The sequence below is a fragment of the Nicotiana attenuata genome, unplaced genomic scaffold (assembly GCF_001879085.1).
Source record: "Nicotiana attenuata strain UT unplaced genomic scaffold, NIATTr2, whole genome shotgun sequence".
NCBI classification, from domain to species: Eukaryota; Viridiplantae; Streptophyta; class Magnoliopsida; order Solanales; family Solanaceae; genus Nicotiana; species Nicotiana attenuata.
In genome coordinates, this window is record NW_017673123.1 from 79,409 (window position 1) to 150,136 (window position 70,728).

Below are 70,728 nucleotides of genomic sequence, written 5' to 3' on the forward strand. Positions count from 1 at the left end.
CCTCGAAGTCTCTGAAGAATTGCCTCGCCTCAAAGATAGTACGGCTGAGTTGAAGAACCTGGATCTGCACACGAAAAACATGTGCAGGAAAGGGAATGAGTACACCACGGCGGTACCCAGTGAGTGCCAAGCCTAACCTCGGTTGAGTAGTGACGAGGAAGGTCAGGGACCTACCGGTCATATGCATATACATAAGGAAAACGAAACAGTATGAAGTAACACAGTAAATAATAAGAATAACAACAATTACGAAAGAGAGAGAGAGCATCACAGAAAGAATACAACTCAATACAGAGATAGCAACCCGGGATCTACCAGGATACCGTCCTGTAGTCCCCAAATTTAAATATCCAGTGGATCTCCCGGGTGTCGTCCTGTAGTCCAACTTATAGTGCACGGAGATCTACCGGAATCCCGATCCGTAGTCCTAAATATAAATACCCAGCACTGGGGGGAATGTACCAGGTGCAGTCCCGTAGCTCCATATAACTGTGCAGGGGATCTACCGGAATATCAATCCGTAGTCCCAAATAAGCAGGCAAGGGGGATCTACCGGGAAATCGCCTGTAGTCCCAAAGTAAACACACAGCAACGACACGAAGAATATTCAATCCAATCAAATTTCATACTAAGGTAAATAGGTATTTCTAACCTAGCATGTTGCACAGAATTCAGATAAAGCAGTTTGAGCAAGTAAAACAATTGAATCATTTAGACATGCTTTCCTAAGGTAACAGTAGGCTTAAATTTCAAGTAGTGTAAACAAGGAAGAAATACACATTTATATTTACTTAATGAAAACTGAATTTTCAATAATTAGCACATGTACGCACTCGACACCTCAAGTACAAGGCATTTCATATATCAACAATACCAAATCCTAAGGAGAGTTCCCCCACACAGGGTTAGGAAAGCCACTTACCTCGAACCAGCTCAATCAACTCGATACCACGTTCTTGCCATGAGTACCTGACTCCAAATGACCCAAATCTATTCAAAGTAATTGCATAATGTAAATAAAACTTCAAATAACTAATTCAACTAATTAATTCGAAGCTAATACGCGAATTTAGGAAAATCGCCCAAAATATCCCCTGGGCCCACGTCTTGGAATCGCATAAAATATACAAATTCAGAATCCTCACGCTCTCACGAGTTCATACATACCAAAAACACGAGAATCGGACCACAAACAACCCCTCAAATCCCCAATTCCAAGTATCCAATTTCAAACCCTAAACCCTTAAATTTAACCCTTATTTCCCCTATATTCCTTTCCCAAATCAGTAGAAAATACAATAATAACGAGTTTGGGTTCCAAAAATCTTACCTCCTCGAAGCTCTCTTAAATCCTCTCTCAGAAACCTCCCAAAAAGCTCAAAAATACGGATGAAAATGGTGAAGAAATGGGCAAAATTGCGGCTGAACCTTTATATAGGTTCTGGCCCAGGGTTTCCGCACCTGGGGCCATTTCCTCGCACCTGCGGACTCGCACCTGCGGTCCCAGGTGCGCATCTGCGATATTTCATTAATTGCATTAGGCCACACCTACGCTTCTTCTACCGCACCCGCGGTCTCGCAGGTGCGCTCAAACTATCGCACCTGCAGAATCTAGCTTCCAAGAGCACATCCGCATCTGCGGCTCCTCAATCACTTCTGCGATCACGCACCTGCGGTCCGCTAACTGTAGGTGCGGTTATGACAGAACTTCAGCAACCTTCAGATTTCTCCTAAGTCTAATTCAGCTTCCGTTAAGCACCCGAAACTCACCCTAGGCCCCCGGGACCTCATCCAAACATGCCAACCATTCCTAAAACATCATACGAACTTATTCCAACCCTCGAATCACATCAAACAATGCTAAATCCACAAATCACTCTCCAATCCAAGCCTAAGGATTTCCAAAACTTCAAATTTGTGTTTTCGATCAAAAAGCCTATCAAACCTCGTCCGAATCACTTGAAATTTTGCACACACGTCCCAAATGACACAACGGACCTACTCAGCCTTCCGGAATTCCATTCCGACCTTGATATCAAAATCTCACTATCAAACCGGAAACTTCAAAAAATTGACTTTTGGCATTTCAAGCCTAATTAAGCTAAAGACCTCCAAAACACAATCCGAACACGCCCCTAAGCCCGAAATCACCCAACGGAGCTAACGGAACCAACAGAATTCCATTCCAAGACCGTCTTCACACTGCTCCAACTACGGTCCAAATTCTAAAGCTTAAACTCTCATTTAGGGACTAAGTGTCCCAAAACACTCCGAAACTCCAAACGGATCCTCCCGACAACTCACAATAGTAGAAATAAGCACGGGGAAAGCAGCTAATAAGGGATCAGGGCGTTAATTTGTAAAACGACCAGCCGGGTCGTTACATCCTGCCCATCTTAAAACATTCGTTCGTCCTCGAATGAGCATAGAGGCATACCTGAAGTAGTGAAAAGATGAGGGTAACGGCCGCACATATCCTGCTCGGTCTCCCAAGTCGCCTCATTGACCGGCTGACCCCGCCACTGAACCTTCACTAATCCAATGTTCTTTGACCTCAACTTCCGAACCTGCATGTCCAATATCGCCACTGGCTCCTCAATGTAAGAATGATCCTTGTCCAACTGGTTGAACTGAAATCCAACACGTGCGACGGATCACCGTGATACCTCCGAAGCATCGAAACATGAAATACCGGATGAACCCTGCCAAGCTGGGAGGTAAGGCAAGCTCATAAGCAACATCCCCAACACGCCGCAATATCTCAAAAGGACCAATAAACCTCGGACTCAATTTCCCCTTCTTCCCAAATCTCATAACTCCCTTCATAGGCGAAACCCGAAGCAAGACCCGCTCTCCAACCATGTAGGAAACATCACGAACCTTCCGGTCGGCATAACTCTTCTGCCTGGACTGGGCTGTACGGAGTCTATCTGAATCACCTTAACCTTCTCCAAAGCATCCTGAACCAAGTTTGTGCCCAATAATCTAGCCTTGCACGGCTCGAACCAACCCACCGGGGATCTACACTGCCTACCATACAAGGACTCATACGGTGCCATCTGAATGCTGGACTGATTGCTATTTTTGTAAGCAAACTCAGCCAGTGGCAAGAACTGATCCCAAGAACCTCCAACTCCATCACACACGCTTGGAGCATATCCTCAAGAATCTGAATAGTGCGCTCGGACTGTCCGTCCGTCTGGGGGTGAAATGTCGTGCTCAACTCTACCCAAGTGCCCAACTCATGCTGTACGACCCTCCAGAACCGTGATGTGAACTGAGTACCTCTATCTGAAATAATGGAAACTGGAATACCATGTAGACGGACAATCTCTCAGATATAAATCTCCGTCAACCGCTCTGAAGAATAGATAGTACACATAGGAATGAAGTGCACAGACTTGGCCAGCCGATCCACAATCACCCAAATGGCATCGAACTTCCTCAAAGTCCGTGGTATCCCAACTACGAAGTACATGGTGATCCGCTCCCACTTCCACTCTGGAATCTCCATTTGCTGAAGCAACCCACCCGGCATTTGGTGCTCATACTTTACCTGCTACAATTGAGGCACCGAGCTACAAACCCAACTATATCTTCTTCATCTGCCTCCACCAATAGTGCTGTCTCAAATCCTGGTACATCTTCGCGGCACCCGGATGGATGGAATACCGCGAACTATGGGCCTTTTCTAGAATCAACTCCCAAAGCCCATCAACATTGGGTACACAAATCCGACCCTGCATCCTCAATACCCCGTCATCACCAATGGTAACATCTCTGGCATCACCTCGCAGAAACTTGTCCTTGAGGAAAAGCAAATGAGGGTCATCAAACTGAGACTCCCGGATACTATTAAACAAGGAAGACCGAGAAACCACACAAGCAAGGACCCGACTGGGCTCCGAAAGATCCAATCTCACAAGCTGGCTGGCTAGGACCTGAACATCCATCGCCATAGGCCTCTCTGTTGCTGGTAGATAAGCCAAATTCCCCAAAGTCTCCGCCCGACGACTCAAAGCATCAGCCACCACATTGGCCTTGCTCGGGTGATAAAAGATAGTGATGTCATAGTCCTTCAGCAGCTCTAACCACCTTCTCTGGCTCCTTCTGCTTGAACAAATGCTGCAAGCTCCAGTGGTCAGTATAAATCTCACAAGGCACACCGTACAAATAATGACGCCAGATCTTCAAGGCGTGAACAATAACAGCTAACTCAAGATCATGGACAGGATAACTCTTCTCATGCACTTTCAACTGTCTGGATGCGTAGGAAATCACCTACCATCCTGCATCGATACAACTGAGGTGGTCATGGGTCGAATAAAAAGCAGTCAAAGAGCAAGCATTGGCAGACCATCTTGCTGAAAATCCTATGGGAGGAGAATACGAACCCTTGAACACGTATTTCCCTGATGAAGAAGTATCCTTCGTAGGGGAGGACATTGATGGAGCTTACGATGGTTGGAGAATGTTCTTCGATGGATCTGCAAACTTCAAATGAGTGGGCACTGGAGCAGTGTTGGTATTAGAAACAGGTCAACATTACCTTGTATCTGCGAAGCTTAGGTTTCCATGCACCAACAACATGCCATACCTGAAGTACTTTTCCTGTCCACTAAGAAACCTGCATAATCAGCATCAGCATATCCTACCAGATCAAAATTACTACCTTTGGGATACCAAAGACACAAATCTATAGTGCCTTTCAGATATCTCAGTATCCTCTTGACAGCAGTCAAATGTGACTCCTTTGGATTTGCCTGGAAACGAGCACAAAGTCCTACACTGAAAACAATGTCAGGTCTGCTAGCAGTAAGATACAAAAGTGAACCAATCATACCCCTATACAACTTTTGATCAACTGATGAACCAGGTTCATCAACATCTAATTTAGTGGCAGTTGCAATAGGTGTATCTATTTCTTTGGAGCCTTCCATTTTAAACTTTTTGATTAGTTCTTTTGTATACTTCTGCTGATGGATCATGGTCCCATTTGGACTTTGTTTGATTTGAAAGCCTAGGAAGAAATTTAGTTCACCCATCATACTCATTTCAAACTCACTTCCCATTAATTTTGCGAAGTCCTTACTCAACCTATCAGTAGTGGCCCCAAATATTATGTCATCAACATATATTTGTACAACAAGGAGGTCTTTACCTTTTTCCCTTAGGAACAAAGTGCTGTCAATTTTACCTCTTTTGTACCCATGCTCCAGTAGGAATTTTGATAGTCGTTCATACCAAGCTCTTGGGGCCTGTTTGAGCCCATATAGAGCTTTGTCCAGCTTGTACACATGCTCAGGACATTCCTTGCTTTCAAATCCTGGAGGTTGTTTCACAAGCACTTCCTCCTTGAGATAGCCATTTGACATCCATCTGATGGAGGGTGAATTCCATATGTGCTGCAAAGGCAATGAGGAGTCTGATTGCCTCTAGTCTTGCAACTGGAGCAAAGGTCTCATCATAGTCAATGCCTTCCTCTTGGCTGTAGCCCTGAACTACCAGCCTTGCCTTGTTTCTTGTAACAGTTCCATCTTCATCAAGTTTGTTCCTGAAGACCCACTTGGTGCCAATGATTGACCTGTCCTTGGGTCTAGGAACTAGATGCCAGACTTGACTTCTTTCAAATTGATTGAGTTCCTCCTGCATAGCATTGACCCAGTCTGCATCCTGCAAAGCCTCAACAACATTTTTAGGTTCAATAAGAGATAGAAAAGCATCAAATGCACACAAATTCTTTAATTGTGATCTAGTTTTGACTCCAGATGTTGGATCATTAATGATGTTCTCAATGGGATGAGAACTTTGATACTTGTGAGATTTCACCAACAACTGGTTTCTACTAGATGATTCTCCTGTGTTCTGTTGATGAGGAACATGTTCATGAACAGGTTCTTGTAAAGAGTTTGTTTCATTTTCTCCCTGATTAGTTCCCCCTGTCAGGTTGCCCAGACTGGAAGAACCTGTTCCATCACCTGTTCCTTCTTTTGATGCTGCTTCAGTCAATTCTCTTACCAAGCCAATGGCTTCATCTTCATGTTCCTGTCTCTCAGAAAGAATGTTAGTTTCATCAAATACAACATGCACACTTTCTTCTACACACAGAGTTCTTTTATTAAATACTTTATATGCTTTGCTATGTGAAGAATATCCCAAGAATACTCCCTCATCACTTCTGGGATCAAATTTACCTAGGGAGTCTTTTCCATTATTGTGCACATAGCACTTGCAACCAAATGCCCTAAGGTGGGATATATTTGGTTTTCTCCCTTTAAGTAATTCATAGGGAGTTTTCTCAACAAGAGGTCTAGTCATGCATCTATTGATTATGTAACATGCAGTGTTTACAGCCTCTGCCCAAAAGCTGTGGGGTAATTTGCTAGAGAGAAGCATGGTCCTTGCCATATCCTCAAGGGTCCTGTTCTTTCTTTCAACTACACCATTTTGCTGAGGAGTTCTAGGGGCAGAGAAGTTGTGATCTATACCATTTTTATCACAATATTTAGCAAATTTTACATTTTCAAATTCAGTTCCATGATCAGACCTAATGGATGCAAGTTGATTTCCTAATTGTTTCTGAGTTTTTCTAACAAAGGTAGTAAACATTTCAAATGTCTCATCTTTGGATGTTAGAAATACTAGCCAGGTAAATCTAGAATAATCATCAACAAGCACCATCACATATTTCTTTCCACCTCTGCTCAAGGTTCTCATTGGACCACAAAGATCCATATGATCCAGTTCCAACGTCTTGGACGTACTTACCATTTTCTTGGATTTGAAGGATGACCTTACCTTCATCCCCCTTGCACATGCCTCACAAACTTTGTCTTCCTTGAACCTGATATTAGGTAACCCTATCACCAAGTCCTTGGAGACTAATTTGTTTAGCTGATTTAGACTGGCATGGCCAAGTCTTTTGTGCCACAGGAGGGGATCATTAACTAGCATACTTAGACAAGTGAGTTCATTTTCTGAAAGAGTTGACAAATCTACAATGTAAATATTGTTAACTCTTCTTCCCTGCAAAACAATCTTGTCAGTGGTAAGGTTAATCACAAAACATTTGGTAGAGGTGAAGGCTACAAGATTACCTCTGTCACACAGGTGTGACACACTGATTAGGCTATATTTCAAGCCATCTATCAAGTAGAAATTCTCAATGGAATGAGAGTCTGTCTTACCTACCTTTCCAACCCCAATGATTTCACCTTTCTTTCCATTTTCAAAGGAGACATTACCTCCTTTCAGATTCTCAAGTGAAAGGAACTGGTCCTTGTTCCCAGTCATGTGTTTTGAGCAGCCACTATCCATGTACCATATTTGGCTACTCTCTTTCACTTGAGCCTGCAAAAAGAAATCAGAGGTTAGTCTTAGGAACCCAAACTAGTTTGGGTCCCTTTCTTTGGGCAAAAGGATGAATCAGATTCTTTCTTGCCCAGCTAGGAAGTTTGTGTTTTTCTTGAACAAAAGCTTTGTTCCTTTGACTGGCCTTTTCCTTTGCATTACATTCATTTTTATAATGGCCAGTCTTACCACAGTGTGTGCAGATCTTATTTTCAGGAAGAGTGAGGTACTTGTTTTTGGGGTCCCATTTTGGAGCTTGAGTCCCATAGCCAAGTCCTCTTTTATTGCTACTGTGATGCTCTTGCAACCATGAGAGAGCATCAGAAGCTTTGTTCCATTTGCAAGTTCTGTCTAGTTCATGTTTTACCTTTCCTAGATCTTCTTTTAGAACCTTAATCAATTCATCTTTCTTATACAGTTCATCTTTCATTTTTCCTAGATTTTCTTCTAGAGTGAGAAATGAGTGATCAGCTTTCTTCTTTCCTGTTCCTAGTTTCAGTTTTAGATTTTCTGACCTAAGTTCTAGAATACTATTGTCAAGTTCAAGAACCTGGTTCTTCAACTCAGCATTTTTGTTATCACTCTCATCAGCCCTAGATTCTAGACTTTTGCATTTTGCTTTTAGGATAACACATTCCCTAGACAGAACTTCCTTTTCATTGTTAACTATTTCAGACTCATCAATGAAGTCTAATAATAGCTCAGCCAACCTTTCTTTAGACAGAAATTTAATTTTATCCTTGAGATGCAGAATACTTACCTCCTGCTCATCATCTGATTCTCCAATGGCCATAAGAGCTTGCTCTTCTTCAGCTTCATCTTCTGAGTCTTCATCAGAGGTTTCACCCCAAGCAGCAACCATAGCCTTGGTTGAACCTTTGTTTCTCTTGGGTTGAACCTGTTCCTTCTTCCTGTTTCTTCGTTCAGCCCTTGCTTTCTTCCACTCAATCTCCCATTGAGGGCAATTCTTGATCATATGGTCAGTCTTACCACACTTATAGCAGCCATCATTTGTCTGTATCTCAGGAGCTCTTGTCTTGTTGAAGTTTGTACCTCTTGATGAACTCTTTCCTCTCATTAGGTACTTTTTGAAATCTTTAGTGATCATAGCCATCTCATCATCTTCTAGGTCTGAACCTTCTGTAATTTTGAGAGCCAAACTTCTCTCCTTCTTGGGTGTATCCATCTTCCTGGTTTGCCTTCTCAGTTCATAAGCAGTAAGATTCCCAATCAGTTCATCCAGCCTGAGAGTGGCCATATTCTTGGACTCCTGAATGGCAGTGATTTTGCTTTCCCAAGCAACTGGAAGAACTCTTGTCAAGATCTTCTCAACCTTGTCTTCTTCAAGAATAACTCTTCCAAGAGACTTAAGTTCATTTGTCAGTGTAGTGAACCTTGTGTACATCTCTTGAATGGTTTCTCCATCTTTCATAGTGAAATTATCATATTGAGAATATAGCAATGTTCCTCTGGATCTCTTCACTTGAGGTGTTCCTTCATGAGCCACTTGCAAAGTGTCCCATATCTCTTTTGCAGTAGTACAGCTTTGGATCCTGCTGTATTCATCTGGACCCAGTCCACACACAAGCCATTTCTTGGCCTTAGCATTTTTCTCCCATTTTTTCAAATCTTCAGCAGTACAATGAGCCCTTGTCTTTGGCACTTCCACTCCTTCCTCATTTTTCATTGTAGTTGCCAAAGGACCATCGGTGACTATGTCCCAGAGTTCGTAATCTTCTCCTATGATGTGATCCTTCATCCTATTCTTCCACCATGAGTAATACTGTCCATTGAATAGTGGAGGCCTGGCAGTGGATTGCCCTTCCCAGTTCCCAGGTGGTGCACTCATGTTGATTTTTTCCAAATGTGTTAGCCTCTTCAAGGATAACCCGCTCTGATACTAATTGATGTTCCAAACGTCAATACCACATAAGAGAGGGGGGTGATTTGTGTGGTACCCAATTTTTGATCTAGAAGAACCTGGTTCTTCTAGGTGTTCTAACTACTACTATTTGCGGAATTAAAATACAGAAAATAAAAGAACACAAGAATTTTTAAGTGGAAAACACCTGGCTCTAAAGGTGAAAAAATCACGACCTACTACTCAGTAGGATTTTCCCAAACATCCACTAAACTCAATGAGCCAAAAACAGCATTTACAAAACTCTTGTAAACCTAAGGATTAACTCTAATCCCTGTGTGGCACACAGCCTCAACTGTTGCAACACTTTCAAGTTAACTCTAACTTGAATACTCAAAGTACCTAATACAATTGCTTCTATGAAAGCTGAAAAGGTACAAGTTTTAAATCACCTACTACAATTGAACTAGAATAAGAATAAACACAATGGAACTGGTTCTTCTATCTTGTTCAAGTAGTTGCAGGCGTGCACACTCAATCTCACATAAATTGCTTGCAAAATAGCCTTGCTCTTTTGCTCTCAATTTTGCTTAACTTCAGCGTATGTGCATACCTGTAAAAGAGAACAACTCAGTTATTTATTAGATTAGTAATTAGAGTTGGATTGTAACTCAATTTCTGATCCTCCATTGAGTTTGAGTCCTAGACCAATCCAAACTCCAACCCTTATCCGGATGTGTTCTCTTCTTATAAAGAGACATCTTCTCCTTATCTCATATGCAATCTTTTCGATAAGGTCAGAAGATATTCAGAAGATATTGTTGCTTGATCCCCAAGGACTTATCTTCTTCACGTGCATCTCATGTGCATGGGCCATAACAACTGTGTCTCCTAAGATGGACCTGGTCCTTCACTGAGTTCATTTGTCATTCTTCAAAACTTCAACTGATCTTGGGCCAACACAAATCAAGATTCAATGAGTACGAGTTCAAATCAACGTCTGTGCTAGTTGAATTCAAGATCATCGTTCGTGGCAACAAATATAGATTCAAGATCAAGCTCAAAGACCCTTGAATTTATTTACTATTGGAAAGAAAAATCAGAGAATTCATAGAGATTGGACTCTCATATTATTTGAAATCAAATACTACGATTGTTGCAATATTTTCGATCTCGATTATTTTCTTGACGCCAATTTAATGTCAACAGCTATTAAAATTAAAAAGTTTGACTTTCACTATCCGAAATGCATCAAACAAATTTGGACAGAGAAAATATTAATTAGTATAGTATAACCGTTTTTAGCAAGCCACTTTTCTTCTTCAGTATGTCTTAGGCGTCGATGATATATTTCCAGAAAATGTGACTTCCACGAACAATGTGGGGATTTGGTGAATGCTATCACAAGACTAGGTCTTGAATTCAGTATCAACCTTAGCCGCAGTGCCTGTTAAGCATGAAAATAACAGAAGTGAGTAACTCTATTCAGTGAGAGTGTAGACCGTAGTTACGATATAAGTTACAACACATGGTTGCCATTGACAATACCTATAGTTGAGTTTTAAATTGGTGTCATAGTGTACAAATGTTTACATTATCAAAGCATAAAATTAAAATATTGGTTTTAGGCAATGTTGTGAACAGTCTTCGAGAGAGAAAAAGAAAATAAAGGATGGAGAAATGGAAGACAATATATTGAGGGTAATTCCCTTTTAAAGAAAAGATTTGATAATATGCATAAGGGTACTTCAATAAAATGTTAGGAAACAAACATGCCCAATTAATATGACTCATCAAATTAGATGGGTTGTTGGAAAAGCAGCATATTATAGTTTGTTGATGAGAGATCAACTCAATGGTATATAAACCTTTTATTAGCTTTTTAGGTGTGAAAAATAGGAAGGACCACCTAATGGGCTAATGGCTGATAATGCCCATATCTTGTTGGAACCTATTAGCTCGATCGTCATGACAGTTTTTTCAACCATTTTGGCATCATAGCATTAGTTGTGTCAACATTGATGAAGTTGCGTGTTTCGAAGTCTTCCTATTAGGCTACTACTTATACAGGCCCATGTCATCAATATCATCTTTGTTTCTTCTTTTAGGTTGTCGCATGGAAGCAGGATTTTCATTAAGGGATTTATCATTTATTATATATATAGTGTTACTTTAACAACGAAGGGTGATTAGATTCGATTTCTACAAAAATTAAATTTTGATTTAACTTATATATATAAACGGTATAAGTAACTTTTACATTATCAACATAATTTAATCTATCATAAGAGATCGCTATCTCTTTACTTATTTTACAGGCAACTAGTTTCATTTATTATGAGTAGACACTGATTGTTATTTTTTACATGACACCTGATAGTATACAGTATTAGTGTATATATAGAAGCTAATTTATTTAAATTATATAAGCTCACAATATAAACTTTTTTATATTCTTAGTGTAGTTAACTAAGTTCTAACCCAAGAAAATGCAGATAAGCGTTTAAATACTTATGTATTTCGAGTACATCTTTAAAAACCATTTTAAGTTTTACAAAGCCAACAGCAGTTTCCTTGACGTTCTGTTATCCACTGAAAGATTTTATACTAGTTTTCACTAAGGACAAAAGTACAACTTTTTTCTGATTTTATGGTGTCCTAACGCCACACCGTTGTAATTAGATGTTTACTTTATGGTGGAATAAGATATTTTAAAAAGAACCCCGTCATCCTCCAATTACATGACTGAGTTTATTGAAGATAACATTGGCGACTTTAAGATATAAATTTAATGAATTTTAATTTTTAAATTTTTTATTATAAAACTATTGCAATTTAACTTTGTGTTTTTCTTCGTATACACTGAGATTGAAAATATTAAATTCAGTTGAACTCATCCAATACAAGTCCATAACTAGCACGCATATAGAGGTCATGACTCATGACATCGATCCACAGGTTCAAACATTGTTTGGCGTTCTTATCCAATATATGTACATACTTTCAACTGTTCTCATATAAAATATCAGAAAGCTTCACTTTTCCACAGACCGCACATGTTTTTGCACTATCAAAGGTTTCTGTTCAATTCAACAACTAAATCCTACAAGTTGCACTATATATCCGGCACTAAAACACAACTCATGATTATTCTTGGACCTTTGGTGTATATGGATTTAGATTACTAATAGCTAGTTCTTTTTGTATTGGTTCAAATCGATTATATTACCTTCGCTCTTTGTCTTTGGACGATATAATAAGATGTTAAATTATTTCATTCATGTTGATGGATCAATTCAAAGTTTGAACTGTGTAACTGTCTTATTTAAAATTCAAAAGTTGTAATCTCAATAAAGCATGTTCCCAAAGATGATTTTTCGCTACCGTACATTGATTTGCTTATGGACAAGATTATTGTGAAAGTATGCCTACTACTCTTTTCTGACGATTCGAAATTTCACGCCCGCACATGTGGCTGAATATATAAGAAAGTTCACACACCCTGAAAAAATCCATCATTTATCCCTGACTTGCCAGCTTGATCGCTTGTTTTATTTACCGTTTTCTTAGCGGGTGGTTTATGTCTGGTCCTTTCGGGTCGCCTGACCTGGGCTGATGGAAAACTTTAGTTATTATTTTTGGTTTGTAAAAAGAAGAATAACGTCTATACCTTTTTTCCTTTTTAGGTTCAATGATTGTATTTAATAATGAAAATTACAGATATCTAATACTCCCTCTTTTCTAGTTTATGTGAACTATTTCTTTTTGGTCCGTCCAAAAAAGAATGACTCATTTCTAAATTTGGTAACAATTTAGTTTTAACTTACAATTCTACCCTTAATAAGAAGCTTTTATAACTATACAAATATGCTGGGGCCCTTTTTGACTTGTTTAAGATTGCAAGTTCCAAAAGTCTTCATTTTTTTTAAAATTTCGTGTCCAATCAAACAGGTTTACATAAATTGGAACGGATAAAATACTAAGATGATCAGTGGTCATGTAAAAACGCAATAGGATGTGGGATAGGTGTGGAAGAGCAAATGGACCTTAATGCTTCTTAAACAAAGAGACAAAGCAAACTACAAAACTCAATACTACTGGATACTAAAGTGGGGTGCATTCCCATATATTTCAAAATGCCACTACAGTAGGCATAGAGGCCAACTCAGCCTAAGAGCTGAATCCTATGTATTTATTAAACTTAGGGGGATCCAATTAAAGGTTGTACATTGTCCGATTCATATTGATGTGTTTGTCCCATTTAGGTACACTAGTTTACAAGCTGTGATTTAAACTGCTCACTGACTCCTTTGTACAGCGTGTATGAAAGAAATTTTTTTCACTGTCAAATCATTTAAATAGAAAATTCATTACCGTTATTGTTAGTTCTTGACAAAATTAAATCTTGACTAGACAATTGCATGGTCACTCATTCAAGCAGAGGCGGATGCAATGTGAGAGTTACGTGTTCAATTGAACCCATAACTTTCGATACGGAGTAAAAATTTATTAAAATTGCGAAATTAATAGATTTGAACCTATAACTTTAAATATATAATTGGTTCAATGTTAAAAATCTTAAAAATTGAACCCATAAAATTTCCTGGATCCGCCTATGCATTCGAGGCCATTTTACTCGAAATATGTGAAGGCTTTGGATTCTCGATCTAAGCTGCAGGCTTACCCTTTCTATCATGATTTAGGGTGGGGTGATCGATCATAAGAGAATTGAGGAAAATAAAACAAAAAAATGGGTAAGGCCCCCACCATTGCTAAATACGTAACTATATTAATGAGTTTTCCTACCAATTTGCAGCTTGCTTTACTAATTATGGAAAAGATCTCGATCTAGCTCTTTTCTTGCTGATCTTGCATAATTTCCTTCATCGATCATCACTTATAGAGTTATAGTCATTGCACTTGCACTTATGGTTCAACCAATTAAAAAGAAGCAATAAATTTTTTATCCCCGGAGTGATTATCCATTTTCAACATAACATATAACTTTTTTTTGCGTTGTTCTAATATGCTTGTTCCGTTTTTCTTTTTAATCCTGACAAGTCTTTGTAAAATAAGGGATCATTTTAGAAAGATTTTTGCAACCAATCTCCATAAAGGATCTCGCTTAATTAATCATAATAGACGAAATGTTGCCGATATTTCGCAATACACTCATTTTTTTAGCTGTAATTTTTGTCAATCTTCTTTAAGTTAGTAGAGGAATCAAATACGTCGGTCTTTTTCTTTTTTTCTTTTTTTTTCTTTTCTCTTTTTCAGAAAGGGAAGTCCCAGGTCTTTGTCCCCCACTACTTCTCCACTTCCACTTCTCGTTGAATGGGACATACACATAGCAAGCAAGTTAACCTAATTAGATAATTAGATTGGTTAATTTACTGTGTAATTACAACACAATTTTCTTTCTCCCGCCTGCATGTTGCATGCTAGTGGCCGTTCATACTTCTTTTACATGGCCCCATATAACTATTTAATCGTACTGTTGATTAGAATAACTTGATCTTCTTTTTAATTCCAAAACATTACATTGTTAGCTCATGAGTAGAGTTACTATAGTTTATATCTCAATATCATGTTCTGTTATACTCTTCCTCTATTTTAATGGTCAGAATGTTGTTATCCATCGCCTTATTATCACTTACAGCTTAAAGATTTTCATAATTTTACGCTATTATAGGCTTATAGCATGTCTCGACAATAATACATATTCCATTACAGGTTTTGTAATTGATAGTAAATCAAGCAGAGCAATTATACTATATATGATCGTAATTAGAAGCAATTGGTCCAATTGAACCAATAACTTTCGCTTATACTCTATATTTTTGCCAAAAATTTCATTAAATATGTACAAATAATATTTTTTAAAATAATTAAATTAGATGAGATGTGATTGAATTACGAATCTGAACCAATAAAGTTTAAATCTTGAATCCGCCTATGTCTTCACTCAATAATGAAAACCTCTGAGGGGTAAAATTGCGATACAACCCCTCTATTGGCTGACAGTGCATAAAAACCAAAAACAAGCAAACGCCGAATTTTGAACAAGTAGCATCTAACTAGACGAATAGTAATCTCAAGATCTTTTACAAAACCTACTATTTACATCTCATGCAAAATGAACAGTTAGCTTCTTCAGATAGTACCCTTAATAAAGTGAGTAAAAACTATCAAAGATCAGATCTCAAATCTCACTAGTGATAAAAAAAAATTACTCCAATTGATTTCTTTGTCTATATAAATAATCTTCATGGTCAAAATTATCCGTACGCACAAACTGACCTATCACCACCACATTTTTTTTTACCCCTACTCATTTATTGCACTCAACTTCGCCGTGAACTTCTTTCTCCTGGCGCTGCCACCCCGATTGTTTCTCCCTCTAGAACCACTGTCATCCACCACTTTCTTGGAAATTTTTCCACCACCTTTTTCAAATAGAATTAAACATTTCTCACCGTCACCACTATTATTTAACGCAGAACTAGCCTTCACAGCTAATGCAGCCATTTCCTCAGCCTGAAGCCTACATTTCAGTTGGCTCAAAGGCAGAGCAAAATATAGTTGACCTAGTTGAAGCTCCTCCTCGTCACTTATGGCAGAAACTACGTCTCCGAAATCCATTTCGTCGGAGTTACAAATAAAGATTGTAGGGTCATTTTGTAACAAGTATGAAGCCTTCACTGGATAAGAGAACTCTTGTAACCTTCCGTCATGTAGTATTAATTTGACAGTAGCAACTGATGTCGATTCGTATGAACTGCATATGCCCATTATTCTGGTTATATATACGCTCCACCACACTTTCAGTAAAATAAATTAAAGCATATGAATGGATGAAGGAAAGAGTTAATTATGCTTATTTGAAAAGACTGAACGGAGAGAGAAGTAAGGGTGAGAGGTATATATAGGAGGGGAGAAAGTATTGAGTTGTGGACCAGAGAGCCACCTCAATTTTATCATGTGGCATAGGAACTATTTAAGAATTAATACTAAACCGTAAATGGAAGTGCTTTACTTTTTATATACTGATAAATTATTTAAAGTAAACTCCATAATTCTCTATTGTTAAAGTAATTTATCTTGTCAGCGTGTATAACTTAGGAAAGAAGTTCAAATGTATTCATCTATAGTACGATATAAGCATCTCAAGTTTATTTTGTATTATACTTCAGGGTCATTCATATCTTTGTCATTAATTAATTGTCTCGTATTTGCCTATGTTTTTATCTTTATATTTTAGACTATGTTTTTAAACTACCATCCCATTATATTTCATGTTAGAGCTATGTTGTGATCAATGACAAATATGAGAAATGACAAGAGTATGCATAGGTTTAGAGTACAACCAATGATAAAATTAAAATATTTTGCATTATACAAGAATATTTGTACCCTTTTTTTATCTTTGACGTAAATACATGTTGTTATCGTGTCAATATTAATCCAGTATGCCATCAGTGAGCACTGCATTGCCAACTTGTAAAATGGTGGTGACAGGTTGTATGAGGAGAATACTGCTACCTTTCACTCTGCCCCACGTTTCACCAAAGTACAAAATCCTGGATTCAGACTACCACGAACGATATTAAGGCTTTGTTGTTGTTATACTCCAAAGTCCAAACTTTAAAAGGCTAAATTAGATGATTAAGTCGAGATTTGAGACGCATTTATTATGTTCATGATATTGTACTAAATTATAAAGACTAGCTAATATAAGAAAGTGTATTGTGAACCGTCAAAGGAAACGGTATGGTTAATACATTTAGAGGATTCACGAGAATAAAAGTTGATGGTAGCGGCTTTTAGAAGAATAAGACCGCTCAAGGGGTGGGTGAGAGGTTGTTAGCTAGAAATAACTAAGTATCTCAATTTAGTAACTTTATGGAGTACATCAATTAAATTATTTAATTTCAAGAAATACATGTTAATCATACTAGTAATATTTGATTAAGTAATAAAAAACTTCTAAGATATGTATACTATAAAAGGTATTTATTACTCCCTCCGGCCAAGTTTACTTGTCTACTATACTCTTGATAAATGTCCATTTTTACTTATTCAGTTTAAAAAATCAATGGATAATTTATCATTTTATACCTATTTAGCCTTATCATTTCCCAACATTATGGATTTGTAAAAGTCAAAGTTATTTTTTCAATAATAATAATTAGGAGTGATATAGAAAAATTATCGTGTTATTATTGTTTCTTAAGGTGTGTGTCAAATCAATTATGGACAAGTAAACTTAAATGGAGGGATTATTTAATAGTATGAATACTTTACAGGATAAATTACTAAATCCTAATTGGTTGTGGGACTTCAACACCTAACCGCCACCAAATCTTGACTAAACGCGTATCATAGCATTAATTAAATTTGAAAAGGCAAATGTTATGTAGAGAGAGGAAGGAAAGAAGAAGGTCCACTGGCTGACCACAAACAAACAAGGAACCTGTGCCTCTGATATTGATATCTGCACCACTTGATTCCAAACCTTGATCATAGTCTTTCAGTTTTCTTCTTTTTCTAGATGACACTATGTATGGCTGCAATAATTCTCTGCTTGAAATTGGGAGGAAAATAGAAAGATCGTCGAGCTTTTTTATTTGCTTAGGAAAAAGGAATGGAAGAGATTTGGTGGATAAAATAGATCCAACATAAGTTCACTATTAACATAAATTTCAATCTAGCTTTTAAAATAAAATTAAGGTAATTAACTAAGCCCGCTTCTTATTTTCTCAGGAAAAACCTTCTCTGTCTAGGTATAAGACTTGCGTAAATACTATCTTTCCTAGATTCTACTTATAAAAAATCGCTGAATTTATTTTTGTTGTAATTAACTAAGCCATTAATAGGGTGATATTACTTGCAAAAATACAAGACCGAAAGTTAAGCATTAAAACCACCATATGGGCCTAGATGCAAACCCGCTCAAAATGAAAAACAATATATATTTCTATTATATAGAAAAGGAAAGATGGTCAACCAAGGGCATATATATCATTTCGAAAAAAATTATTGTATTGTTTGTATTTCTTAAATGCAAAGTGTGTCCTCCTTGATATAGGTGGACCCCACATTCCCTTGACCACAACACTCCTTTAAAAGTTTAAATGTACTGTTGATTAGACTACTATTGCATAGAGTTACTCCATGCAAATACTCATTTTGAATAATTTTTTCTCATTTGATAAAATTATTAATTTTTGTTTTAGTCAATTAAAAGTTTTCTCAGAAAAAGTAAATTTAATTTTTAAATAGTAAAGCAACAAAAAGAAATATAGATAAATATTTACAAGATTTTCATATTTACCCATACTATTTTAACACAATTTAAAAAATAAAATTGAAGGTTTTCATGTATTCACACTATTTGAAGGCGATTTCAAACCTAAAAGTTTTATATTCAAAAGCAACTTTAAAAGCTATAGTTTGTTAAACCTTAAAAGTTAATTTAAGTGATGATATTTGTTCATCTGTTCTAGGAGGTTATTTCTTATGTACTTAATTGATGTGAAAATTTGATTTATATGGTTTGAACCCCATTCTTCCATGATAAGTTTTCAACAATCTATAAATTGTCTTAAAATATTTTATATTACTTCATTATAAAAATTAACATACGATAAATCTATAGAAAAAATAAAAACATTTCTCTTGTATCCTTAATTAAGAAAAAATTAGAACCTTATAATTTATATAGACTTCTATCAGATATTTATTATCTTATCACCAGTAACATCATTTTAAACAAGTTATAATAAAATATAATTTAAACTACTATATTGAATTACTACAATTTATATTATGTTAATATTTGTTTAGTGCAGTTGGTTCTCTTTGTTTAAAGTAGTAAATTGCCTCTTTAGGGATGCCAGTCCCCTTTGGAAAGTTCTCTTTGTTGACTGTACTAAAAATTTCTCTTGATTTTATTTTATACAAGACATAAAGTAAAATCATAAGTTTTTTTTTTCAAACTTTTCTCGTATTGTAAAGAATGATGTTGTTCGTTTTAACTTTCATCAGGTAGCTAATTGTTTTCACTATTGAAACACTTGCAAGATCAAATTGGATGTATTCAAAATTAGTTTACAAATAGATCGGTAAGTTTTTTATTGTAGAAAAATTATTAACATAAATTACACTTGTACCTTTAATGTATTATCTTGTTAAAAATTCAAATATAGTAGGAAAATAACACCATTCAATTAATTTTACAATTTGATATTTATATTTGACATTGATGTTAAATATAGTAGGAAAATAATACCATTCAATTAATTTTACAATTCGGTCAGTGGCGGAGGCAGGATCTCCACGAAGGGGGTTCAAAATTTTTTTCTTGTAGCTAGTGGGAATTGAACCTATGACCTTATGAAGGTTTTGAACCCCCTTGACCACTAAACTACACTTTTGGATGTGTTAAGTGTGTTCAAAGCTTAATATATAGAGATAAAAAATAAATTTTGCCTTATATATACAGTGTAATTTTTCGGCGAAGGGGGTTCGGGTGAACCCCTTCCGCCCCCCTAAATCCGCCCTTGCCTTCGGTATCGTGATGGCGCCTAACATTTCACTTTCTAAGCAAGCAAACGTTAGATATAGTTTTTAGTCATTTCTAACAATTTAAAATCAACTGAAACCAATAAGCTGAATAAGCTGAAAAGAGTAAATAAATTAAAATAACAGTGATATTTAGATACAATCTCAAAACTAGTGTCATTAGTGCACGAGCAATCTACTGACTGCCGCTAGGACCGACTCCAAAATCTGCACAAGAAGTGTAGAGTGTAGTATGAGTATAACCGACCCCATGTACTTTGTAAGTGTCGAGCCTAACCTCGACGAAGTAGTGACGAGGCTAAGGCGGGTCACTTACAATAATAATAATAATAATAATAATAATAATAATAATAATAATAATAATAATAATAATAATAATAATAATAATAATAATAATAATAATAATAATAATAATAATAATAATAATAATAATAATAAAGGAAAACAGGAAACGACAGCAAAGCAGTAAACTAATGAAAGCAACTCATTCCTCAAAATCAGTAAATCCAGAAATATCAGTCCTCAGAATCTCGTATGAAAATACTGAAAGCTATCACAATACAACAATGAGTGCAACACACATACACAATACGAGCAGTGCGCAACCCGATCGCACCGTATAAACAAATCCTCCTTTATTTCACCATATCAATATCAGAAATAACATATAAAATTCGTTGCGGCGTGCAACCCGATCCCACCGTATCAATATCAAATCCTTCCTTATTCCACCATATCAATATCATAATCATATATAAAATTCATTGCGACGTGCAACCCGATTCTACCATACCAATATCAAATCCTCCTTTATTCTACCATATCACAACCATTGAGGCGTGCAACCCGATCCACAAGCAAATTCAATAAATGTGATCAATCCAACAACTCAATTCACAACAATCTCTACGATTAAAGAATATGAAAGCAAAGCAATAAAAGAACCCCGTACCGAATCAAGGAATGTTACAAGTATACAAGCAACAAGACAACTCGAATATATGGCAGTTAAAGTGTACAAGTAAGACAACTAAGGCAAGTAGCAACTAATCATAGAATCATGAAAGAGACTAATATTTCAATGCCAAATTAAATAAATGACAAGTAACGAGTTATGACATAGAGAGAAATTAAAGCATGTAACAATTAACAACATGGGATAATATAATTGATGAAATACGGGAAAGCATGGAGAATATTATTTTGACGGCGTATATACACTCATCACCTCGCATATATGACATACACAATTAATTCACATAACATATAGTTCAAGGGTACCTAATTCCCTCAAGTCAAGGTTAGACCCAACACTTACCTCGCTCCGCAAGCAAATCAAAACTCAACCGGGGCCTTTCCTCTAAAATCCGCCTCCAAACCAATCGAATCTAACCAAAATTGGCTTAATATCAACAAACAATGCTAGGAAAATCTATTACAATACATAAAGTTAAGATCTTTACATTTTTCCCAAAAAAGTCAACAAAAGTCAACCCTGGGCTCGCTTGGTCAAAATCCGAGATTCAGACCTAAACCCAATTAACCATTCACCCCCAAGCCTGATTATGTGATTAGTTTCAAAATCCGACCTCAATTTGAGATCAAAATCTCAATTTTACAAAAATCCTCAATTCTACCAAATTCCTAATTTCTACCATTAAAGAGCATAAATTAAGGTTAGAAATCAATGGGTGTTGATGGAAATGGAAGAAAATGAGTTAAAGTGTACTAACCTATGAAAGGGTGATGAATTTTTGTCACGACCCAAACTGATGGGCCGCAACAGTCATCCGGTGCCCTACTCAATCGAGTACCAACATAATGTATCTTTCATGTCATACTATCATAGGTAAATGAGCCGGAAAGGCTGTCATGAGATAACTAGAATAAGGCATGAGAGAATACTTGACATAGGATGACCCAACATGATGTACCGACTTATACATATGATGTACGAGCCTATAAGGCTGACATGATCCTTTATATACTCAAAACATAGGCCGACAAGGCCATACAAGTATTCGTACACATGACATCTGTCTACAAGCCTCTAAGAGTACATAATATCATAAAGGTTGGGACAGGGCTCCGCCATACCAATCAATACATGTACTAATATACTGACCAAATAAGCAACTCCGGAGTAAATGGAGCGCACCAACACCTTCCGCTGAGCTGATAGCCTACTTGGAGGACTCTCAACCTGTCGATCGGGACCTGCGGGCATGAAACGCAGCGTCCCCACGTAAAAAGGACGTCAGTACACATAATATACTGAGTATGTAAGGAAATCAGTAAATAATAGAGATGAGAGATACATGGAGCAAAAGACTTAACATGTAAGTCTGAATAGCTTTGTGGATCATTTAATTTTTATAATGTCATGCGTATGCGTATAAATTCCATACCATGCATAGGTATATGCGTACATAACACCATAAAGCCTCTGAGAGCATCCCATCATATCATCTCGGCCACTGTGGGCAAAATCATCAACGTATACCAACTGATCAGGTGGTGGTACGTCTATAACGTCATAACCTTTCCTCAAACCCCATATACATATATGTACATATATATATACACGTATATAATGCCATCTGGTCATGGGTCAATGTACATGTATAAATGAATGCAATGCATGAGAAGTACGTCAATAAAATCTCTCGGAACGTCATAAGACCATTATGCCTTTGATTAATGTCATGAAAAAACTTTATCAGCTTACGTATTTTCTGAGATCCATGAACAGATGATAGAACAATAGGACACATGGGGAATCAAGAACATAGGCATCTCTAGTATTTCTATTAATAAAGTCATTTATGAAAGTTGTGCATTTGCTCATTTCGTTTGTATCGTATGGATCATGCCAAAAGGAAAGAAGGGATAGCCTTAACATACCTGAGTCGATTCTCTTGACAATCCCTCTAACACACGTCAATTGCGACAAAACACGTAACGACGGATCGAAGTAGGGAAAAATACGTATGATATTCTTGAGAGATTGTACCGTGCTCTCTTAGAATTGCATCTCGACCAATCCAGATTCGCGCTTCTTTTTCATTTCCGTATTTATACACTCAACATAGTGTACTGTTAGAGGTACTGTTCATGTAGAAGCTAAATCTCTCACTTGGAAAAGATGAACAAAGAAATGGATTTAGGAAAAGTTATATCATCCGATACTTTAGCTCATACACCTCCCCCTTAATGATGTAGGAAGATGTTTTGAAATTTTAGGTTGTGGGCCCCACTTCTTTGTGATGACTAAGCCACAAAACTCTTTAGATGTGCCACCTTGCTTTGTGAGTAAAGAGTCACTTAATTGATCAAATCTTGCTGCCACGTTGGGGGGGGGGGGGGGGGATTTTCCATAATTATCCATTCATTTCCTTAATTAACTTGTTAATCCTCCACTAATTTAATAATTAACCAATTACCCACATAATTAAAAATTATCTCAAATTACTTAAAATACTAATCACTTTATACAACTTATTATCATGGTCATGTAGTACCTTGTATGGCACTAATTCATAAATACGGGGTATTATAGCTTGGACCGTATTCTATCTCAAAATTTCAAACTTCGACGAAACTCATTTTTTTCGATTCTCTTACCCTCTTACCTCCACGAACTTGTTTGAAATAGCATAATACTTATAACCTCAAAAATAATTTCATTCCCGATCTTATGTTGATTAACTTACGACGAAACTTTAACGTACGAAAATGCGGGATATAGCATCTCATTTCCAAGCTTATATCAATTTACTTTTGGAGTACTTCCACGTATGAATACATGGGGGTGTAACATCATTCCCCCCTTTGGAACATTCGTCCTCGAATGTTGACTGATGCACTTATTTTTTCATAACCTATGGCTCTTGCGAATACTTTAGTACTCTCCTTGCCATCTAGGTAATTGTTTTGCGAATAAATCCAAAGTCCAGGGTATTCCCACCTGTAGGCCTCTTTCTCACACCACGGCCTGTGGTCGGAATTCTTCCAATCTCGTAACTCTTGCTACCTTCTATCATGCAATCTGTACGACTTTTTTCTTGTATGTGCGCCTATGCGACTCTTCCCTCCAGCTTTTAGTCAATCTCTAGTCCTCACTTTGTGAACATATACAGAATTATGACAAGATGTCCCTCTGGGCGTCTATGGATTTACTACATCTAAGTAGGTCATACTATACCATACTTTTTACTTCGATGTACCGTTAGTGAGGTCTGCTACCAAACTCAACGTTACTCTCATTGCTTATCCTATATGTATATGTCTAAGTCCTTTAATGCTTCCTCATTATTGTGCATCTTAAGAATGACGACCTAATCTCATCTCATACTTTGTAACTTTTATCCATCCGTTGTTAATTCACCTCAATATTGATCTATAATCTACCATTGATAACTTGACCTTTTATGTAACGTTGCCGCTATGGCTCACATCTCATCGGGGAACATCTGAAATGATTAGAATGATCCACCTGGGGCGATACCATGCTTCCATAACCGTATTTCATAGCATCCCGATATGATTCACCTTACATGGATATTTTAATCCTGTACAATTCATGAAATCCCCTTTTTTTCCCTTCAAATCATTACTTAATTGAAGGCCCAAACGTCATCCTTTATCTATCACAATTACAACCTCATTCTACTACCAGGGCAGCATTCCATCTCTTCTAAATGCTACTAGTCTTAGACTCCTTTGAGTTCATTCAGGCTATACTGAGCTTTCTATAACTTAGAGAAACCATTAGCTCTCTTGTTTTCATGGGCTTAATCCCGAGGACTTGTCCATTTTTGTCACCTTCTCACTTGCCTTTTCTTATCCTTAGTCCTGTCTTCCTAAAACCTTGTCGCTCTACCATACTTTAGCTTGCGGCCTACACATATCTATTTATATTACTTGTAACCTTCCTTCAACTTGCTTGCACCATAGATTTCCTTATGTTATTCTGGAAAATCAAGCAAGACATTACATCGTCTCTAACTCTTCTTTACTCTCTTAGCTAGACCTCTCAGTACCTAGAAACCATGGGCTGGAAGATATGCCACTGACGACGCCGCTATCATTCCTGGATACTGAATCCTAGCGCTTTTAGCCTTCTATCCGAAGTATGGACTATTCACCACCTTCTGCATTTGAGTATCTCGTACGTTGTTCACCTTTACCTTATTTACCTTAAAATCTCGCATCACATCTTCTACGGCTGTATGATTGTCAACATATATGTTGCATGAATAATCTTAAGTGCGTTGATAACGTAACTAACTCTGGATCATTGATTGAATAATTCCTTCTGTTCCTTCTCATCTTTCTTTAAACGTAAGCTATTACTTTTCCTGGTCTTTTTGCCTCCTTGTTAGGTGCCCACTTAGCTTATCCTAGTTCCCACGCATGTTGTAATTTTTGTGATCTCGAATATTAATTATGATTTTACTTCCCGTTCATTAGCCACGGTAGGTGCCACTTTCTTATGGAGTGCATACAATGTTGTTGTGAGACTATTGTTACAAGATCATTTCCTCTTTAGGTCACTGTGCTTAGGTTGAAGCCTTCTTCCATATTTCCTCAGCTAGTCTTTCATTATAGTACTTGGGGAGGACCCTCTGACTCTTGTAAAGCTACGAGCTTATTACATCGTATTCCCGATAGAATTTTTGATGTCCTTTTTCGCCTATAATTATCCGTAGTTACTTACCTCCATGCTCTTGTGCTTGTAGGGTTGCTTCTGAATTGATATCTTGACTGTCTTCCCAATGGCACTCTCTTTTATTTCCGCAATACTCATACGGTACCTTTAACTACCCCAACTCCTATATGAATATTTCTCAAGTATTATAATATCATAACTGCGAGGCTGAATTCACTATATTGGGTTTTACTATGTCTATCTTGCACAATCTGCTGATTTGTCTGTAACCTCTTGTCTAGCCATAACTAGGCTCTTCCTGATTCAACTACTAACTACTCGTTGGCCCATTCTCATATCAATATTCCGCGTAATCTTTCTTGGGTTATTTCCTTTGTCTTAACTTACCTCTCGCACTAGCTTCTTATTTATCAATAACATCCCGGGCAGGAACCCTTACTTCCTTTCCTTGACGTCGTGCTTGCATAATGTTGTGGAATGGTAGCATGTCTATAGGATTCGAATAAGTGCAATCTTATCCCTTTATCATTTTTATTGCATTCTTCCTTTACCATTCCATAGTTACTAGAACCACTTAATTCTGACTTAATGCCACATCACTCCATATTCCCCCCTTTAGAGGAGTACTAAGATATAGAGCTACGACGATCTACCTATAGATGTTTTACCTCTTCATCTTTGGCGTCTTTTCACATCATCGATGACCCTTACTCGCCTTGCGGTAATCCTTCTATACCAAGAATAACAAAATTCCTTACTCACAAGGGCGGCACTTAGTGTAACTGGCACACATAGTCCTTTAAACTTAGTTTTGCTCACATTGCTTGCTTTAGGGAAGCGTCTTCCTGAATGATCATTCTTTGAATTTGTCACGAATCTTCTTCTGTTGTCCATTCTATTATCGCCGGAATGCAATCTGAAATTCTCATGATGTCGACTATTATCAAATCACTCAATCCCTAATTCATGTTTAGTTTATCTTGTCACCATCCCATACTAATTTCTATTACTTTGGGGTCTAACTTTTCCTTCTGGTAATCACGTTAGAGTCACGAACTTATTTCTCGAAATGAGGATATGACTTTATGGCATGTACTCTTTTGTTGTCTCAAGGCCTGTCACCTTTCGTCTTTTCCTTTGCTTGACTATAGACTCTGTAATACTGTCATTTTTGTTATCTACCGTTGTTATCCATGTATCACATCTTACTCATAATGCTTCATTAACTCTCTTCTTATTTCCCTGCTAACATTTCTATCACTTTATTCTGAAAACTTCAACAAGACATTCTTTTGCTTTTAGCTCCCCATGATCCATCCGCTGGCTCTTCGAGTTGCCTAACATTCTCTCTCTACTAGGGACGGGATCCACACTAAGGTAATATTTATCCTTTCCAGGCTTCCAGTGCCTATCTTTGTAATTTTGTTTTTGAACATTCTAGTATTCATATCTAGTTGTACTATTGTAGAGTGCACCATCCGGGTGTTTCGCAAGGAGATCTATTAGCATATTTGCAATATCCTTCAGAAATGTCAACTAATGCAAACAATCCATCCACCATTTTAGGTTACTCTAAACCCAGCCGGATCTTGATATCCCGTCCTTCTCTTAAACTATACTTGTTAGCCCCCATAAGGCGTAACTGAAATGGGTGTGACCAATTGTACATACCTCTGTTACTGTCGAAGGTAACTCAAAATGCTTATATCTCTCTTCCTGAATTGTAGATAATGATCATCTTCACTAACTAGGTACATCGTACCCTTCTTCACCTTGCTTCTTTTACTTGTTGAAACTTGTACCTTCTAATTCTCTCGTTGCTTTTTACCATATGGGTGGATAGATATTCATGCCTTAAGGATCCTTAACAAGAAGCTTACACATCTTGGTACACACATGATCTCCTGAAGACCTTAAATTTACTCATCATAAGCATCATGCAAAATCGAGTTCCTCTGACTCAACTCTTCCACATCCACATGCAATCTCTTACCAACTGTCTTTCTGGATATAGGTATCGTTGTATTATGAATAAAATCGAATTTAGGAGTTTGAATTCTTACAACTCAGCTCTACCACACTATCTAGACTAAGAAGAAAGAGTGACAGTCCTAAATGCCCTAAAGCCTCCTGCTTATAAGTGTGGTACACAACACACCCATAAACAAGACTCTACAAGACACGGCTTGTAGACTCCCTATGATAGAACTGCTACGATACCACTTTTGTCACGACCCAAAACGATGGGCCGTGACGGGCACCCGGTGCCTTACTCAACCGAGTGCCAACATAACATATCTTTTGTGTCGTACTATCATAGGTAAATGAGCCGGAAAGGTTGTCATGAGATAACTACAATAAAGCAAGAGGAAATACTTGACATAGGATGACCCAACATGATATACCGACTTATACATATGACGTACGGGCCTATAAGGCCGGCATGATCCTTTATATACTCAAAACATTAGCCGATAAGGCCATACAAGTATCTGTATACATGACATCTGTCTTCAAGCCTCTAAGAGTACATAATCTCATAAAGGTCGGGACAGGACCCCGCCAGACCAATCAATACATGTACTAATCATACTGACCAAATAAGCAACTCCGGAGCAAATGGAGCGCACCAACACCTTCCGCTGAGCTGATAGCCTACTTGGAGGACTCTCAACCTGTCTATCGGGACCTGCGGGCATGAAACGCAACGTCTCCAGACAAAAGGGACGTCAGTACAAATAATGTACCGAGTATGTAAGGAATGAAAATCTGTAAATAATAGACATGAGAGAAACATGGAGTAAAAGACTCAACATGTACGTCTGAATAGCTCTGTGAATTATTCAATTTTTATAATGTCATGCATATGCGTATAAATGTCATACCAGTACATAACATCATCAAGCCTCTGAGGGCATCCCATCATATCATCGCAGCCACTGTGGGCAAACTCATCAACGTATACCAGCTGATTTAGTGATGGTGCGTATATAACGTCATAACATTTCCTCATACCCCATATACATATATGTACATATATATACGTGTATATAACAACATCTAGTCATGGGTCAATGTACATGTATAAATGAATGCAATGCATGAGAAGTACGTTAATAAAATCTCTCGGAACGTCATAAGACCATTATGCCTTTGATTAATGTCATGAAATAAACTTTATCAACTTAATGGATCATGTCAAAAGGAAAGAAGGGATAGCCTTAACATACCTGAGTCGATTCTCTTGACAATCCCTCTAACACACGTCAATTGCGACAAAACACGTAACGGCAGATCGAAGTAGGGAAAAATCCGTATGATATTCTTGAGAAAGATTGTATCGTGCTCTCTTAGAATTGCATCTCGACCAATCCAGATTCGCGCTTCTTTTTCCTTTCCGTATTTGTACACTCAACATAATGTACTGTTAGAGGTACTATTCATGTAGAAGCTAAATCTCTCACTTGGAAAAGATGAACAAAGAAATGGCTTTAGGAAAAGTTATATCATTCGTTACTTTAGCTCATACACCTCCCCGTTAATGATATAGGAAGATGTTTTGAAATTTTAGGTTGTAGCCCCCACTTCTTTGTGATGACTAAGCCACAAAACTCTTTAGATGTGCCACCTTGCTTTGTGAGTAAAGAGTCACTTAATTGATCAAATCTTGCTGCCACGGTGGGGGGGGGGGGGAGGATTTTCCATCCAATAATTATCCACTCATTTCCGTAATTAACTTGTTAATCCCCCACTAATTTAATAATTAACTAATTATCCACATGTATCTCAAATTACTTAAAATACTAATCATTTTTAACATACTTTTTACACCTTATTATCATGGTCATGTAGTACCTTGTATGGCACTAGTTCATAAATACGGGGTATTATAGCTTGGACCGTATTTGAACTCAAAGTGTCAAACTTCGATGAAACTCATTTTTTTCGATTCGCTTGCCCTCTCACCTTCACGAACTTGTTTGAAGTAGCATAATACTTAGAACCTCAAAAATAATCTCATTCCCGAGCTTACGTCGATTAACTTACGATGAAACTTTAACGTACAAAAATGTGGGATGTAACATCTCATTTCCGAGCTTATATCAATTTACTTATGGCGTACTTCTACGTACGAAAATATGGGGTGTAATAATTTTCTCTTAAAAAGTTAGCTCTATGCCGAGCTCTAATGAGAAGATGGTGAAAAATGGGTGAAATATCGATTTTTGGAAGTTTTAGAGTCTGGGTGTCAGGTGTTCTTCGCGTTCGCGAAGCACTTGACGTGTTCACGAAGAGCACTGGCCAAAAGGCCATCGTGATCGCGGTCACCTCTTTGCGAAGGCTTAGACCCCCCCCCCCCCCCCCCTTGCCTTCACGTTTGCGAGCCTGAGCTCGCGTTCGCATAGAGTGACCTGCCCAAATCCCCCAGAACGTGTGGGTGGTCGCGTTCGTGAAGGGCAAGCCCCCCAAAGCTTCGCTTTCGCGAGTTGTTCCTTGCCTTCGCGTAGGGTAAATCCACCCCCATCCCAAGTTACTCTTCGCGTTCACGAGAGTAGCTTCGCTATCGCGGAGAAGGATGCATTAGACATCAGCAGACCTCAGAAACCAACATTCTTCTAAGTTCAATAACATCCGTAGCCTATCCAAAACTCACCCGAGCCCCTCGGGCTCCAAAGAAAACATGCACACAAGTGTAATAACACTATACTAACTCGCTAGCGCGATCAAAACACTAAAATAACACATAGAACTACGAATCGGACATCAAAAGGAATGATATTTTCAAAGAAACTCAAGAACATGCCATTTTACAACCGGATGTCTGAATCACGTCAGATCAACTCCGTTTTACACCAAATTTTGCAGGCAAGTCATAAATACTGAAATGAACCTATTCAAAGTTTCGGAAACAAAATCCGAACCCGGTAGCATCAAAGTCAACTTACGGTCAAACTTAGGAATTCTTTAAACCTTTAAATTGCTAGTTTTCAACAAATTACGTCAAATCAAGTTAGGGACTTCCGAATTCGATTCCGGCATACGCTCAAGTCCCAAATCACAAAAAGGACACACCGGGACCGTCAAAATACTGATCTGGGTTCGTTTACACAAAATGTTGACCGTAGTCAACTCAAATGAGTTTTTTAAATTAAATTTCACTTTTTCATAGATTTTTCACATAAAAAATTTTCGGAAAAAGACACCAACTGCCACGCAAATCGAGGAAGGCTAAAACGGAGCTATTCGAGGTCTCGAAACACAAAAATGAAGGTTAAAATTGAAAATGACCTGTCGATCATCACAAATACTTTACTCAAAACTTTTCAAAACACATTACATTATTACCAATTCTATGTGTTGGACCACAAATATGAAATATATTTCTCGTTTTCTAACCAACACCAAAAAAGATTGTATGACAGTTTCAATTTCTACTCTTGCTATGTGATTTTTGAGATGTCAAACTCTGAAGAAAGAAAAAGGGATAACACTTGGACTATTCTGGAACGTGATAGAAGATGTTTGAAGCACAAAACTAAGCTAAAGTCATTTTACCTGCTATGCTTGTCTTTCCCACTTCATCCTTGAATAAAACTTCACTAATGAGACGCTTATTTAAACTCTGCAAGCTTCCATTTCTTCTTATTTTGTTTAGTAGAATTAAGATAAAATGACTTCAACAATTAGCTAATTAGGACTATAAGAACTCTGATATCATTTGAAATTTGGAATATCTAATAGGAGTATAAAAGCTTCTCTTTGAAAGGCGGTCATTGAGGAGTTCAGAAAGGATTTGATCATGGACAGAGACTTCAACGATATTACCAAGTGGATCAAGGCAGTAGATAGTGAGTCCACCGCGAACAAGTTCAATAAATGGACCAAATACTCTTAAAGCAATGAGTGAAATAACTTCAGTATAATTCTAATATCCTTTCTAAGATCATAGCAGAAAGTATCGGTAAGGTTTTACATGGTCTCTCTTTTGGCCTCATAAATTAAACCAAATTATATCAGAGAGAGAGAGAGAGAGAGAGAGAGAGAGAGAGAGCAAAGATGGAGATGTGATTAGTTTGACAATCTTTACTCACTACATATTTGTTAAATTAAGAGCTAATCAGGAGGTCCAGAATCAGAGATGCAACAAATATACGGTAGGAAGAAGAAGCCAAAGATTGAAGAGAAAAGACGCCAATGACAAAATCCAAGACAAGAAAGCCATGGCAGCAGAGAGTTGATATCGTCTGCACATATTCCCATTGCAATATGGACTACCACCAGAAGCAATTAAGTAATCAGTGGCACTAGCTGTGGAACACGCCGTAGCCAGTGACAGAAATGAAAGAACCTGTTATGAATCCAAGACTACTATATTTGATCAGAACAATATTTTACAGCAAAGTTGACGGTCAATTTATCAAGGCACATACCCAATCTACTCCAATGAGAAATGGTAATATCCCGGGCTGATGAGATGAGCGTTTGACCAACAGCGAAAATGCATCAATCACTGCCAAACCCAAGTTCCATGGTGTTACGAAACTCATGGTTGCCACCAGAAAGCTGCCAACAACAAAAGGTGAAATAGGTAATTTAACAGAGAAATTGCACCTCTGCAACTAGAAGATTGTGCATTGGTATTCTTTTCACATAAAATGATGTCTATGCAGAAGCCACTGCATTGTAAGAACATATAACTATCAAGATATAAGATTCTTACAACTGATTATCTGTGTTCTATGCTCATGTAAGCATGAACTAAAGCAGAATGTGAAACTAACTGGGAATGACTACTAATCAGTTATTTTTTGTTTGGTGACATCTGCTACTCAGGTAACCAGTAATATTCTGGAGCTTAGCATTCAAGAAACTCCTACTTCTGGAAGAATAAAAACATGGAAAAGAAAATGCAGTAGTAGCACATTATAAACAAAAAGAGTTGTTTATTTGAGATAATCATCAACCAATTGTAATACAAAAGCTACGGACTTACAAAAGTTATTGATGCTAGAAAGCTTGTCTTCTGGAAAGATAAGAAAATGAAAATGCAGGAATAGCACCTTAGGAACAGAAATATGATTTCAATCATCAATGACCATAAACCATGGGCTTTACAACTTATAAACATAGAATCTGTAAAACAGGCTACGCCTATGTGATATCACCGAGGAGTGTGGTGAAATGGATGGAATCCCTCAGTTATTAAACAGTGTTCTCGGGTTCAAGCCCCTTCTAACGGGCCTTATGTGGCCCGAAATCTGGATTATTCAACCAGTGAGTTCCGAGTTCCGGATATCAGATGGTTATACCAAAAAAAAAAAAAAGAATAAGGACTACACATGTGAGATATATCTCACAAACATCTAGTTTCACTATAATGCTCCAATTAGTATAACAACTGCATAGATTACTCCAAGAAGCATAAATCTCAACTAAGCACTTCCTGATTGCGGCTCTTATGACAAAACTCTGGATACAGACGGATAGGTAAACAAAGCATGCAATATGACCAATCCTAACATTCTCAGGAAATATTTATAACCTCAATTCTGCATTCAAATCTTCAATACCCAATTAACTACTCCAACAAAATAAAACAATCGTATATCCAACATAACTTCCTTAAGTTCGTGTAACTAGTCCTTTGAGACTCCATATTGGAGATGAACTTCACATGTCTCTTGTAAAGATCCTTTTATTAACCCTAGACTAGCTTTAAATTTTCAGAGAAAGTCTCCTCCCAAAGCTCATCAAAGCTCTCTACTAGGTTTTCGCGAGGTAATTTCAGTAACACCCTTTAGATTGCTAATTTATCAAAGTGAAAGTTTTTCTACTGGTAAAGTTATGCACTAGAAAATTCGCTTATTCTACTATTACTATATCACATTTGATAAGATTTCCCCACCGTTCACCCAACATTTGTTAGTGCAAAAATGCATCTTAAACAACAAATAAACAGATCACAAATACAAGAAATGGGCAAATCATCCAGCATCAAAGGATTCTCATGTTAAATTCCCTCGCGACTTTCTTATCATTTTCAGGCAAGATATAGAGATGAAACTCTTAACAAAAATGAAAAAGAAGAGCCCCCAAATTCTTCAAAATCATAACCTTGTATGATAAATCGAAATTAAATAGATAGCAAAAATGAGAAAAATACGAAAAAAAGGACATGGATACAGAGAAGAAAAGAGAAGTAAGGAATCCAAATACCAGAAGGGGGGGTAGCTGTAGCTGTAGTAAGAAACATTCAAACACATGAAAAGGAGTGAAGCGGCAGAGAAAATAGCCTGTCCTAGTCTCAAAGCTAAACTGGCACTCGTCCCTATAGACCCCTGCAGTTTATTATCCATTTCATCACTGAAATTCCACAAAGTGATTGTATAATTCTGCTGAGCTTATGATATTCATAGATGTTCATTGTATCTATTCAATTATCTGTACTTTCTATAAAAGGAAAGAAGTGTAACCGAGTAAAGGGAAGGAATTTTGGGGAAGATAGTGATGTTGTAACGTAAGAATATCATACTATTTCCGATCTTTACTAATTCTATCTGGTTTTATTGAGCTGTGATTTTGTAAAGGGAATTTGGTTTGTCTGATAGGAAAAGGAATAGGGTTGCCTAAATGAGATTGTTGCATATGCATGATTGTTCCTCCCTCTGTTTCAACTACAATGACGAGCTGTCAAAATTAGAGGATAAAAGTTTGCTCAATAATTTTTAGTATCAAATTTTACATACTCAAAAATTATATCACATTTTTCTAAGCAAAGTATTTTTAAAAAAAATTTAGAATATAAAAGACAAAAAAAATAGAGGAATTACAATCAAACATCTCTATAACAGCCTCGTTTGTTCCGAATATTTTTGGATGTTATAGCGAAGTGCTGTTATAGAAAACATATATTATAACATAACATGAAGTTTGGTTCCGGAAAAGCTTGGCTTTTATAGGGTGTGTTTGGTATAAAGGAAAATATTTTCCGTGGAAAATGTTTTCCAAGAAAATATTTTCTTGGAAAACAAGTAGCAATCTTATTCATTTTTCGGTGTTTGGTACGCAAATTAAGGAAAATGACTTTTCAAGAGTATTCATAAATAATTTGGATATAATAAACATGAAGCCATAAACTTTCAAACCAACAACCTTCCGAACCCACATTTTTCATAAACTTTCAAACCGATAAACTTTCGAAACGGCGGAATCTCCAGCGCCGGCACTCGTCCAGGTAAACCAGGTAAGCACTCGTCCCTTTCTTTCTCTCCCCTCTCTCTCTCCTTTCTCTCTCCTTGTTTCTCTCTTTCTCCCCCTTTCTTTTAACCCTAGCAGTAGCTAGGCCAGAGACCGTCGCCCCACCGGCGCCGCCTCATCTTTCTTCTTCTTTTCCGGCTCCAATCACAACACCCTCCTCGGTGCTTCCCTTTCTTCAACTCATCGCATCGCTGTTTCTCAGATCAATACTATTTTCCAGCTAACCCGTACCGGTGACAGTCCCGCACTCCTCTCTTTTTCTTGGTCCCGTGGTTTGTTGTGTGTGTTTCAGGTGGCACTTTTGGTGGCTGTTTGGTGACGGGTAGGAGGTGCACGGGCAAGCGTAGCGGAGCAGGCCATTTGGCAGTCACAAGGGCTGGACGTCGGGGTCTAAAGCACCTAGGTTCTATTCGTGGGAATTGTTGCGGCTGCCCAGGCTAGCGCGAGGCATACGGGCGAGTAGAGTGGAGCATCACCGGCTAGTGTGTGCAAAGGTTGGCGGGAGTAGGAAGGACGCACGACAGATCTCCGTGACCTCGGGTGCATCTAAGTCATATTGCCAGGTTCTTTCCATCGGGAGTTGGTACCTCCCACTTTCTTGTCTCTTTCTTTGTGTTAGTTAAATTGTGGTTATTTAGTTAGCATCACTTTAAGCATATTATTAGAATACTTGTAGTTGCAACCGGTTATTTTCCAGCTTGGGTCTGTGTTAGTGTTTTTCTGGAGTTTGTCGTAGCTGTAGTGGTTGTGACTTGGGATGGTAGAGTAAGGCCATGTCCTCGAGGGGTGCCGGGGGTGAGACGAAGGGTGGGGAGGGGGTCAGTGGTTGGGACGAGAGGTAAGGAGGGTAAGGGGAAAGAGGGAACTTGTAGATTGAGGATCGGGTCATGGAACATAGGCACGCTGACGGGTAAGTCTATTGAGTTGGCAAAGATTCTCCAGAAGAGAAAGGTTAATATAGCGTGTGTCCAGAAAACTAGGTGGGCAGGGTCGAAGGCGAGGAATGCGGACGAGTATAAGCTGTGGTACGCTGGAGTCGTGAGGGGTAAGAATGGAGTGGGTATCTTGGTGGATAGGGACCTTAGAGAGTCTGTGGTTGAGGTTAGGCGAGTGAATGATAGGCTAATGTTTATTAAGTTGGTAGTTGGTGAGTGCACCCTCACTGTAATTAGCGCTTACGCGCCGCAAGCGGGCTTGGATGAGGAGGTTAAGAGGCGCTTTTGGGAGGACTTGGACGAGATTGTGCGTAGTATTCCACCTACTGAAAGGCTATTTATTGGAGGGGATTTTACTGCTAATAGTTATGGCGAGGTGCATGGTGGCTTTGGCTTTGGGGATAGGAATGGAGGAGGTACTTCGCTGTTAGACTTCGCTAAGGCTTTTGAGCTGGTGATTGCGAACTCGACTTTTCCGAAGAGGGAGGAGCATCTGGTTACTTTCCAGAGTTCGGCGGTGAAGACTCAAATCGGTTACCTTCTCCTCAGAAGGTGTGATAGAGGGTTGTGCAAGGATTGCAAGGTTATCCCGGGAGAGACCCTCGCGACTCAGCATAGGCTCTTAGTGATGGACATCGGCATTATGATGAAGAGGAAGAAGAGGTATGCTCGTGGCCGACCGAGGATTAGATGGGGAGCTTTAACCAAGGACAAAGCCCAGGAGTTGGAGGGGAGGTTATCCGCTATGGGATCTTGGAAGAGAAGTGGAGACGCGAGCACTATGTGGTCAACGACGGCGAACTGTGTGAGGAAGGCGGCAAGAGAGGTGCTAGGTATATCAAAGGGTTTTTCTGGCAGACACCAAGGAGACTGGTGGTGGAATACACAGTCCAAAGTAAAGTGGAGGCGAAGAAGGTAGCGTACGCGAAGTTAGCAGGGAGCACAAGCGAGGAGGAGAGGAGAGCGAATAGAGAGAGGTACAAAGTGGCTAGGAAGGAGGCAAAGCTGGCGGTCACGGAGGCTAAGAATGCAGCGTTTAGCCGTCTATACGAGGAATAGGGGGAGAAAGGCGGGAAAAGGAAGTTGTTTCGGCTGGCTAAAGCGAGGGAGAGGAAGGCCCGGGGTCTGGACCAAGTAGTGCATCAAAGACGAGGATGGTAGAGTATTGATGGGGGAGTCCCAGATTAAGCAGAGATGGCAGACATACTTCTACGGTCTTCTAAATGAGGAGGGAGATCGGGATATAGCGCTAGAGGACTTGGGGCATTCGGAGAGTCTTCGAGATTTTAGGTATTGCAGGCGCATTAAGGTGGAGGAGGTCGTGGGGGCTTTGCGTAAGATAAGTAGGGGTAGAGCGACCGGGCCAGATGAAATACCGGCTGAGTTTTGGAAGTGTGTGGGTCGAGCAGGATTGGAGTGGCTGACCGGGTTGTTTAATGTAATTTTTAGGACGAAGAGGATGCCGGATNTATTTCCAGCGCTAACTCATTCTTTAATCAACTAAAGTACAATGATTCAAGTTACTCAACTCAAGACAATCTGGGCAGTGTGCAAAAGTACCAGATCAGGAACCTGATCCCTTGGTGCTCCCCTGACAGAAGTCCAAGTCAACTATACAGCTGGAACACAACTGCAGAAAGTGACTGTCCGCAACTGTACAAAATGGAACACAACAGGGACCTGGTCTCTTAGTGTTCTCTGACAGAAGTACAAGTCAACTAGAGCTGGAAAGCAATTGCAGAAAGTGACTGCTGCAACAGTGCAACAGACAGTACAACAGACAGTGCAACAACCACTTTCCATTTTGATTGGACATCACCATTGAGATTGGACATCACTAAGGATGTCTCGTGTAGCATAAACCTTATGCAAGGCATAAGATTCAGGTTCAACACTTGCAAAATCAGAAAAGGAAAATATTCTTTCAAGTGCTCAAGAACCTCTCTCAAGAACAAAGCTGCTTCAACCTCAAGGACCCGATCCAAGATCGAAGATATTTTAAGTCCTTAGGTTGTTGAGTCTTTGTTATCTGTTCTTCATTGTAACTCTTATACAGCTTTCTTAGAAGCATTGATTAGGTTGAGTCATAAGAAAAATCCTTTGTAACCGTAGGGTGACAAAGTGGCTTGTGTTGGAAACATCACAAGTTAGTCAAAGCCTTTGTGACCGTAGTGTGACAAAGTGGCTTGTGGTGGAAATACCACAAGTTAGTCAAATTCTTTGTAACTAGGATAGTTATAGAGTGTCTTGTAATGAGAGCATCACAAGTTAGATAAAGTCTTTGCAATAGAGTTATTGTAAAGTGGCTTGTAATAGGGAGATTGCAAGTTAGTGAAGTTAAAAGCCTACAGGTGTAGGTCGTGGTTTTTTGATCCCCTTGTGTGGGATTTTTCCACGTAAAAATCCTCGGCCTTATATATATTCAGCTTTACTAGCATTCACTGCAGAACCCGATAAAGGACCAGGTACTATACTATTTGGTGGACTCACACAAACTTAGCACTGCACCTAACTGATATAGGACCAAATCGTTATACAGTTTGGTTCATCAGTACTTTCAGAGGAAACACATAGAGAACCCGGTTCTTTATACAGTCTGGTGGACGCACAGTCTATAACAAGTGGTATCAGAGCAGGTTCTTCCTATCAGGCTAACACCTAGGGAGGATCCTCATGGCTGCTCCACCAACTCTTGAAAGGAGAAAAACAAAGAAGGAAAGGTACCGTGTACTTAAAGCCGCTAACAATGATTCGAGTGAGGAAGACAGTTACATGGCTTACTTAAATAAAAGGTTTCAGAAGATGGTCAGAAGAAATGGAGAAGTGCTAGAAAGGGACAGCTCTAACAGATCAAAGAACAATGTTCTTTGTTACAAGTGCGTAAAGGGTGGACACTTCATGAAAAATTGTCCTCTCTTGAACCAAGAATTCTCCAAGAACTTCAAGAGAAAAAGATCAGCTGAATATGACTCAACTGTTGCTTTAATGGCTCGATCAGATGATGATAAAGACGATCACAACAAAGAGGTAAATTTCAGGGATGTTCAGAGAAATCTGAAATCCTATTCTCCAAGAAAGTTCATGTCTTTAGCTAATGTATTAATCAATGCATTTCATAGTCTTGTGGAGGATAGGGATTCTTTGACCTTAGAATTAGCATAATCTGAACAAACTAGAGACGACTTAGTAGCTGTAGTTACTGACCATAAGAGAACCATTGAAACTTTCAGAAAAGAAAAGAATGATCTTTTGGCAGAAATTACAGACCTAAGGAAATCAATAGTGATACCTGAGATTAAGTCAAAACCTGAAAATTCTGGAAAAGGAAAGGAGAGAGCCAGTGAGGAACACATTAGGCTTGAAAATGAGTTGAAAGCTGCAAGAACTAGGATATGTGGTGAACTCGAGAAAAATAGGCAGCTTCAAGCTGAATTGAAGAGAGTAAAAAGTGATCTTGAGAAATCTCTCAAGTGGACCTGGTCCTCAGATGTTGTCACTGCCATGTACTTCAACAATAGTGGAAACAGGCAGGGAATCGGGTTCCAAAAGGAGAAAACTCCTTACAACCCTCATAGCAAGTACGTCACAGTTCCTGATAACTGGCTGTGTACCCATTGTGGGAACAATGGGCACTTCAAAGAAAATTGCCAGGCCAGGGCTCAATGTGTTCAGAAAAACAAAGTGCTTACTGACAAAGTGACTACTAACAGGGGACCAGGTACCGCTTGCAAGAAACAAATGTTGCCTGCATGGACTAGAAAATCCCTTATCCATCCCTTCTATCATAACAAGGGACCCAAACTAGTTTGGGTTCCTAAATGTAACCCATAATTTAGATGTGCAGGAACAGTGGGAGGAAGCGGACTGCAATAGATCATGGACAGTAGATGCTTAAAGCACATGACTGGAAATATCATGGATTTTCTCTCACTGAAAGCCCTGCAAGGAAGGGATGTACCCTTTGGAAAATGGAAAGAAGGGGTACATTCTAGGAATGGGGAAGAAAAACAAGGTAGAAGTTCGTGTCTAAGCTGGTGATATGAGCTGCTTGAATGCAGTTGATAATGATTCGAAGACTTGGCATAAAGGATTAGGGGGATACAAGTTTCTAACTTCTGGAGATATGATGAAGCAGGACCTGGTCCATGGTCTGTCAAATTCAAAGTTCAAAGAACACGGAGCATGCAATTCCTATGGGAATACTGAACATGAGTGAAAAGAGATGCATGATCAGACCTCTCCAGAATCCTACCCCCTATGAGTTGCTGACTGGAAGGAAACCCAAGCTGACTCACCTAAGAATATTTGGGTACAAATGCTATGTTCTCAACAATGGAAAGGATCAGCCTGGTAAATTTGATGCCAAGAGTGATGAAGGAATCCTTCTGGGATATTCCTCTTAAAACAAAGTCTACAAGGCTGCAGCAAAAGGTCACAATGTGTGGAAGAAAGTGATCATAAGCTATTCAACAAGACTTTTGCTTCTAACAAAAGAGGAAACAATGATGATAAAAATAATGAACCACCTTTAGCCCCTGGGGAAGTATCTGATGTTTCAAATAGCAAGGCTGATATGATGAGTGAGATGAAGGAGACAGGTGAAGACAATGCAACGTCTTCTTTCACTTCTCTACCAATCAATCCTCAGTCCCAAATTGGAAACACAAAAGCTCCCATTCACTTGATAATATAATCACCCCCTTGATTCTAGAAGATAAAAAAAAACAGAAATTCCCTAGCCTTCTCAGTATTTCTATCCCAAATAAAACCCAAAAATATCAAGAAAGCCTTGTAGGATGCAGACTGGATGAATACAAGGAACAAAGCAAGGCTCGCTGTCCAAGGATTCAATCAAGAGGAAGAGATCGATTATGATGAGACTTTTGGCCCAGTAGCTCGCATGGAAGCTATTAGGATCCACATTGCCTTTGTTTCACAAGAGGAAAGATTGATAATACATTGTCTTTGAAGAAACGGGGAAGGAACCTGCTCATTGATCAGATTTATGTGGATGACATCATATTTGGAGCTACAGCTAAATATTATGTGAAGAATTTGCTAACCTCATGGGAAGTAAGTTTGAAATGAGTACGATGGGGGAACTGAATGTCTTCCTGGGTCTTCAAGAGAAGCAGTCCATAAAGGGAACGTGTATTAGTCAGAAATGCATCAAAGAACTCTTGAAAAAGTTTGCTATGGAAGCATGGGAATCATTGGATCTCCACTCTACCTTACTGCCAGCAGGCCAGACATTGTATTCAGTGTGGGATTACGTGCAAGGTTCCAGTCAAATCCTGGGGAATCTCATCTGAAGGATGCTAAGAAAATTCTGAGATATTTGGGCATACAGAACCTGGTTCTGTACTATCCTTCAGGGGACAATTTCAACCTTATTAGTTATGCTAACGCTAATTATGCAGGTTATCTGGAGGACATGAAAAGCACATCTGGAATGGCTCATTCCCTTAGATCATGCTTTATCTCATGGGGTACAAGGAAACAAAACTCAGTAGCTCCCTCAACAGCTGAAGCAGAATCTGTTGCAGCTGCCTCATTTTGTTGCACGGAAGATCAAATTGCAGATATCTTCACCAACACTCTGAGCAGGGAACACTTTGAGAAACAAGATGGCATTGGGATCACTTGAACCTAATTGAGAACCTGGTTCTGTTGACATGACTATGATAGTCACACTAAGGTAAAATTGGCTAAAGTATTTTCTGACTAGGCCTAACTCACATCTATACCGTTGCAGGTAAACACGCATGATGATCATAGAAGCTAAAGGTACAATGTTGAACTTCGAAGGAGAGATGCAAAAACCCTTTTACAAAAACAGGTCAGGAACCTGGTTTCTGCACCACAGGTTAGTAGTAATGTGTTTTTCACATGCTTGTTCAAAAAAAAGGGGATAGCAAAATTAATTCAACTGCCACATCATCTGACTTTTTAGACCAGCAGTTCTAAACCATTGTCTCCCTTTGCATCTTTTTAATTTTTCCTTCAGAACTCTCTACCACTTCTCTCACCATGGCCAACGAGTAATCGTCTTTTCTCTTGCCATCAACATCATTCCCACATCTCCTCCTCCCTTAACACCATCACCAGAAACCCACTTCTTCACTATCCCTGATACTCCTCATCTCTAGTCACCTCTACTCTTCTCCAGTCACCTCATCTCCAGTCTCACTTCCATGAGTTGCAAACCCTACTTCTCCTATGTTCCTGAATCTCAGGGGGAAGAAACTCCATTCTTAGGGGATGAAAGAACTCTGGTGCTTTTTGAGTCTCCAGTTCATGACACCGTCATAGAAGAATCTGTTGAAGAACCTGATTCTCTTTTAGCTGAAACAAACTAGGTGGTTGTAAAAGAAAGAGGCTTTTGAGTGTGCCTTGCAGAAGAGTAAGCAGAGTATTAAAAAAAAGGGAAGAAGAGGTTGATGAAATAGGGGGAACCAGTGGCTGATGAACACATTTCAGTGGTTGAGGTTGATAAAGATGCTGTGGAGGAACCTAGTTCCTTAGTGAAAAGATCTACAAAAGGGTGTGGTTGAGAAAGATTTGTTTGAGGGTGACATTGTGGCTGTTGCAAGCAGGAATGGGAAGTTTATTGAAATATCTAGAAAACAAAAGTGGGAAACTGTGGGAGGACCTGGTTCAATGAAGACCATTCTAGGCAGAAGAGTTAACTCAGAAAAAGTCTTGTGGGGTCGCACCCTTGCCCGACAATCTAGGAGATGGCAGGTATGAGACAAGTTCTGGACTTAGGCAACTAGTGGAGAACCTACGGGAGAAACTGTTTGACTAACAATTGTCTGCAACCACCCGCATGGACCTAGCTCTCAAAACCATTGTTGCCTCCTCTACCAAGCCTCCCCCTTCTAGTTCCCCCTAGGATCCTCTCAGTGGCCAGTTATCTTTTGCTCTAATAATTTTGTGGCTGTTTTTTTTTTGTCTTCTTGTGATGGCATGTTGGATTTTACCGTTGCTGCTCCTGCTGAAACAGTCATTTTTTTTATCAATAAAACAGCTCTTCTTTTGCTTGTACAATGCTTGTTTTCCTTTTTGCTTCTCTTTTCTATCATGATTGTGTGCACATATGTGGCATGAGTTAGCTTTGTCGGACTTCTTTATGACTTTTTCTCTGACTGTGCCTTTTTGTTGATGCCAAAAGGGGGAAGAATTGAGTGAATCAAGTCAGGGGGAACATATGTTAGGGTTAAGAATAGAGTCAGGGGAACATATGCAGTTGCTGGTACCTTATCTGGTTAAGTCAAATAGTCATCAATGTTCAAAGTTTGTCATCATCAAAAAGTGGGAAATTTATGGGCTTAAAGTCTTTTAAGCTATGTTTTGATGATCTAACAAACATTCTGTATGGAACCAGATAAAAGACCAAGAATGATAGCAAAAAGTCAGGGGGAACATATGAGGAAACATGTGTAAGTAAAGGCATAAAGTCAGGGGGAATCTGCGGTATCCTGTTATCCAATCTGGTTCTCTGAACTCTAACTTCTCGTATTCAATGCTAAGTTTGTCATCATCAAAAAGGGGGAAATTGATAGGTTTTCAATACCTTTGTCGTATGTTTTGATGATTTAACAAACTTAATGTCAAGAACCAGATAGGGAACCTGACTCACTTGGATTACACTGCATCTAACGGATTCCAGCCAAATGTGAACTTGCTACAACTTCAGGAAAGCTTCAGAAGGTAGGAACCCAAACAAGGACCTGATACTCTTGTGGGTTCCTCACAGCAGTACAAAGTCAATTGGACACAGCTGAAAATGAAGATTCTGTCGCACTGCACTATTTCCAGCGCTAACTCATTCTTTAATCAACTAAAGTACAATGATTCAAGTTACTCAACTCAAGACAATCTGGGCAGTGTGCAAAAGTACCAGATCAGGAACCTGATCCCTTGGTGCTCCCCTGACAGAAGTCCAAGTCAACTATACAGCTGGAACACAACTGCAGAAAGTGACTGTCCGCAACTGTACAAAGTGGAACACAACAGGGACCTGGTCCCTTAGTGTTCTCTGACAGAAGTACAAGTCAACTACAGCTGGAAAGCAATTGCAGAAAGTGACTGCCTGCAACAGTGCAGCAGACAGTGCAGCAGCCACTTTCCATTTCGATTGGACATCACCATTGAGATTGGACATCACTAAGGATGTCTTGTGTAGTATAAACCTTATGCAAGGCATAAGATTTAGGTTCAACACTTGCAAAATCAGAAAAGGAAAATATTCTCTCAAGTGTTCAAGAACCTCTCTCAAGAACAAAGCTGCTTCAACCTCAAGGACCTGATCCAAGATCGAAGTTATCTTAAGTCCTTAGGTTGTTGAGTCTTTTCTATCTGTTCTTCATTGTAACTCCTATCCAGCTTTCTTAGAAGCATTGATTAGGTTGAGTCATAAGAAAAATCCTTTGTAACTGTAGGGTGACCAAGTGGCTTGTGTTGGAAACATCACAAGTTAGTCAAAGCCTTTGTGACCGTAGTGTGACAAAGTGGCTTGTGGTGGAAATACCACAAGTTAGTCAAATTCTTCGTAACTAGGATAGTTATAGAGTGGCTTGTGATGAGAGCATCATAAGTTAGTTAAAGTCTTTGCAATAGAGTTATTGTAAAGTGACTTGTAATAGGGAGATTCCAAGTTAGTGAAGTTAAAAGCCTACAGGTGTAGGTCGTGGTTTTTTGATCCCCTTGTGTGAGATTTTTCCACGTAAAAATCCTCGGCCTTATTTACATTCAGCTTTACTAGCATTCACTGCAGAACCCGATAAAGGACCAGGTACTCTACTATTTGGTGGACTTACACAAACTTAGCACTGCACCAAACTGATATAGGACCAGATCGCTATATAGTTTGGTTCATCGGTACTTTCAGAGAAAACACATAGAGAACCCGATTCTCTATACAGTCTGGTGGATGCACAGTCTATAACAGAGAGGAAGGTCCGGGATCTGGACCAAGTAAGGTGTATCAAAAGATGAGGATGGTAGAGTATTGATGGGTGAGTCCCAAATTAAGCAGAGATGACAGACGTAATTTCTATGGTCTTCTAAATGAGGAGGGGAACCGGGATATAGTGCTAGGGGACTTGGGGCATTCGGAGAGTCTTCGAGATTTTAGGTATTGCAGGCGCATTAAGGTGAAGGAGGTCGTGGGGGCTTTGCATAAGATGAGTAGGGGTAGAGCGACCGGGCCAGATGAAATTCCGGTTGAGTTTTGGAAGTGTGTGGGTAGAGTAGGATTGGAGTGGCTGACTAGGTTGTTCAATGTAATTTTTAGGACGAAGAGGATGCCGGAGGAATGGAGGTCGAGTACAGTGGTATCATTGTACAAGAACAAATGTGATATCTAGTGTTGTAACAATTATAGGGGTATCAAGTTACTTAGCCATACCATGAAAGTTTGGGAGAGGGTGGTGGAGGTGAGGGTGAGGAAGACGACGTCTATATCTGACAATCAGTTTGGGTTTATGCCGGACCGCTCCACTACGGAAGCTATCCACCTTATTAGGAGGTTGGTGGAACAATACAGGGATAAGAAGAAGGATCTGCACATGGTGTTTGTTGACTTGGAGAAAGCGTATGACAAGGTTCCTAGGGAGGTGCTCTAGAGATGTCTTGAGGCAAAAGGCGTGTCGGTAGCCTACATAAGAGCGATCAAGGACATGTATGATGAAGCTAAGACTAAGGTTAGGACCGTGGGAGGCGACTTGGAGCATTTCCCGGTTGTTATGGGATTACACCAAGGCTCTGCGCTTAGCCCGTTCTTATTTGCCTTGGTGATGGATGCATTGACACACCATATTCAAGGGGATGTGCCATGGTGTATGTTATTTGCTGATGACATAGTTTTAATTGATGAGACGATGGTCGGTGTTAACGTGAGATTGGAGGTTTGGAGACAGACTCTCGAGTCTAAGGGTTTCAAATTGAGCAGGTCTAAGACAGAGTACCTGAAGTGCAAGTTTAGCGCCGAGTCTTGGGAAGTAGGTAGGGACGTGAGGCTTGGATCTCAGGTCATCCCCAAGATAGATAGCTGCAAGTACCTTGGTTCGATGATCCAGGGGGACGGAGAGATCGACGAGGACGTCACTCACCGTATAGGGGCGGGATGGATGAAATGGAGGCTTGCATCTGGAGTCTTGACAAGAAAGTGCCACTGATACTCAAAAGTAAGTTTTATAGAGCTGTGGTTAGACCAGCCATGTTGTATGGGGCAGAGTGTTGTCCGATTAAGAACTCCCATATCCAGAGGATGAAGGTAGCAGAGATGCGGATGTTGAGGTGGATGTGCGAGCACACTAGGATAGACAAGATTAGGAATAAAGATATTCGGAAGAAGGTAGGCGTGGCTCCTGTGGATGACAAGATGCGGGAAGCGAGGATCAAATGGTTTGGGCACGTGAAGAGGAGAAGCCTTGATGCCTCGGTGAGGAGGTATGAGCGGTTGGCCGTGGTGGGTACGAGAAGAGGTAGAGGGAGGCCTAAGAAGTATTGGGGGAAGGTGATCAGGCAGGATATGGAACGACTGCAGATTTCCGACGACATGGCCCTTGACAGAAAGGTCTGGAGGTCAAGCATTAGGGTTGTAGGTTAGGGGGTCGTAGAGCTTCCCTTACTTCTTACCGGGGGTGAGGTGGGGTTGTTTAGGGTCGATCTAAAATGGTTTGCAGTTTATGTTGAATCCACACCATCATTGTTATTTGTCTTAGCCCCGGACCTTATGTTCTGCTTACTGTTATTGCATGTCATTCATCTTTGGGTTGTTATGCTTCTGTTACTATTACGGTTTCTACTGGAGTTACTAATGAATTGTCTTTTCTTGTTTCTTATTTTCTTGTTTCTTGTTTTTTTTTCCGTCTTTCTAAGCCGAGGGTCTATCGGAAACAGCCTCTCTGCCCTATCGGGGTAGGGGTAAGGTCTGCGTACACATTACCCTCCCAAGACCCCACTCTGTGGGATTTTACTGGGTTGTTGTTGTTGTTGTTGTAAACTTTATTTCTGAACCTGTAAACTTCCAAACACATAAACCTCCGAACTCATAATTTTGGAACTTATAAAATTTTGAACCTTTAAATTGATAAATTAAAAAAACTAAATCTGAAAAATATATTAAAAAATATTTTTTTACGGGGGTGGGGGTCGGGGGGAGGGGGTGGGTGGGGGTTTGGGGTCGAGAAAACGAAAAACCAGAATTTGAAATTACAAAAAAAAAGTAAATATTTTTTTTTAGATTGGGGGGGGGGGACGTAGTTGGGGGGGGGGAGTGGTGGTGCAGAAAAACGAAAAAACAGAAATTTGAAATTGTAATAAAAAAAATAAGGTAAAAAAAAATTTTGCGGGAGGGGGTGGGGTGGGGTGGGGTGGAGGGGTAGTAGGGTGGGTGGTAATGGAAGAACTGAAATTTGAAAAAAAAAAACTTTTTTTGGAGAGAGGGGGTGGGGTGGGTTGGTGAGGGTAGAGAAGGTTAACAAGGAGTTTTGAAAAATATTTTCCCTTCTCTTGATAAGGAAAACAAAATGAGTTCATAAGGAAAATATTTTCCAAAAAATTTAAGCCAACCAAACATGGGAAAATTGGAAAATACACCCATAGTGAAATGTTATTATATACGGATGATGTTATAGAGAGGTCTCACTGTACATACTATTTGAGAAGCAATCTTGTAGCACGGTGAAAATGTTATGGAAGTTATGTATATTTGGTTAGCATATATTTGTCCGATGTTTAGGGTCACTATGGCATGACAAGTGTCATTTTTAAAAAAAAATATTTATGCTTTTTTAATAAAAATATCATTTCGTAGTGTTTGATTATTACAAAATAATTTTCTTTAAAGAGAAAAAATGACTTTTCTTAAGGCGTTAAGTTATTTTTCTTCGAGTTACATTTATTTGACTTCTAGCATAAAGAATATGCTCAAGCAAAATCATTCTCTGTAATTAAGGCCCCGTTTGGCCATACATTTTGGCAACGTTTTTTCAAATCTTTTTTGAAAACATTGTTTGTTCATAGATTAATGATCTATTTTTGAAAAATTTCTGAAATTATTTTTCGAATTCCCAAAATCTAGTTTAGGGTAGATTTTGGGTGAAACTTGTTCTCCCACTCACAAAACTTCAAATTTTTTTCAAATAAAATGCATGTCCAAACATAATTTCAACTTCCAAAAGTTATTTTTCAAAACTACTTCAAAAATTATTTTTTCAAGTTTCAACTAAATCTATGTCCAAACGCTAGCTAAATTGTACAGTTCACCGGTGGGACTTTAAAGTGAATTAACTAAAACTTTAAGGAACTGAAATGTAATAAGAAACAACTAAGGCCCGTTTGGCCATGAGTTTTGCCAAAATAAATTTGGAATTTATTTTCAAAACTCATGTTTGGCTATAAATTTTGCTCATATTTTGGTCAAATCCCAAATCCCAAATTTCAAATCCCAAAATCAGCTATGATTTTGGGCCAAAATCCCAAAACTTGGAAATTATATACATGTTTTTCCAAAATAAAGTTGAAAAATATGTTTTGAAAACGTATGTCCAAACACATTTTCATCTTCAAACCAAACTTCATACCGATCAGATTTTTCAAAACAAATTTAGTATCTATGGCCAAACGCTAGCTAAGCCTTTTAAACCCAACTGCCACTAACGTCTATGGACAACGAATAAAGCCAATAGTACTTCTCTGCATTGCTACAAAATACTGCTACATCAACTGCTGTAACAAACCTGTGAACTTGCATCCACCATTAGGGTAGTAAAGCACATGCTCTCAAAGCTACCCTCAAGCATTCGGCCTAGTCTGGACCTCCAGTTCCGGCGTGCTCTTGAGCCTCATGGAGATATACGACGTGCCCGTCAGTTGTTCGATGAAATTCCCGAACCAGATATACGATCGTGGACGCTCTTGATCACCACATACACGAAGAGGGGTTTTCCAGAAGAAGCATTGAAAGTCTACGACGAATTGCGGCAAAGGAAAGTTCTTCCTGATCAGTTAGCACTGTTATCAGTAACCAAGACTTGTGCTACTTTGGGCAACCTTATAAAGGCAAAAGGGATTCATCAAGATGTAATTAGATATGGATATCACTGTGATTTGCTCCTTGGAAATGCATTGATTGACATGTATGGCAAGTGTAAATACATTCAAGGTGCAAAAGAGGTTTTTGATAATTTAAGTGCTAAAGATGTAATCTCTTGGACGTCGATGAGTTCATGCTATGTTAACTGTAAACTTCCAAGAGAGGCGCTAAGGATATTCCGTGAAATGGGGTTAAATAGGGTGAGGCCAAATCCTGTTACATTGTCTTCTATACTTCCTGCCTGCTCGGATTTGAAAAGTTTGAATTTGGGTAGAGAGATTCATGGTTATATTATTAGGAATGGGATACACGATAATGTGTATGTTAGCAGTGCTCTTGTGGACATGTATGCTAGTTGTTCAAGTATCAAACAAGCAGAGTCAGTATTTGATAGTACGCATCAGTTTGACTATGTTTTATGCAACGTCATTATGTCAGCATATTTTTCAAATGGGCAATGTGACAAAGCACTTCATGTCTTTGATCAGTTGAGAAAAAGAGGAACTAAACTGAATCACGATTCCTGGAATTCTGTTATTGGTGGGTGCATGCAAAGTGGAAGAACAGACAAGGCGCTTCAAATACTTCGTGAAATGCAGCAGTCAGGTGCAAAACCAAATAAAATCACAATCACCAGTGTGTTACCTACTTGTATAGATCTAGGAAGCATAAGAAGAGGTGCAGAGATTCATGGTTTTATCATTCGCCGTTTATTTTTGAAAGATGAGACAGTCTCCACTGCTTTGGTACTCATGTATGCTAAATGTGGTGACCTGGAACTATCCAAAAGAGTCTTCTATATGATGCCAAAAAAAGATACTATTGCTTGGAATACAATGATTATTGGAAATTCAATGCATGGGAAAGGAGAGGAAGCTTTGATGCTTTTTCATCAAATGGTAAGTTTGGGGGTGAAACCCAACTCTGTTACTTTTACTGGCGTGCTATCGGGTTGCAGCCATTCACAGCTGGTAGACGAGGGTCTTTTGATCTTTTACTCAATGAGCAAGGAGCATGGAATTGAACCTGATGCAGAACATTATTCGTGCATGGTTGATGCTCTAAGCCGTGCTGGTCGCCTAGAACAGGCATATAATTTTATCCAAAACATGCCCCTGAAACCAACTGCTAGTGCTTGGGGAGCATTGCTTGGTGCTTCTAGAGTATACAAGAACGTGGAATTGGCACGAGCTGCTGGAAAACAACTGTTGGAGATTGAGCCAGAAAATGCAGGGAACTATGTTTTGTTGTCCAACATCTATGAAGCAGCCAAACTACGAGAGGAGGCCTCAGAAATTAGGAAATTGATGAGAGAAAGAGGAATTATTAAACTTCCTGGTTGTAGTTGGATTCAAGTGAAAGACAAAGTGCATACCTTTGTTGTCGGTGACAAGAATAATGCTCAGACTGCAGAGATTTACAGCTTTTTGGCTGAAATAGGTGAAAAGATGAAGTTAGCCGGGTATTTACCCTGTACAGACCTTGTTGGCCAAGATCTTGATGCAGAGGAGAAGGAATACAGTTTGTGCAATCATAGCGAGAGGCTTGCTGTTGCCTTTGGGATTCTTAATTTGGATGGTGCATCGTCAATTAGGGTGTTCAAAAACTTGAGAATATGTGGAGATTGCCATAATGCCATTAAGTATTTAGCCAAAATTGTTGGAGTGCAGATCATTGTGAGAGATCCTCTAAGATTTCACCATTTTAAGGATGGGTTATGCTCCTGTAGAGATTTTTGGTGAAATAACAAATGCCATTAAGTATTAAACTTGATAAGCTGCAAGTATAATAAATTCTTAAGGGATACTTGGGGGATCTAAGCTGATAATACTATATGAAGAAGATTCCTTTTGTTCTTCTCCAAGGAAAATATAAGTCTAAAGATGTCATCCACTGTGACCATGCTTGCGGTTGCAACTAATGATTTAGAAAACTTTGCTAGCACTAGCTTCGTGACATACACTCAGCACAAAGGTTCTACAGCCTAGTGTTGTATGCAAAAATGTAACAATTCAATTCTAACCGCCTTTAGTCACCTCATTGTATGTCTGAAGGTCGTCTCTTCAGAGTGGCAAAGTCCTAAGCAAGAAGAAGAAAAGGTGCTACTGCCAGGTTTGGTACCTGGGACTATAATACGAATTGTATATGTTTGCCGGTCAATATTGATACAATAAGATGATTGTTATTCATGGGAACTTAAATCAAGGAAGAGTAAGAATTTATATTGGTTCCGTTGTTTATTTCTCTTGGTATTGATTTCTATCCATCTGTCTGTCTGTTTCTACTTTAGTTGCAAATTTCATCTGCTTTACCACTGCATGGTCTGTGATGGGCACTAAGTTACAACTACCCAGTAAAATCCCACAAAGTAGGGTCTGGGGAGGGTAATGTGTACGCAGACCTTACCCCTGCCCTGATAGAGCAGAGAGGTTGTTTCCGATAGACCCTCGGCTCAGAAAGACGGAAATAAAAAAATAAGAAGAGACAATTCATTAGTAACTCCAGTATAAACCGTAATAGTAACAGAAGCATAACAACCAAAAGATAAATGACATGCAATAACAGTAACCAGTATTTAAGGCCCGGGGCTAAGATAAACAGCAAGGATAGTGTGGATTCAACATAAACTACAAGCCATCTAAGATCAACCCTAATCCAACCCCGCCTCACCCCCGGTATGAAGTAAGGAAAGCTCTACTACCCCCTAACCTACAACCCTAATGCTTGACCTCTAGACCTTCATATCAAGGGCCATGTCCTCGGAAATCTACAGTCGTACCATGTCTTGCCTGATCACCTCTCCCAATACTTCTTAGGCCTCCCTCTACCTCTTCTCGTACCCACCATGGCCAACCGCTCACACCTCCTCACCGGAGCATCAAGGCTTCTCCTCCGCACGTGCCCGAACTATCTGAGCCTCGCTTCCCGCATCTTGTCATCCACAGGGGCCACACCCACCTTCTTCTGAATATCTTCATTCCTAATCTTGTCTATCCTAGTGTGCCCGCACATCCACCTCAGCATCCTCATCTCTGCTACCTTCATCCTCTGGATATGGGAGTTTTTAACCGGCCAACACTCTGCCCCATACAACATGGCCGGTCTAACCACAACTCTATAAAACTTACCTTTGAGTATCGGTGGCACTTTCTTGTCACACAAGACTCCAGATGCAAGCCTCCATTTCATCCAGCCCGCCCCTATACGGTGAGTGACATCCTCGTCGATCTCTCCGTCCTCCTGAATCATTGACCCAAGGTACTTGAAGCTATCTCTCTCGGGGATGACTTGGGATCCAAGCCTCACGTCCCTGGCTACTTTCCTCGACTCAGCGCTAAACTAGCACTCCAGGTACTCTGTCTTAGACCTGCTCAATTTGAAACCTTTAGACTCGAGGGTCTGTCTCCAAACCTCCAATCTCTCGTTAACACCGACCCTCGTCTCATCAATTAGAACTATGTCATCAGCAAATAACATACACCATGGCACATCCCCTTGAATATGGTGTGTCAATGCATTCATCACCAATGCAAGTAAGAACGGGCTAAGCGCAGAGCCTTGGTGTAATCCCATAACGACCGGGAAATGCTCCCGGGGAATGATGGGCACTAAGTTGTTTGTTACTTATTAGCTATGTACTCCTTGCCATGGTTTAAGATCTCTTAATGACATAAAAATTACTTAATTGAGCACACTTTTATTGAAAACATCCCCATATTTTGATGATTGTGGGGAACAAAGATTGAGCTCACCTTTGCTGTAACACATTCCCATATTTTGATTATTGTGGCGTCGAGGGGACATAGACTGTCATTAATTAGCACTTCTCTGTGATGATCAGTACTTCTGAGTAAATACAAGCATTAGCAATGTTTGTAACTGGCTATTAGCATGAAATATTACTCAAGCTTGATAATATACAGCAAGATAGTTTTTCCAATGCTTGTCCAAATTGAGTCAGAGAAAGTTTAACCTTGTAACTTACAAACAAATTCAGACCAAGAAATGATACACATTCTAGAATCTCTCCATCATTCAAGTTGGGCATACCAGATACCCTGGATTTTCACATCCTTGGGGACCTTTGCACCGAGATCAGTATCAGATGGCTGAATGCTCTCAAATACTCCAATGACCTCACCGGTCTCTGGCTTGCTCTGGGTAACACTCAGGGTGATCTTTCCTGTAGAAGATGCAGTATTCTTTACGTTCTCCTTCTCAAGCTCCTCCTCGTCTCCTCTCCCTCCAGCAGGCAATGCAACAGCGTTGTCATAGCCAGTAGATCCACCCCGTCCCTTTGGGTCAAGGAAGGATGAACCTCTGTATGATGGCACAAGGAATTCACCGCTAAAGCTTTCTGGTTTGCCGCTTGCCACTAGCTGTTTGATAGTGAAGAGGAAGGGCACACGCTCACCACCAGGAAGCTGAACTGTAACAGCAGCATAATCAATTCCATCCTTCTCCTCAAACTTAACAGTGCCATCAGAAGACACTTCGAATGGTCCCTCAATCTCATCAAGGGTGTAGGTTAAGCGTGTCATGAGCTTGGTTTTCTGGAAATCAGGGGGTGCGTTCTTGTTCACACTCTCTGCCTTGACCGTGAATGATGTGGGCTCTAAGCAGAATTTCTTGGCATTGTATTTGCCTGGCTTGAAGGCAAAGCTGGCAACACCTCCTTCTATGGTAGGGCACTGGTTAGCAGTTCCAGTTCCCTTTACTTCCATGTATGTCTTGCTTTGAATTTCGTCGAAGGTTAAACGTTTTGGAACTCCTTCAGCATTTGCTCCCTAGCAGCCAAGTGGACAAACTTCAGGAATTTTTGCATGAGAAACAAGAATTTCAAATTTAATTTAGACAGAATCCCTAAAACAGTTTATCCTTACAGAAACATGGATGCTTGTCCTGAAATACAGATGACTACATGAATGTCCAGAAATGAACAATGGAAATTTTTGAAGAGATTGGATGATTGGATATAGACTGATCTTACTATTGGAGGTGCTATTGTGTGTATATATTGGGTGACAATGGTAAAGAAGCCCTCTAAAGTATTTCTACGTATCCTCAAGCACCTGATTTAGATATTTGGAAAAGAATATAAGGCCTACAAGCTCGAAGAATGTTACCTGCTATTAGAATCATCGGTGTGCCATACTGGTAAGGTAGCATTCATCTCTGATCCAGCTGTAGTGTTTCTTATGATCTTAAACTCAGGTGATTGGTTTTACACCAACGGAAACCATAAACTTCATACACAATAGAGGATTATGATAGAGTTTTTTTTTTTTCTTTTTTTTAATAATGAATGGAATTCCTTCTTTCATCCTATCCCATTCACCGGTACTAATCACTATGTGTAAAAGTGGCTTTCTTGCTTTTGTGCCTACTCATGATCTAAACAAGTCGCACATACACCCAAGTACATGTTCCTTAACGTTGAGGGCAACCCCCCCATAAAGCGGGGGATCTCGTGACATCTTTCATTGGTTGTTTGTATATCTAATAAGTTATTTAATTGCTGGCATGTTGAATCATATACATAATGTGATGAATTTGCTTAGATTGATCCTAACGGAATGATGATGAGAAACTGCTAATTTGTTTGTCTGGTGACTAGAGCCTTCATGCAATACCTAAATTGTGCTGTCTGAATTTATGACTTTATTATGCAGGAAAAAGCACTGGATATATGGGAAATATGGACATGAGGCAGGCAGAATTGAGTAAGAAAAGCAACTTACTGAGACGACAAGGGCAGAAGTGGCCAGAGCAAAACCAGCAACCTTGGCAGCATCAGTGCATTTTTGAGCCAAGTCCTTGAGTTCAGTTTGCAAAGAGCAAGTAAGCCTAGCTGCAGCTGGTTCAACACCAAATGCTTTGCTCACACTTTGAGCAGACCTCAACTGCAGGTTGTTTCTAGCTGGGGCAACACCAACCTTTGTTGGTTGCATAAGAGTAGCAGCTGCTTGTAGAGAGGCAGCCATAATTTTACCCTTTTCTTGATCAAAGTCTTCTGCTCCTCTCTGTTTCTGCTTTTTAGGAAGTGGTTGAGTGGCAGTAAGAAGTGGCTTGTATGAGAGGCTGGACAAATTATTTTGGTGGCTTTGCTGTGAGTAAGATAAGAGATAGGATAAGGGCTATTTTTCATTGGTTGGTTTGAGCATTAGCCTATTATTTGGTGGCCTGCAACGTGGCAAAGTTAGTCTTTAGGATAAAGATACTCCCTTTTGTAATCTTGCCAGGAAATTAGTGGACTACCGCGTCTTGCCTTATTTGAAGATAAAAATGTAAAATATTTATTGACACTCGATTTATCAATGTTAGTTAATGTTTTTTTCACCTCGACTTATCACTTAAGCTAGTAAATTCCTTCCTAGACTGTGTGTTTTGGTATAAACATTGCGTGTCTGAGGATTAGATTGATAAACTATACGGTCTACCAATATGAGCGGAATACCCTTATGAAAAGGTGAAGTAAAGAAAACCAACTACCAGGCCTCTTTGTTTTTGTTCAGGTTTGGGAAAAAAGATTTAAAAGGTCTTAAACGATTCTTTTTGGTTTTTAAAGTAATTTTTATTTTCTGAAAAGTAAGACGAAAGCCTTTTTGGAAAAATCAGAAGTAACTCAAAAAAAAGGTGAAGAAAAAGACAATTATGTTATAATAAAACAATAAAAGAAGAAGAACAATATTGCAAAGAAAAGTAGGGAGAGAATTCTTATTGATTTTGGGATGAATTACAATGCAATAGAACCATCTATTTGTAGGGAAAGAGTGACTTAGCCACCAAGTAATAATCCCTAGAATCTCTCTAAATATAGACATTCACCATAAATAAAATTCTATTTATAACACTCCCCCTTGAATGTTTATTCAACAGATAATGTGCCTCGTTAAAACCTTAACTAAAATAAAACTCAGTGAAAAAAAATTCTAGTGAAGGAAAAAGAGTACACATATCTAACAATACCCCTTCTGGTTGCCTCGTTAAAAACCTTGCAAGGAAAACCCAGTGGGACAAAACCTTGTAAGGAAAAAAGAGTAGAATGCGTATTAACTCCCCCTGATGAGAGCATCAATTCACATCCTTGAGCCTTCACATTCAAATCTTTTGCACCATCTTCAAACGATCATTGGTAGAGATTTAATAATCAAATCAGCCATATTAACTTGAATGAATATGTTGAGCCTTGAAATCATCATTCTTGATAGATATGTAATATCTTCATATAATGTCGTGGAATGGTTCTTCAATATCTCCATAGAGATTCTCGCTATCATATTATCATGCTTATAATAATAGCAATATACATATGTGCACAAATTGCACTTAGGATATGGTACTTCAGGGCCAAGTATTGTATATGCATTAAGCGATTTAAATCCTTCAAGGATTGTCATATAAGTTAAGTCATATAATAGACTTTAATTAGATGCATATCAAGTTTTCATGTCATGCTAGACAAATAAGATATCGAAAACTGATTGCACATACCATTGACTTTATACTTTCAAGTGTTTGAACTACATGTCCAGAACTATATGTCTTTCATATGAAACCAAATTCTACTTGAATTGTTTCTCCAGACTTATGATCCTCATATATATTTAGCGCTATTATAGATGTCGTCGACAAACATTTTATATCGGTTCCAACCTCCTTATTTTCATATAGACATAACATAGAGATCTCTTCATTCATATATCCAGGTACCTGAATCTCTCATGAGATTTTATGAAGTGTTATGTCACGTGATCTTCTAGATCACTTGCCTCCTTATTATGATCATTTTGATCATAGCTCATCTTCTATATCAAAAATTTTATTTGAAAAAGATTTGTGTATACGCTTTAAGCGTACCATAAGACTTTGTCCTTCTAGGACTTAATAGGAGCATTTGCAACGAGAATATAGTTACTTTCTTTGGGTTAGCAAATGCGTCTGGCATGCTTTGCAATATATTACACATGAATTATCTTTTTATGAACTTCAAGTTCATATTATCTTATTCGAGGATCTAGATGTAGAAATGATAATTCATTCCACGTAACTTTTTCTCAACTGTTTATCCTTTCTCCCCCTCATGTTAGAAAAACTAACTTGCTTCCTCAACTTTGAAAATCCACCTTTGTGCGTTATGGTGTTAAACAAAATATACACCGCACATCAATAATAAAAAGAATGAATTATTTGGTTCCTGACCCTGAACCACTTGTGAGGGGAGAAAATAATATACTTTGGTATATAACGTATATCAAACTGATATAGATAACTTTGTTCTCATAAGCAATTGTTTAGCTATTAAGTGGAGGCACTCAATAAATTATTTTGTCAAACCAACTGTGATGTAAACCAACTTATCAAGATGAACTATCTTGAATAAAAAAACTGGAATATGCTCTAAATTAAATATTGAGCAAGTTACCTCGCAAAACACCATGTTGCGGGTTGCACATGTAACCATCTCATAGATGCATCTTATGTGGTATACATGGCAGGTGAATGGACCAATATTCACCTTTGATATTTCCAGCATTCATGGGATTCTATCCCAGTTTTAGTTGGTCAATTAATTAATGAGAACAAGCAATATAAGAGAATTCGTAAAGAACTTTCTAGTTCTTTAATATTTACCCATGTGAATTCTCTATTATTTTTGCACATCATACTTAAATTGATATGGCTAAACCAATTATGCCAACTGAATAAATTGTCAATATTGATAAACTTCAGGTTTACACCATGACGTGTGCAATTATCAATAAACTCCAAGTTTATTATGATATGGGTTTTTTTATCAATAAACATTCACTTTAGTGTGGTATTATTTTATTTGTATAGTACAAACTGGAGAATAAAGCGGGTAGCTTTTCACATACATATTATCTCGGTACAAGTTGTAGTAATAGAAGATATTAAATCTTTTCTTTATTTATAGTCTCAATATAATCGGCCGCTTTCGTGTATACTTTGGAAACTAAATAAGTTTCTTTGAGACTTACTACAACACAATACCCTATTGGTAATCAATTGTGTTTCTCCAAAATAGTATAATTGGCTCTTGCAGAGTTCTCAATTAATTTTGTAGTACCACATATTCATCAACATCCATATGGTGAATATCTCTTTTAAAGAGAAAGTTATACCATTATGGTTATGGTCAAAATTATATGCAAGATCTGTTTCTTGCATTACCGTTGTCTTTTAATAATCACATCGGCAAAATATTTTGGCGTACAATAGGTATGTGACCAATAACCATTCATGCCATAATAATGACATTATTTTTTTTATTTCCCCTCAAACCTCATTCTAGAGGTGAGTGTGGTATATTCATTACCACTAGCACATTCATATTCTTCCACGAATGAATATGTATTCATAAATCAGATGTTGTCACATTCACATCATGAATGGACCATAATCATCTATATATGCTTTATAAAATCTCATGTCAAACCATTGACAAATATTACTTTCATAGAGTGAAGGATTATTTTGAGAATCCTTATTATTCTCATTATCACAATGATGACGATTATAATTTCGTCTATTGCCACGTCCACATCCATCGATACCTTCACGGTAATAATTTTGTCTTCTTTTAGAGTTATCACATATTTTTATCACATTCTCTTAAGGAAATGAGAATGAAGCAAATTTGTCACGACCCAAACCGAAGGGCCGCGACGGGCACCCGGTGCCTTACTCAACCGAGTACCAACGTAACATATCTTTCTTATCATACTATCAAGGGTACATGAGATAGAAAACATGTCATGAGATAACAAGAATAAAACATAAGGGAATACTCAACATATGATGACCGAACATGATATACAAACTTATACATGTGACATACGGGCCTATAAGGCCGACATGACCATTTGTAAACTCAAGACATAGGCCGACAAGGCCATACAAGTATCCATACACCTGACATCTGTCTACAAGCCTCTAAGAGTACATAAAATCATAAAGGTCGGGACAGGGCCCCGCCATACCAATCAATACATATCAAAAGCATACTGACCAAATAGGCAACTCCGGAGCAAGTGGAGTACACCAACACCTTCGCTGAGATGATAGCCTACTAGGAGGAATGTAATCTGTCTATCGAAACCTGCGGGCATGAAACGCAGCGTCCCCAGGCAAAAGGGACGTCAGTACGAATAAAGTACCGAGTATGTAAGGCAGGAAAGTATAAACAAGATCAGTAACGTAAAGAGAGATAGAGGAGATACAACCTGTAACATCTGAGTGCCTCTGGGGGCTACTGACATGAAATGCATAATACATATATATACATAAGCTTTTAAAAAATACGCCTCTGTGGGCATCATCATCATCATATCATACCCGGCCTCAAAGAGGACTCGGTAAAAACGTACCCGGCCATCATAAGGCTCGGTAGAATCGTACCCAGCCACGTGGAGCTCGGTAAATCCAACTGATCAGTGGTTGCACAATAGGTGCCATACCCGGCCGACTATAGCGCGGCTCGGTAGAGTAAAGTAGATACATATATAATGCATGCTGGAATCATGGAGTCACGTTCTAAACCTTTGGGAGTGACATAAGGTCATTGCACCATCGATTAACATTATGGACATCATACCATCAATATGAACTTCACTAGGACTCAAGGATCATATATACTTTCTTGGAATAACTTTGTAAGGAAAGAATAACACGGACAACCTTAGTTGCTAGGAGTAGATTCATTATGAAATAGCGTATCGTTTATGTTCGTTTCACTTTAGATCATGCCAAAAGAATGAAGGAAGAGCCTTAACATACCTTAAACATGTTGAGTCCTTAATACCTTCTAAGCAACTCTTCAAACAAGTCAACTCGATCTATCATAGCATAAGGAGATTCAAAATCAGTGTTGAGCAAAGGCTAAGTCTGTAACTTAAGCTAGTAGCTCGTCTACGTAAATTCGGGCAGCATCTCCCTTGTAACAAGGGCCTCCTCCAATACCATATACCAACAACAACAGCCAGGGAAGTCCAGCAACCTATAAATATCAATAACAAGACACCATATAACAACAACAAGTCACAACTACTTCACGACGAGCGGCAAGCTCCGATTGGAATCCGTATAGCCCATATCACCCCTTATAGACTTCTTACATTAATTTAACAGTATCATTAACATGATAATGAAGTCATTCATCAATGATTCCATCCTTATACCATATATTTAAAACAAAGAAAACAATCCTCAACTCCAACTATCTTCAATTAGTAGCTTTATTCACTAGTTCATGTCTACTCCATCCATTTAACTTAATCAACATCAAGATAACCTTAAGCACATGCAAGAAGACAATACACACAACTCCTATAGTAACTTCAAGTCGAAATCCAAGTTATATTCAGCTCACAACAACCCTCAATAGCAATACAACACCATAGAAGTGACTTAAGCTAATCCAAGTACTATCTTGTAGTTTATCATCCTAACAACTTAACCAACATACAAGCAAGCTTAAGAACAATTAGTAGGCTGTTATACTCACCTTAGACAGCAGCAGCAACTTGGAATTTCATCCAAATACAGCCCACAACAATCCTCAATGACAACACAACCTCAAAGAGGTGTTGTTCTTCACTAGAACTAAGTTTTGATGTTGAAATATGGTGTAATCACTTTGGAATCGCTTCAAACCCTTGTGGAATCTGTTTAGAAGGGTTAGGAGAAGTTTGGAGACGAAGTTGAGTTGAAAATAAGTGAAAAATAGGCGTCCAAATCGTTTATAAATTGAAGTAGGTCAACCACCGCCTAAGTGGGTCCCATTGGGAGCTGCTTGCGCGGTCTCGCGAAAACACGAATATCTCTCTACTCCGATATCGTATTGACGAACGGTTTAATGCGTTGGAAATTAGACTCGTTGATCTTCAATTTGATATGTAGATCATCCATTGATTCCAAGTATATTGGGAGAAAAGTGCATCTACATTTGACCTAAATTTCAGCACATTATGAATGCAACTTGTGATGACCTTTGCTAACTTTTGTTCCATAACTCGTTTGACTTAAAAACATAACACACGACTATCATACGACTACAATAACTCATAAATTAACCTCCTCATCATGTTAATCACCCTAGTCTCACCCCAAAATAATAATATGTTATAACATTCCAAACTTGTCGATTTTTGACGAAACTTATTTTCTTCAATTCGTTTAGCGACTAAGCTTTCCAACCCTTTTGGTACTTGTTATTCATGATCTTAAATATTTGTAACCTCCAAAGTAACATGATTAGCTTACTTTATTTGCTTCCAAATATAATCTCATTTTCGAGCTTACATCAATGACTTACGACGTACTCTCACGTATGAAAACTTGGGGTGTAACAGATATGTTCTCTCATGGTTATCGAACAAGTGTGGGGAAACTAGCACAATGAATTTACTAACTAAAGAACACAATGAACACATGTTATCGAGGTGTAAAGAGAAAGCAAACATTTGTCATGAGCTGGACATGCTTCTGCTATATTAACTCCCAACTGCAATATACAACCATGCCACGAGCAACCACAATACTAGGACAAAGTGAGCTACTTACCGCGGGATGTCCCAAGTGAAAACGAAAGTTATGGTGACACAAGATCTTCCTATGACGTGGATGTGAGGATCTCAATTTTCAGAGAGACTTTATGCACACGGTGACCATTTCCATTGACATGCACTCATGTGAGGTGTTAAGGTATGCTCTTATGTTACTAGGCAGTGAGAAGCTTTCATGATGATATTCGCAAGAGAGTAGATTGACTGTTCAAACCATATAAGCAATATACATAACTGAGTAAAAGAGTGACTCGAGAAGGATCGCAACGCTGGGATGCTTTGCATGGAACTTGACACCACATAGGTAAACCTTACGACGGTGCATGTATAGGAACATGCGAGTAGATTTTGTCCATTTAAATGAAAAGATTCTGTAAGGAATTCATTGGATATAGTCCCTTGGTGATAATTTAGGAAAAGCAAGTGGGAAGTATCAATCCTAGAGTAATAACTCAATTCAAGGGCATAATTATAGAACTTAATTCCACAAGAATGTAAATAAGAGAATTCATAATAGAGTGGATTCACGAATAGTGCGTCTCGTTCAAAGAGTCGATACACGCAATGTTTTGTCATTCAACATCTTGTTAAGACCATGTTTATGAGAACTCTTCAATATGGATGTACATATACAATGAGTAGAAATTTTTATTTGACTCACTTAATGACGTTAGGTTGATAGGGCAATAGCTTAATCGATACCCCTCGACTCCATATCCCTAACGTACGTAGGTAACATACTGATATACTACACGATCTGATGGTGCAGAGACATCAATAGGGACAAGGACACTCCCCCTCTTAGCGATATGTTTTACCAATCCATCCAAAACTCAATACATTCTCCTAACAAGTCCTTGGGCAATCCACTCGGACTCAATGGTGGGATCAATCCCTCCATACATTCTTCAAATTCGTGAATTATGGTATCAAGGTTACCAATCTTGAGAATAAGACTTAGAGAGCAAATCAGCTCCCTAACTTGAGCTCTATCGCACGGTTAGAGTATCAAAGAAGGGTGAAATTCCTAAATGTCCAAATAGCCTCCAACTTATAGATGTGGTCGACTACACACCGATAAGAAGGACTCTACTAGACACGGCTCCGAAACATCCTAGGACACTTTAAAACCTTAGGCTCTGATACCAAGTTCGTCACGCCCCAAAACTGAGGGACATGACCGGCGCTCGACCGGGTAGCCCCAGTCAAGCGGACCTGGGTGCCTTTCCTATCCCACGTGTTACCCCGTGTTTTCATTACTCATTAATCAAGGAAATAGACATTTATGATTTAAACACCTTTTTACGAAATATAGATAACATACATGGTTACTTAGCGTGGTTTACAAGTTACACTGCCCAAATACCAGATACATAAGTAAATAACCCACGTTTCCTATCTACGGAGCCTCTAAGGATACAAAAGAGTTTAATAATACTTGCCGGTAACAAGGCTCCGGCTATACCTTACACAAATACCAAAAATAAGACTCCGGAAAGAAAAGCGGCATGAGCTACGCAGGGCCCCGAGAGGGAAGGGGCTCACCAATCAGCTGACGGGAAGTGAAGGAGTGCTACTGTCGGTGGACTGGAGTACCTGCTATAGAACCACCTACAATCATAACACGAATATAGCACCCCCGGCAAAAGGGACGTCAGTACATTTGAATTGTACTGGTATGTATGAACAAACTTTACCCCAAGTAAAATCAAACAATACAAACTTTACCCCAAGTAGAATCAAACAATACAAACTTTACCCCAAGTAGAATCAATCAATACACAGATAACAAACAGTAATAGAATCAACAATCAAATGCACATGAAAGGAACAACCAAAGCCAAACAAGTTTCACAATCTCTCCTTTTCCCGTTTCAACATTATTTCATCACATCAATGATTTCACAACTTTCTCATATTTTCATTTCAATAGTGATTTTGATCACTTTTCCACCCTTATTACCTATACACAAGTAACGAACAGTAATAGAATCAACGATCAAATGCACATGAAAGGAACAACCTAAGTCAAACAAGTTTCACAATCTCTCCTTTTCCCCTTTCAACATTATTTCATCACATCAATGATTTCACAACTTTCACATATGTTCATTTCAATAGTGATTCAGATAGTAGTGAGGGTGAAGAATAGACTCGCGTTGTCATCTCTGCTTCTCTTTTTCTTTCATTTTGTATCTGGATTCCTCGGGGGAGGGGGGGGGGTTTGTAAAGACACCCTTTGTAAGTGTATTTTTGGGAAAGTAAAAAAATTCCTTTGCTTCAAGTCTTCAAATTTTATTTTTCAGTGCTTATGCCAAGTTAATCTTTGAATTTTGATGTCGGCTCTTTGGAGCCCATACTTGGAGTAACTGAGATCCTCGAGATCGGGCACCATCTCGAGGCTAGGTTGATAGCTCTTTTAGAGTCCATACTTGTAATAACAGAGATCCTCGGGATCGGGCACCATCTCTAGGCTAGATCGATCTTGGGATCTCGATAGCTCTCGAGCGCTGCATGACAGTGTCATTCATATGACATGACCGCGAAGTGACCGGGGTGGTCCCACCGGTACACTTCCCCAAAAGTGGTAATGGCATGGTTAGAATTAATTGGCCTTCAGAATAGGCGAACAGTCGCCGCTTGCTCTATATATGTATTTGCTTTCTTCTTATTTGAGGATTCCGTTACTTTGAGCAACAATCCTTTTTATAGAGCTCTCCTTCCTTCCGTCAGTTCTTTCACCATTTTAATTCAAAGCTTTCGCCTAAGTTTTCATATCCCTTCTCTTATTTCACCATAGTTATGGCTGCTACGCCCAAATCCCTTCACTAAGAAGAGGAGAGTTCTGCCTCTGCTTCCCGCTCGGTCGGTGGTACATCGCCGACGTCCAGTGAGCTAACCTCGAGATGCTTTGTCTCGAGGAGGGACTTTACGTTAGAGAGACCTCCTAATGTTTAGGGCCATTGGGAGCATGTATTGAGGTTCATCTCATCAATAAGAGAGGAACACCTTGAGGCAGTTAGGAGAGACTACGGATGGGGAGAAAAGGTGGTACTGCAGGTACCTTCCCTGGAAGAGAGCATCATGGCTCATGTAGAGGGGTTTTTGAACGTATACACGTACTCCTTTACATTGGGCCCTCTTGATAGAGTCGTGCTCGAGTTTTGTAGAAGATATCGGGTTACCCTGGCACAGGTTCACCCGTCATTTTGGAGGATAGTGTTGATGATAAGGTTCTTTGCAGATAAAGCCGGGCTCGAGTTCACCCTCAGCCATCTTATTAGATTGTACCGGCCCTTGCATTACCGAGGCCTGATTACTCTACGACGTCGATCCACCCGGCCCTTTGTTGCCAGTGATGAAGGAGACGGGGACCGAGGGTGGATGAGTCGATTTGTCCGAGTGCGGACTGTTGACATTATTCCCGTAAAGTTATTGCCATTCCCTGAGAAATGGAATTTCACACGTAATTGGTACACTTGTTCTTTTGTCATTTTTTTCATAGTGGAGGCAGACTCCGTAAAGGTGTTTTTTTTCCCCTTTCAGCAGCAATCCCGTGGTTGCTATAAGAGGTCCCCGATCTGGCAGATTGGACTCGAAAACTGGCAGCTTACTCGACCTACGATGAACGTAAGTGGCGAGACCTGTCAAAGGGTAGACGGGAGGCAAAACACCACGGTGAGTAACATATGATTCTTTTCTTTAAGGAATATTTCCCTCTGTGTTTCCTAACTTCTTTACTGCAGGCGTTGGAGAATTTTCCAAGATGAGACCATGCCCTCTCGGAGAGGAGGGAGGATCATTGGCTTCGGGGTCGAAGAGCGATAACAAGCGTAAGGAAATCCTCGGTGGGTAAAGAGATTTATAGTGAGGCAGGGTTTGCCCGGAGGTGTAAAGAAGATGCAACCGTTGAGGTAGATCATGTACCTATCGGCCATCGTGCGAACATTGGTGCAATAGAAGGGAGCGGCCACACATTGATGGCTCGAGCCGAGAGGCCGCTCGGGGCAGGTGAGCCTGCAACACCCAAGGTTTCTAGCCTCGGGGGAGTGGCTCCTCTTTTGCCACCGTCTTCTTCCCTGGTCCAAGGCACTTCGAGGGACAAGGATCTTTCGCCGCTATCTCCTTCTCCCGTCGAAGGTACTTCAAGGGATACAAATTTTATGCCGCTGTCTTCTTCTCCCATCGAAGGTACTTAGAGGGATGTTCGAGGCCAGGGGCCGCCTAAATCAAGCGGCATCTCGAGCGATCATATCCCCACCGAGAGCGGTTTAACTGGGGTCGATGAGACCAGGCCAGTAGATGTATGCTCAACTTTTGAGGAGGCTCAACGGCTCTGTTCTGTGGTGAGTTTTGGTTGACTTTGTTGGTTTTTCAGTTTTGCATTTTCATTTTCTCACTGAGCTTCTTTCTCATAGGCCTTTGACAAGCTCAAGTCCGAGCTGCTCCGCCGTGAAGTCAGGTTGCGGAAAGCCTTGGACGGGGAGAAATCCCTCAGGCTTCTTTGTGATAAAAGGGCAAAGGAGTTGATACATCTTCGGTACGAGATGAATCGAAGCCAGAACTACGAAGGCCGCCTCGCGAGACAGGTAACCTTTGTTTCGAGGGGATGCATGTTTCTACTTCTATTCTCAGAGATTAATATTTTGATACTTTAGTTGCAGAGAAAGACGGAGGACCTGGAATGCCTTTGGGGCAAAGTTGGTCAGGCCAAGTATGAGTGTAATGAGCTAAGGGCTCAGATAGATGCCCAAGTTCCAGCCAAAAAGAATGCTTTGGCCAAAGCCTCTGCCCTCGGGGTGCATCTTCGGAATGCTTGTGAAAACAGCTCGGTCCAGACGAGCAGGATTGTAAGGCTCGAGTCTGACCTTTTGAAGATGAAGGCCAAGGTCGTGGATGCTCGGGCTGAAGCTGAAGAGATTCGAGCTAAGGCTGATAAGAAAGTGGCCGTCTATTTAAAAGATGTTGCGGACGCTCGAGCTGAGTTGAGAGGGGCTTCCGATCAGGAGAGTAGAAGCAATGAATGTGCCCGGTGCAGATTTAGGAGGGAAACCCTCGAGGAGATCCACGCTAGGGGCCTCGATCTCTCGGAAGAGATAGAGCAGGCCAAGGCGGATGAATACGACGCCAAGTTCCTCGTATCCGATGCCGAAGATAATGAGGAAGAGGCCGATGGAGCCGTAGTCCCCGAGGGGAAAGTAGACTAGGCTTTTCCTTTTTGATTCTGCGTACAATGCTCTTAGAGAACATTGTAAATGAAGCCTTGTATTATTTCACATATACATATAAAAAGAAGCCTTTCGGTTTTTCCCTTTCATGAATTTCCCCTTACTTGTGTATGTCTTTCTTTTGTTTTGAATTTTGGCGCTTGTTAATGATTAGCCAGATGAATTGGACTTCGAGGTAAAACCCTTAGGTTTACAAATCATCCCTGGGGCTTGTTGGGTTGGCCCGTAGGCTTTTACGCATTTGCCCTTAGGCGCATTTAGTTAACTGTTTCGGGCTCAGTCTTCGAGTCGGGTTTCTAATCGAGCTCATCGACCCTTAAGTTTTTGAATTTTAAGCTGGCTCTTAGGCTCTTAGGCGTTGGGTCGGTACGACCTCTAATATAGGCTGGCGCTTAGTCTCTTACGCGTTGGGTCAGTACGACCTCTAATATAGGCTGGCTCTTAGGCTCTTACGCGTTGGGTCGGTACGACCTCTAATATAAGCTTTATTTTTCCCTCGTCAAGGCTTTTTGAAGTTTTTGTGTTCGTCTAACTCTTCAATGGTTCGATAAGAATCTCGATTGTGAGCCGTTATGTGACGATAAATGAGCACCTCGAGAGGTTTCGTTCGATGGCTGAATTGTTTCAAAGCCTTTTCATTGTTTGGAGCTGACATGATTGAATCTCTTTTTCTTATGCTGAGGGTAGCCTGATTAACTGGTTCTGTTTGAAGTATTTTTGAAGTAATTGAAGGCTTGTGATTTTATGGCGACGGTCGGGCGTCTCCGAGTTGCGTTAGTTTGGCCGGGGCCTTATGACCATAGTCATTGTGTTTGGCCGTAGCCTCGGCGTTTATATCGAGGGTATGCCTTTTTAGGGGTATTACAAGTTTGAATATATATCCTTAACTTTAAGATCGAGATTATGTCCTTTGTAAGGTCTTGTAAATTTGAACATGCCTTACTTAAGGTCTTACAGATTCTTTTGGTTACTTGGCAAAAGTATAATTCATGCCTTGCTTGAGGTCTTACAGATTTGGTATTGCCTTATGGAGGTCTTATGAGATCTCATGTAGGTTTATATTTTCTAGCATTGCCACATGGAGGGCTTTCGGGCTCAAGGTTGCCCGCTTGGGGTCTTATGGCCTCGAGTCTTTGATAGCTCGATGGGGTGACCGTCAGCGACAGTCCCCGAGACATCAAAAGTTTTTGGCTCTGGAGTCGTTCTTTGTAAACTTGATGTTGCCTCATTGATGGCTTATGAGCTCGAAGTTTTCGGCCCGGAGGTCTTACGGCTTTAAGTTTTTGATGTCAGTTCTCGAGTGTTCGGGAAATTTCTGGCCCTGGGGCCGTTTCTTGTAAATATCAAACTCCTTCGATTGCTTGGTACGAGCATACATAACGCGAGGCGTTTTTATGGTAAAAGATACTCCTTTGATTACTTGGTACAAGTATACATGTTTTTGTCGTCGAGGGTTCGAATATTCTATGCGGACACGATTCATTTGACTGTTTGGCCCGATACATCATTTTTCTATTGTGATCCTCCTTGGCTCATCTTGATTTCTCCGGGGAGATGATCTCCTGGGGGGATGCCCCCTAGTATTCGAGGTTGAATGAAGAGAAGCCTTGAATACTTGTTAAGTTCTCCTTAGGTAGCATATAAATGTTGCCTCGTTAAACTCCTTGCCGGTAAAACCCTTCTTGGGATAAAATCCGATCAAAGGAAAAGAGTGCAATGCATGCTTTAAAACCAAAGGTCTTCAAGCTGGAAGGTATTTCGATTTTTTTAACCGGACACCTGCACACAGGTTAGTGTAAGACGTAAATAAAAAGGGAGACGGTTATACCTTAATAGTGATGGCACTTCGAGCCTCGATATGCTTCAACTGCTCGCTCTGGGGAAGCGGTACGGTCCTTTGCTCATTCACTCGGGTGCAACCGAGAATGTAGCTTGTGATTGCTACTTCGCTGTTTGCTTATCCTTTGGCTCCTTCGATGTTGAAGGTATCGATACCGGTGCCACATCGTGCACTGCGAACACCTCTCTTGCTGCATGCTGCTCCTCGTATACAATTTTTATTCCGTCCTTCGTTGGAAGCTTCATCATTTGATGAAGGGTTGATGGTACTGATCTCATACAGTGTATCCATGGCCTTCCGAGCAAGGCATTGTACCTCATGTCTCCTTTGATGACATGAAACTTGACATTTTAGGTTGTGCCGGCCTCATTGACTGGGAGGGTGATCTCCCCTTTTATTGTCTCGCTCACCATATTGAATCCGTTGAGGATTCGAGAGGCGGGCACGATCTGGTCGAGCAGTTCGAGTTGCTCCACCACCCTCGACCTGATAATGTTGGTCGAGCTACCTGGATCCACAAGCACACGTTTGGTTTGAAATGTATTCACAAGAAAAGAAATTACCAATGCATCGTTATGAGGTTGAGACAGGGCCTTGATGTCTTCTTCGCTGAATGTGAGAGCGTCCTCGGGTATGTAACCTCGAGTTCACTTTTCCCTGATAATGGATATTTTTGTTCGTTTGACAACGGGTTCCTGTGGGATGTCGATTCCTCCAACGATCACGTGGATGACATGTTGTGGTTGTTATGTTTCACTTTTCCTGTTCGCCTCTCTTTCCCGAAATTGATTTTTGGCTCGGTCGCTGAGGAACTCTCGGAGGTGCCCTTTGTTGATTAGTTAGGCTACTACTTCTCGGAGCTGTCTGCAATCTTCGGTCCTATGATCGTGTGTGCCGTGAAATTCGCACACCAGGTTAGGGTTCCTTTGCTACGGATCTGATAGTATGGGTTTTGGCCACCTGGTGTCTTTCATTTTACCTATGGCTGATACGATATCCGAAACATCAATGTTGAAGTTGTACTCAGATAATCGAGGTGCCTCCGTCGGTCCTGTGTGTCTGTCGAATTCGGCTCTGCTCATGAGTCCCCGAGGATTCTGACCTCGATCTCCCCTTCGGTTATTTCGGGGTATGTTGCGCCTTGGGGCGTTTCTTTGTTTGCCTTGGTTCATTTGCCAGGAGCCTACTAGGATATACTGAGCCTGAGTGGGCTCCTAGTTGGTCGTGCTCGACCCTAATCTTTGATTGATACCGGTTGTGGACATCCGCCCAAGTCACGGCGGGATATTCAACCAAGTTCTACTTTAGCTACTTCGAAGCTATAGAGCTTCGTTCGTTCAAACCTTGGGTGAAGGCCTGCACTTCCCAGTCATCGGAGACTGGTGGTAATTCCATTCGCTCCATTTGAAAGCGAGATACAAACTCACATAGCATCTCGTTTTCTCTCTGTTTGATTTTGAAGACGTCGAATTTCCTTGTAGCAACCTTGATGGCACCGGCATGTGCCTTTATAAAAGAATCTGCCAACATGGCAAATGAGTCTATCGAATTCGGGGATAGGTTGTGATACCACATCATGGCCCCTTTTGAAAGTGTTTCTCCGAATTTTTTTAACAGGACGGATTCAATTTCATCGTCCTTCAGGTCATTTCCCTTTACAACACAAGTGTAGGCAGTGATATGCTCATTGGGGTCCGAGGTTCCGTTGTACTTCGGGAGATTGGGCATTCTGAATTTCTTCGGGATGGGTTTTGGAGCAACACTCGATGGGAATGGCTTTTGTACGAATTTCTTTGAATCTACACCCTTCAGAATCGGGGTGAGCTCGGGATCTGATCGACCCTTGAATTGTAGGTCTCCACCTTTTTGTCATTAGCTTCTATCTTCTTTTTGCCCAATTCAATCCTCTTTGTGAGGTCCTTGAGCATCTTCATAATAGCAGGGTCAGCTGCTGACCCGTTGTTGATCGATCTTTCCAGTACCTGTTCAGCTCGAGGAGCCGTCTCTGGTGCTGCCGTGCTTGGAGTTTTTTGGTGGTTTTGCAGTTGAGCAATCACCAGCTGTTGTGCCTGCAACATCTCAAAAATGACGTGAAGGCTAACCTCTCGTTCCTCCCGAGCTGGGGTTCTCTGAGCTTCTTGTTGGTTTTCTTGGTGTATACTCCCGTTAGTGTGGGAGCTTATATCGACGAGTTGGGCGTTGCGTGAGCCCGCATCCACGGGGATTGCTTCTGGTGCGTCCTCAGGGTTTCGCAGTGGTACACCGGCGCCTAGAACAGCTACACCATTCTCTCTATGGTCCTCAGGACC

At 39.7% G+C, this 70,728-nt stretch overlaps 4 protein-coding genes across 4 annotated transcripts; 1 reads left to right on the plus strand and 3 right to left on the minus strand.

Moving 5' to 3' along the window:
- Positions 1-15,146: 15,146 nt before the first annotated feature.
- On the minus strand, positions 15,147-16,164 carry LOC109215511. Its single transcript, XM_019379585.1, has one exon. The coding sequence runs from the start codon at positions 16,001-16,003 to the stop codon at positions 15,539-15,541; it is 465 nt and encodes a 154-aa protein (XP_019235130.1). The 5' UTR covers positions 16,004-16,164; the 3' UTR covers positions 15,147-15,538.
- Positions 16,165-31,367: 15,203 nt separating this feature from the next.
- LOC109215513 (CASP-like protein ARALYDRAFT_485429) lies at positions 31,368-34,120 on the minus strand. Its single transcript, XM_019379587.1, has 3 exons — positions 33,684-34,120; positions 31,898-32,030; positions 31,368-31,815 (listed from the first exon to the last, which is right to left on the minus strand). The coding sequence occupies exons 1-3, from the start codon at positions 33,821-33,823 to the stop codon at positions 31,600-31,602; spliced, it is 489 nt and encodes a 162-aa protein (XP_019235132.1). The 5' UTR covers positions 33,824-34,120; the 3' UTR covers positions 31,368-31,599.
- Positions 34,121-48,259: 14,139 nt separating this feature from the next.
- Positions 48,260-50,976, plus strand: LOC109215514 (pentatricopeptide repeat-containing protein At1g20230-like). Its single transcript, XM_019379588.1, has one exon. It carries the CDS (start codon positions 48,446-48,448, stop codon positions 50,504-50,506), a length of 2,061 nt encoding a protein of 686 aa, XP_019235133.1. The 5' UTR covers positions 48,260-48,445; the 3' UTR covers positions 50,507-50,976.
- Positions 50,977-52,629: 1,653 nt separating this feature from the next.
- LOC109215512 (oxygen-evolving enhancer protein 1, chloroplastic) lies at positions 52,630-54,870 on the minus strand. Its single transcript, XM_019379586.1, has 2 exons — positions 54,506-54,870; positions 52,630-53,551 (listed from the first exon to the last, which is right to left on the minus strand). The coding sequence occupies exons 1-2, from the start codon at positions 54,746-54,748 to the stop codon at positions 52,796-52,798; spliced, it is 999 nt and encodes a 332-aa protein (XP_019235131.1). The 5' UTR covers positions 54,749-54,870; the 3' UTR covers positions 52,630-52,795.
- Between the last annotated feature and the right edge of the window lie 15,858 nt (positions 54,871-70,728).

Bases quoted from the DNA above. Each gene is read 5' to 3' on its own strand.
- LOC109215511 (XM_019379585.1), bottom strand. From the start codon at position 16,003: ATGGGCATATGCAGTTCATACGAATCGACATCAGTTGCTACTGTCAAA.
- LOC109215513 (XM_019379587.1), bottom strand. From the start codon at position 33,823: ATGGATAATAAACTGCAGGGGTCTATAGGGACGAGTGCCAGTTTAGCT. The intron at 32,031-33,683 runs GTATTTGGATTC...TGTTGTTGGCAG, and splicing joins TACAGCTACCCCCCCTTCTG to CTTTCTGGTGGCAACCATGA. The intron at 31,816-31,897 runs GTATGTGCCTTG...GATTCATAACAG, and splicing joins TTCTCATTGGAGTAGATTGG to GTTCTTTCATTTCTGTCACT.
- LOC109215514 (XM_019379588.1), top strand. From the start codon at position 48,446: ATGCTCTCAAAGCTACCCTCAAGCATTCGGCCTAGTCTGGACCTCCAG.
- LOC109215512 (XM_019379586.1), bottom strand. From the start codon at position 54,748: ATGGCTGCCTCTCTACAAGCAGCTGCTACTCTTATGCAACCAACAAAG. The intron at 53,552-54,505 runs GTAAGTTGCTTT...CTTGGCTGCTAG, and splicing joins CTTCTGCCCTTGTCGTCTCA to GGAGCAAATGCTGAAGGAGT.